This window comes from Lepidochelys kempii, chromosome 8 (genome assembly GCF_965140285.1).
Source record: "Lepidochelys kempii isolate rLepKem1 chromosome 8, rLepKem1.hap1, whole genome shotgun sequence".
In the NCBI taxonomy this organism is placed as follows: Eukaryota; Metazoa; Chordata; order Testudines; family Cheloniidae; genus Lepidochelys; species Lepidochelys kempii.
Window position 1 is genome coordinate 7,266,533 of NC_136387.1, and position 57,477 is coordinate 7,324,009.

Here is a 57,477-nt window from a genome sequence, read left to right on the forward strand (position 1 = left end):
AAACCACTCTGTGACAGCGGCTGAGTCGGAGCCATCCCGACAGCGGTTCTGTCAGGGCTGGAGACGCTGTGGCAGTCCTGGGAGGGCACATGCAGTCCCTTTAATACAGGCCTTCTTTAATAAAACCATGAGTCAGCTGCTGGCGTGGGCAGTGGATTTTCTAAACATCCCCTCATATCCTGAGAAAGGGGGGAAAATGGAAAGCGGGGGGAGGTTTGAACAAACTACAGGGAGAAAGGCCAGAACTGAAAGCAGACAGAGAGAGCTTGAGCTGAGCCCATTCCTGTTTCCTCAAGTCCAAGGAGGAAAGGCAGGGTGCTTGTCTCCGCTTTTGTTTTGCTTTGAGCTGGGCAGAGCTCAGGTCCAAGCCCTCCCCCGGCACCCCCCCCCCCGCCCCCAGCTCTCAGTGAAACTCCCCCTTGGAGCTCGGTTCCTTTTCGTTTGTTTTGAATCGAAAGTTTTGGAAAAGGCTCCAGCTGGCAGGGGGCGGGGGCAGGAAGGGAAGAAGTTTTAAAGACGGCTCCAGCCTTTTGCCTATTGGACCAAAGCCTCTCCCCCCAAGTTCTGTGTTTTTTTCCAGTTGTATTTTTCCCCACCGGCTGCCGAGCTGTTTCTCCGCAGCGCGGCGCGGCGCGGCGGGCCCCCCAGGCGCACGGCCCGCGGCGATGCTCTAGGCTCCGCTGGGATGCGCTAGGGGCAAAGCCAGGGCGCCTCGAGGGGAGCGGGCCGCCCCTGCGGCGCGCAGAGCGGCCGGGAGCTGCGAGGAACGGAGCCGCTGGGGCGGGCGGCGGGCCGGGGCCGGGGCCGGGACGCTGCCCAGGAGGGCGAGCGGGAGAAGAGGAGGAGGGAGAGGAAGCGCTCGCGGCTGGAGGCTGGGGAGCGAGCCCCGCGCACGGTAAGCTGCGCGCCCGGGAGAGCTCCGCGGCGCTGCGCTGCGCTGCGCTCTGGGGCTGGAAATCCCGCCGGGCGAGGCGGGCAGCGGGGCTGGGCTCACGCCCGCTTTGCCAAGGGGCCGCGCTCAGCCCCGCGGCCGGGAGCCGCTTTCGGCTGGCGGGGAAGGGGGAGGAAGGGACCCCGCTGCCCAGCCTGGAAGCGAGTGAACTCCAGCCAGCCCGGGCAGCTGGATTCGCACCTGGCCCTCGCTCCGGGTCCTAAGATGTGCTGCCAAGCGCCCAGCTGCCAGGGAAAGGCCGGGGGGCTGCAGGGCGGGGCAGCATCCCGCCTGGACGGCCGGGGAAGCGAGCTCGGCGCTGCTTTAAAGCGCGGCTGCTTCCCCTGCAGAGCCCGCTGGGGGTGCCCCGGGCGGGAGCAGCAATCCGAGCTGCAGGGACGCGCAGCCCGCACGTCTGAGCGCAGGGGGCAGGTCTGAAGTGGGGCAGTTAGTCCCGAGAGAGCTGGGGAAGCCAGGGGGTTCCTGCCTTGCTGCTCGGTCCTTGCAAACCCCAGTCGCCCCTGGACAGTCTTATGTTCTTCGTATCGTTTTGCCCCTGCCCAGGAAGAGCCCTTTGCTATTGTAGGGCAGGGACTGGGCCCTGGGAGAACAAGGCTCTGGATGCTGGAGTAATGTCTAGGTAGATTGGATTAGCAGGACAGACCGATTCAGATCCTGGGGGCCTTGGGTCACTCTGGGCACTGCTGGTGACAGGGCAAGGTCAGCCTTCCCCAGGGCGTGTCCATCTACTGGCAGGGCTACAAATCTGGCTGTTTTATCCAAGGGCAGCGTGGCCTCCGGGGCTCAGGGCTTGGTTCCCACTGGCACGGCTGCAAATCTGGCTGGTTTATCCAAGGGCAGCGCGGCCTCAGGGGCTCAGGGCTTGGTTCCCCCATGAGCCTTGTGCGCAGCCCACACTGACCCAGGATGGCAGCAAAAGCAGAGGGAGCAATCGCAAAGGTTAGCGTGGTTGGCTGCTGAGCCGCATCTCTCCAGGACTGGGTCATGGAAAGGTAACCACAATGCTGAGAAATTCCTCTGCAGCAGGACAGGAGGGCTCAGGAGATGGGCAGTGGCCTTTCACCTTCTGGGCATTTATTTTGCATCTCTCCCAGCAGGATGGCTGCTTAGCACGCTCTGGGGCGGGAGCTGGGGTCTTAGTCCAGTTCTTACTGGAGATAGGCGCTCAGGTCACACAGAGCACCACCACCAGTCACATGCTTGCTGGTAGTCTGAGCTGAGAGGCCGGAGTCTGAATGGGACCCCGAGACTGAATTACCATCAACTGAATTACCATCAACGTCACATTGATGGGGCACAGTGGGAGGAAGCCTGTAGCCCCTTGGCCATCCTCTGGTACTCTAAAGCAGGGATGTCACCCTGGTTCTACAGAGAGGGCCGAGTTATGTTTTTAAGTGTGAGCTTTGGTCAATGGCCACAAAATTCAGTCTAGTCTAGCCTGGCTCTACAACGGAGCACCACGCATCTCAGTGATGGAAGGGGGGCCGTTCCAGAGTAATGGCAAGTTTTAGGCCTTGCTTCATGGAAAGCTGTGAAGCACCAGCTCCAGTGTCCCCCCCCCCCCCCCCCGCCCCATTTCAATGGGAGTCGGGCACTTACTTCAGCGAGAGAGGGCCAGGAGGCTGAGATGTTCTGACAGTGAGATTGTGAAGCAGGCAGGGCTTCCTGAATGAATAGCAAGCCCTTGGGTGCAGCTGATGGGAAGGTGGCCACATTTACTCTGTATCCTCACATCAGAGGGTTATTAATGCTAGGCTGGGACTTTCCGAGGGCTATGAGGGCTGGACAACATGGAACAGGCCATGACGCGGGATGGAGCGTCCATCGCAACCTGCAGCCATTTGAGGTTATTAGCCAAGAGAATTAGTGCTTCCTGCAGGGCAGAAATCCCTGGGCAGGACAGCCATGCCTATGACAGCGCTGAGATGAGGGTCTGCTGGTTATCAGCCCAGCAGCACGGATGGGGAGCATTTTCTTTGAGCCCAATCCTACAGCCCTTACTCAGGTGAGTGGGCCTCACTCACACAAGTAATTTTACTGATTTCAACGGGAAACCCCTAGACTGGACGGGGTTGGGGGGGCTTGTGAGGTGGTGACTGTCTCAGGCCCATGGTGCAGGGCGATGTTTGGTTCTTACCTACTGTACTTGAGCATTGCAGGCTCCACTCTGCCCTGAGCTACCCCTCCAGGGGTAAGTGGAAGAGTGGGAGTCCGCTGCTGTGAGCTGGACCAAATCCTGGCCCCATTTGTTGACTTCCATGGAGTCCAGCTCTGTCCCCGAGTCCGCCTGAAGGCTGGGATTGTTCTGGCTTTGTCAACCTCATGTCAGTGAAGGCCTCTGGGAGTTTGTTTGTTTTGTTTAAACAAAGGGGACGAAATCCCAAAGAGGATCTTTGAGGGGATTGTATAAACCGCGTATTGTTTCCCCAAGAGCTGGAACCACTCCAGAAAGCTCCTTCTGCTCTGCTTGGCAAACAGGACATAATGAAGCTGGTTTTGGTTGCTATTCCCCACCCCCCAAATGCCTAATTAGGCTCCCTGAACCAAACACCCCTCTGGCCCCCTCAGCTTCCAATCCCCCCAGCAGGGACTGTCCGGGTCTGGAGCTGCAGTGTCTTTCTGGAACCCAGCAATATATTGAACTTGATCATTATTATTTTCATTGTGCTAACACTGTGAGGCCCCCAGTAAGATCCAGGCCCCATTGTACTAATGTGACATATACACCCAGCAGGAGACAGGAGAGCTCCCCCCAAAGAGCTCCCAGCCTAAGCATACCAAGAAGGTTTTAGTATCCCCATTTTACAGATGCAGAACTGAGGCCCAGAGAGTCAGTGAGTTGCCTGAGGTCGGAGAGGAAGCCTGTGGCAGAGGTGAAAATTGACCCCAGATCTCTCCTGGGCCTCGATCCAACATTTCAGCGACAGGAGCAAATTGCACCTTGCAGTGCTGTGCTGCATGGTGTGTGTTGAGAGCCCCCAGTGCCCAGCGAAGGGGGCAGTAACTGGAAGAGAAAGGACAAGGGGCAGATGGGACAGCGTGGAGAGAGAGGAAGTGCTGAGGTCGGGGTGGAGCTTCGCCCTCTGAAAGATGCACAGAGGCTGCCAGTCCATTGCCCCTCCCTGCAGCACAGACGTAATGTCCCACTCACAGGGTGCTGCTCCTCCCGCACTGTGCAGAGTGCTCCCTGCTGGCTGGGCACTGCCCTCCTTCCCAGGGGGCTATAGAAAGGTCAGAGATCAATAAGAATGAGGATAGTTGCATAAGGAGTCAGCAGATTGTCATTGAAAAGGCCGGTGCACCGGCAAGTCCCCATAAGAAATGAGGCCTGCAGGCAACTAAAATTCAGCGCGGGGTGATGTAAATGACATATGTCCCTCTGGGGTGTTTGTTCTCCTATGCCTCTCGTGTACCCAATTGCCATGGCATACGCCCGCCTCCGAGCATCACATCTGCCTACACCCATCACGCCAGGTCTCCTACATCCCTAGCTGCGCCCACCTCTCCCCAGCACAAGAGTACCCATTATTGTGCCCCTGGAGAAAACCTGGAATGGGGGGTGGGGATGGGAACAGGAACAAAGCCCTGCTTGGAGGGTGTGCGGATGGGTAAGTGCAATGGTGCATTGTACCTGTATTTTGGGAGCAGAGACAGGCCTGGATCAAAAACCTGGTTCCCAAGGCATCTGGTTCCAACACCTCATGGAACAGATGGACTTTTATCCTGCCCAGAAGGGGGTTTATCCCTTACTAGCGACACTCGGTAGCCAGAGAGCTGGCAGGCAACCTAAGCCAGCTGATCGATTTTGCAGGCCTGTCTCCTGCCGCTGTGCCCTGCGCGTTGGGTTCTCTGCCTTCATATTCTTGGCCTGTCCAGCACTTTAAGGGGCTGTGACTGAAATCTTAATGTTACCGAGACACAGTAATTGGCACCAATTAAATTGCTACATTCATGTTTGAATTGCTTTAACTGGCGAGACACACTGTCTTATTTATACAAAAAATATGTTTGCTTGTGGGTTTCTCTGAACTGGGGCCAGGAGAAAATACACCATCGCAAGCCATTTTCCCTGAAGGCGCATTCACCCCTTGCGAATTGGAAGTCACTTCAGTTTCAATTTATGTGCCTGGAAACCGGTTGCAGAATAGAAGCCCCACTTGTTTTAGGGGGTTGGGAGCTTCCACCACCTTTCAGAGCTCCCCCATTTCTCTTGCACACAGCTGCCAAGCTTTTCTCCTCCAGCCTGGGAGCTTTTCAAGAGAACATGGATGTGGCTTTATTTAGGAAGGAGAAATCCTCCAGGCCTAGGAACGCATATTGATCATTCTCAAAGCTGTGTCTGGCGGGCTGAGAAGAGAAGGTAGATTTGGGGAGCTGGCTGCAGCCGGACTCTCCCAGGAACGCATGGAAATCCAGCTCAGATTAGTGTCCTCCCAAAGCCATTGGCCGCTGTTCAGGGCAGGGCCTGTTTGCACAGCACCTAGAGCAATGGGATCCTGATCCTGACTGAGGCCCCAGGGCATTAGAGTGGTGGGACGAGAAGAATGGAATGCCAGGGTCTCAGCTCCCTTGCCCCTGTACGGGGGCACTGAAAGAAGAGGAAACATTTCCAGGTTATAAAGGACAGGCTCCCCAGCCCCCCGCATCCACGAAGGGTTGCGGCTCCAGTGACTTAGGTCTCCATCACGTCTGCTGGAGCCATGAAACTAAAGATCTAGAGGATCGACGCTCCAGTGGTTGGGCTCCCCGCCCCGCTCTCCTGTGCTGCTGGGGAGTGGGTCAAGAGCTTTGCTTGGAGCACTCCCACCTCCTGCAGCCAAGAGTGGAGATCAGTGAGTGTTGGGACATCACCAGCTACCTCTAGTGCCCCTAACACACTGGGATCCTAGTGGAAGTGGAGATCAGTGAGTGTTGGGACATCACCAGCTACCTCTAGTGCCCCTAACACACTGGGATCCTAGTGGAAGTGCCTATCATTTCTCACGGGTGGGCACCCCTTGCTCGCTGCCACTCCTGCTGCCCTTCAGGCTGAGCTTGGCGTTGGCAGGACTGGGGTCACATTGCTGAGATAATCTCTTCGACTCCTTCGAGGCCTTTCTGAGGGTGCCCCCAGCAAGCAGGGGCGGATCGTGTCCATGGGGGGGAGGACCTGTGAGAGCAGCTGCCTAACCCTCCTGGCAGATGCACCCAGGGTCGTTCTCTGCCGCTCTTTGTCTGTCCCCTCTTGCTCTCCTGTTTGCCTGGTAGGCGCCCCTTCAAAATGTTATGATTGTAAGAAGGGGTGGGGGGGCCTCCGCAGCTCCGCGCAGCTGTATCGCAAGGGTCTGACCTCAGCTTCCTGCTGAGCCGGCAGGAGGTTTGCTGCTTGGCATTTTGCAAGAGAGCAGGAATCTTTGCATGCGGCTGTGGCTGTCAGACTGCCAGGCCTGGAATGAGGAGGCCTTGGCTCTCCTTCCCCTTTTCCGATCTGTGGCTTTCGGATCCCAGAAAGACAGCGAGGCTTAAGGAGTATGCAGCTCCCCAGGAGCGGTGCGAGCATCAGGGGTTGATGGGGATGGAGCTGCTGACAAGCTAATTGTTTCAGGGGCTTGGGGAGCTCTGGCTCCGGGCCAGGTGGTCAGCAGAGTTACGCAGGGGATGAAACTGACCCCGGTCTCTTGTGTGAAGCTGTGGGAAGTTTTTGACCCACCAGCTACTCAGTGAGCAAAACCCTCCTCTTCCATCCTGTGAGTGCAATGCTCCAGTCTGACCGTGGGCGTCCCAGAAGGTCGAGTCACCAGTTCCTCATGGGATTCTCCTCTCCCCTCCACTGCCCCCCGTCCAAACATGCATGTTCCCCTTAGGGGCTGCCCGTCCCCTGCCACCCTTACATCCATTTTGCTTTCCCATCTTCTCCAAGGCAGCGACTAGAGCTGAAGGGAACAATTCCCGCCCCCCACCCCCGCACTGGTCCAATCGGCAGGAAATCTCATCCCCACTGGTTTCGGAGCAGATGTTCTGAGGCACAAATGCCTCCAACGGTATCACTTCGTGTGTCTATGGCACTTCCCATTAGGAGCTCTCGGAGTGCTCAAAGCACGAATGGATGAGGCCTCACTGCATCCCCACTTATTTTTCCACATAGCGGCACCAAGGCACAGAGAGATCAAGGGTCCACAGTCTCACACTTGTTCCCGGGCCTGACTTGTGTGTGCACCCCTCTCCCCCCAGTACAGCTGCACCAGTGAGGGGTGTTTGCACACCCTCTCCTGACACACCTGTGTCAGACTTCTGCACGCACGTCGATGTTGCATTATGCTTTTGAGAGGGTGGGCAGAAGCCACATGCTCACGGTCACACAGGGAGTGAGTGGCAGAGCAGGGCCAGTGCCCAGATCTCCTGAGTCCCACTGAGTGCTTTAACCACAAGACCATCCACTCCCATCCCTTGCCTGTAGCATTTAGCCCTGCACCTCCTACCCTGTGTTATTTTTTTCTCTGGGCACCACCAATCAGTGTGTCAGCTACACTGCGTAGCTCAGCGAGGGCCCTCAGCACCATACCTGGTATTCATCTTCTGTTCCATTCCGCTCCCTCCTTTCTTGTCACTCTCTAATCTGCTGATCACTGCTACACCTCTGATCGTAGGGTCTACACCCCTCTGATCGTAGGGTGCACCCCAGTGATGTCCCATGAGTATCTCCACCTACCTCTTTGCACTGAGACATACTATTATCGTTAATTATTTGTATTACAATAGCACCTACCGGCCCTAGTATGTCGAGCACTGCACGGACACAGAGTGAGGGGCAGTCCTCGTCCCCGGAGAGCTTACAAGAGAAGCAAAACACTTCGGGTCAGCAGCTGTCCTAATGGTCTCTGTTTGTACAGTGCCCAGCACCGTGGGCTCCCGGCCCGTTACTGGGGCTTCTAGGTTCTAGTGCAATGCAAATTCTAAAGAGTGGGAGGAAAAAGAGGGGCACAGAGAGGGGAAGTGACCTGACCTAGGTCACTGGTAGAACCAGGAACAGCACCCGGGTCTCCTGGTTCTGGTGTCCTAGCCACTTAGCCATGCTACAGGAGAAGGAGAGCGGGAAGGGGTCGTGTTCCACTGATTGCACCTCCCCCTAGGTTCCCTTCCTGGCTGCAGCCTCTGCAATCACAAGAAGCTGCCCTGATCACACTTCCACAAGCAGGCAAAGTGCCCCCGAAGCCCTTTCCAAGAGATTCCTCCCCGACCTCAAATCTGGAGAGCAGCTTAATCCTGGGCAGAAGGACAAGAAGCTCCATAACTAAGCAGTTAAGCCTGGGTCCTTCGCAGATGGTGGAGAATAGAAGATCAAACGCCTTCGTTGGAGCTGTTTCATCTCTGTGCCTGGCTAGTACTGTGTTTTCAAATTAGAGGCAGATTCATCTTCCTTGGTTCCCTTGGCTGTGCTGGGAAAATGCCCTGGTAGCTGCTCACTGCATTATGTGGGTTTCACTTTTGGGGCTCAGAGATGTCTCTGTCCCTGGGCTTTGAGGAGCTCCCTGGTTCCATTCAGCGGGGGGTGTTGAAAACTCAGAGAGGAACGTAAGGGGAAGGGGAATATTTTTTCTTTCTCCCTCTCCTCTTTGGCATCATCTCCCGCTACATCCCCCAGGCCCTCTCTGTTTATAATTAGTAAATAACTTGCAGCCAGTCAGTACATGGATGGCTCTCCGGATCCCACCCTGACTTAAACTTTGCCACAATGGCCATGCTGAAAGGACAGCATCCGAGCAGCTGAAGGAAAGACTCCTACGCACCAGGAGCATGGGTTTTTTCCTCTTGTATTCCTTAGTATGGCATTTCCCTTTAATTACTGCAGGAGGATAGATCACAGCTTCCTGCAAGCCACAGAATTATTTGACAGCAAGAAAACATCTGTCTGCCTCTCTAAAGCCAGCCAACTGCACAGTCAGAGTAACAGAGACAGCATCCCACCTTTGTTCCAGCCTTACTCACCGCTTCAATCTGATACCCAGTGTCTCCTAGCTCCTTTTTCACAATGGAGTGGATGTAGTGAAGACTGCACTGAGATAAGATGTGCAAAGGGTGGGGGGGGGAAGAGATGAGCAAGGAGATGAAAGGATGGCTGCTCTGAGCCCTGATAACAGGTCACTTTCTCTGGCATGAAGCTTTGTGGGTCTCTCTGGCTTGTCTCCCGGTTGGGAGAGTTCAGCGCTGGCCTTAGCACACAGGGATGGGCCTGCAAAGCTGTTTCTCACAGATCCCTCCTACCCCAAATTACAGCTGACTCCTGTTCTCTCCCATCACACCACAGGTGCCAACTTTTGTTGGTGCCGGTGGGTGCTTGCGCCCCTGCCCCGTCCCCTGCCCTGACTCCGCCCCCTCTCTGCCCCTATTGGACCCCTTCCCAAATCCCCACCCCCATCCCGCCTCTTCCCCGAGCACACTGCATTCCTCCTCCTCCTTCTCCCTCCCTCCCAGAGCTTGCCGTGTGAAACAGCTGTTTCGCGGCGCAAGCGTTGAGAGGGACGGGGGAGGAGCAGGACGCAGCGGCATGCTCAGGGGAGGAGGCGGAGGCAGAGGTGAGCTGGGGCGGGGGGCAGGGATCTGCCGGTTTTTCCCTGTGGGTGTTCCAGCTCTGGAGCACCCATGGAGTCAGCACCTATGCATCGCACCTCTATATACCTAAGTGGAACAGACTCATTGTATCTAAGAAGTGCATGGAGGAGTGGAAGAGGATCTTTGAGCTACTCCTAGCCTCCGGCTGTGAGGGAGCTGGAGCCCAGCAGCTTGTGCTGTGGCCAGTGTTAATCACCAGCATTGTAGGGATGTTTGCAAGGACCAATTACCTAAATAAGCCCAAGGTCTGGAGGCTGCTGGGCTCCCACTCAGTGGAGCAGTTTTGCACTTTCTGGTTTATTTCATAGTTATTGTTTTGCAAACACTAATTAACCAGCACAGATTTTCTATGAAGTTGTCAGGACCAGGTGTGGGTGGCCAGGCCTAGCGGCCAGGTGCAGCAGCCAGCGACCAGGATCTGTGCCGAGGATCAGAGTCAGGCACCAAGCAGGACTGGAGCAAGGCTGAGAACAAGACAGGCTCAGGAGTAGTCACAACTGCAGGCATAAACTGCTGCTGATCTTAAAAGCAGGCCTGCCTGCTCCCCTCAGCCAATCAGGCAGACCAGCAGCAACCCAGCTGAGCTCATTAAACTTCCTGAAGGCTGGGCTGGCTAGTCCTTAGGCTCAGCTGAAAGCACTCCATCCTGATGATGGCAGGCAAATGTTCTTATCCCCATGGAGGGAGCTGGGGGAAAGAGATGGAGTGACTTGACTAAGGCCACAGAGGGACTCGATGTCAGAGCTGGGGTTAGAATGCCCCAGCCTCATACTTCATTCAGTGCTATTGAGCTGTTCCTCCTTTCCATTACATGGAAGCAGATATTTTTGCATCTATCTTTAGTATAGGCCTGATTGTGGCTTTAAGCCATCGGCTGCAATGAAAGAGGACAAAGAGGGTCAGCACAGAGAGTCCCTGACAGAACTCCGGCCGAGTTACCACAAACCATCAGGACCAGGAACTCCAACCACCACTGACAGGGTGCTGCCTGCATCCCCTTGCCCACCTCCCTCCTGCCGCCTCAGCCTAGCTGGCTGGGGTACAGTAGGGCAGCAGGGCTATTGGCCCCATCCCCACCTTACTTCTCCCCATGTCCTTTGGAGAGGCTAGTTCTTCTGCTGTCACAAGCCTAGCATGGACTCCCCACCCATGTCTGGCTGGCCCAGGCAGGGGCACAAGCAGTGGGTGGGAAGGTTCCTTGTGGGCCCTCCCCCAAACCCTCTTGTGCACACGCAGGGGGCCCTGGGTGTGTTGAAAACTGGTGAGGAAGACAGGAGGGGCCTGATGTCTCCATCGGTTTTGTATTGGAATTGAGTGACCCCCGGGATAGCCAGGGCCTGATTTCTTCTAGCCAACTACGGGAGGTGGCTAGCGCACTGCTCTTTGGCCTTGGGAGCTCTGCTTATAAATCCTCATTTAGGTCACCAGTGAAGCAGGATTTCATGGCCTTCGTCAAGTCCCCGTCACCACCATCCAAACTGGCCGGGCGCCTCAGGATTTGGCTGTCACTGTGCAGAAGACGACCGAGCTTGGAACGAGTGGAAGAGGCAGGCATCATCCATCAGTCGGGAGCAATGGCAGAGCTATGTCCCACATCCGCTTTGCTCTAGGTATCCTGCGTGTGCCGCTCCTCTTCCGAACTGTTCCAGCCCTCGTTTCCCAGTCTTTGTCCCCGGCCCATCCCCAGCCCCTCCTCCTACCTGACAGGCAAACGCTTTCCCCACAGGCAGTCCCACATACCCTTGCACTCAGGAATAGCCTTGCGCCTTCTGGAACCTGTTCTTTATTCTGAAGGCGGAGCTGGAAGAAGCATGCGCAGCTGAGTGGGTGATGAATGTCGACCCTCCGGGACTGGGGAATTATTTATAACACTGGCTCCTCTCCAAACAGATGTTTCCTTTTATTCTGAATTTATCCAAAACAGGTCGTTCCTTTCCTACTTCTCCCGGGGGCCTGACGGAGAGTGGGGCAATGGGCAGGGCACGGCCTGATCCCAAACGCCGCACAGGTGATGCAGTGAGCTTCCTTGAACGGACACGTGTCCACACAGGCGTGTGATCACATGTAGCTATGTTCATACACATACACAGCGAGCCACGCACTGAAACACCCTGCTCTCTCTCTCCCGCACACACACGTGGCAGGCATGCCAACACAGCTTGCACACTCAAGCAAGGACAGGCATGGTAGTCACACACACACACAATACATCGGCAAATGCATCCACGCCAGCTCATTGTGAGCCTCCGGCCAACCTCTGAGCCAGCCCGTTTTTTGTTACTCTAAATAGCTGACAGCAGAAATGCTGAGTCACACAACCAGGGTTACACATGGCACAGAGAGGAACTCAACATCATTTCAAGCCTCCTCCCCCTCTATTTTTGGGTTGTCTCCCTCATCTTGGGCCTTTGTCAGAGGCTGTCAGGCCGATGAGCCAGCTTTGTGCACTGGGAGAGTTGTGTTTTGGCAGGAGTGGGGGGGCCAGGACTGAGTTACTGCGAGACATGCATGGACACCTTGAGAGAGAGCACGAGAGGCAGCTGGGTCCTGCGTCCTGAAGGTTGACCTGGTGTATTCTCGTGCTCATGAAAGTGAGGCCTTGATAGTAACAAGGCTAGACCCAGGCTAAATATGAGCCTGATCCAAAGGTGATTGAAGTCAATGGGAGGCTCTCCACAGATGGCAGTGGGCCTGGGATCGGGCCCTCTATGGGCTGGCTTCCCAACCCATTGCCACTGTTAAATCCTTCCACTCTCATGCTGCTCGTCGTGCAGTAATGTCTCTTCTGAGCTTTCTTTTGTTCCCGTGGTATAGAGAAAGGGCTGCTATTTTAAACCCCAGATAGTTTTATTCCTGGGCTAATTGCCATGGTTTTTCCTTTGCATTTGCATTGATTGTCTGTAGGGCTCCCCAGCCTGTTTAGACTGGAAATCTCTGTACAATAAACCAGTAAAAACCAGTAAAATCAATTATTAGAAAGAGATGAATTGGGCATTCAGGAAACTAAAGGCCTGATGTCACTGACATGTGATGCTGGAAATGACCATGCCAGCTCCCATCACACTGCTCTACCTCGCTCCTGATTACCCACCCTCATTCTGATCCAATTCTGACCCGCTTCTAGATGTCCAAGGCCACTGAAGTCATTTCACAGGGGACTCAAGCCGTGACTAAGATGAGCCCTCCAGCTGTGAAAGGCTAGTTTATGCAGCCAATATGCCTCCTCGCCTTTCTAATGTCTGTGACATTCTGGGGCCAGATCTTCACCTGGTGTCAATTGGCGTAACTCCATGGTAAATCAATACAGAGCCATTGTCTTCAATGGAGCTACATAAGTTTACGTCGACTGAGGATCTGCCACTGGGTATTTAACTCAAGGGTAAAATTTACTAGGACCAGAGTGGCGATCCTTCCAGTACAATATTAGCACGTGGAGCTGTACGTTGGATGGATTATGTTCATCCGTAGCATAACTTCATTGACTGCCGTGAAGTCACTCGAAGAATGGATTTGGCCCTAAATTTTTACAGAAAATGTTCATTTTTGGTATCTAAAGTCAGGCACCAACATCCATCCCTGGGCTCTGAAATTAAAGGCACCTGGTTCAGACTTCAGTGGGCTCTGAAAAGCAGGCTGCATTCATTGAGCTGCCTAAATATGGATCTAACAAACATTAGGCACTGACGTGTGAAGATTTCGGCCCTCAAGTTTTGACCCCCTTTATGCTAGCTTTGCTGTCTCATCAGGGCACACTGTGAAAGTCACGTGTATGTATGGGGCACCACCGGAAAGGAATTTGGAAGGGGCGCCTGTTTATAATATGAATCTGTCTCTGAGCCTAATCATCTGTTCATTGTGGGCAGATCAAGGAGCGCTGGAAAACCCACTGAGAGGAGTCCCTTTGTGTAGAGGAGGCAGGGTAGCTTAGCAGATAGCACGCTGGTGTGGGTGTCAAGGGACCTGCCTTCTACTCCCAGCACCGCTACTGATCCGCTGGGTGACTTGGCTGCATCTGTGAAATGGGGATAATTCTACTGACTTCCTTTGTACAGCGCTCTGAGATCTGCTGCAGAACATAGCTGTACAAGAGCTGGATGTTACTTTTGTAGCTGTGGGGTTTTCAATTCGGAGGGTTGTTAGAGGAAAGGCTTGCAACATCCTGCTGACTTCAACAGGGAAAGAGCTAGACTGGCATGTACTAGATAACCACGCAGGGCCTGATTCTCATCATTCATACCTGTGCAAAGTGGGCCCAAAACTACCTGAGCAGAATGGCAGCAAGTTATACCCACTTTGCACTGGTGCAAATGCCTACACAGGCTGTAAGCAGTGGCGAATCAGACCCAGTCTAAATGTCCTAGACTGGAGCCAGGAAACTACATTTCAGCATGCGTGTATGTACCATGCATCCCTTGGGACTTTCCCCCGGCCCCCTGGCTTGGTTTCAGATTTCATACCTCTGTGTTTTATCATCAGTTGTTTATGGGCTTGGAAAGACAGTCTCTCCACATGTGTGCGCCTCCTAATTCCAGCCATGTGCTGGGAAAAGGCTCTCTGATGATAATCTGGCCTGTGAGTAAATGCAGTGTCATGGGAGCCTCTGGACCCCAGAGAAGGGATGTTGCAATTGAGGACAGTTCCAGCCAAAAAACACTCTGGTTTATTTAGATTAAAGGGTGGGAAAGAACTGGAGTCATGGAGGCGGGGTGGTGGTGGAGGAGACAAGGCAGATGAGGAGACTCATTGCAAAGACATGGTGATCAAAGTTTTTAGAACTCACCTTGCCCTGTTTGAGGAAGAACAGTGGGTCCCCAAAAGTGAGAACCCCTAGAGCCACAGTGGGCAAAGCCTGGCAGGGGAAAGTCCCCGGTGTGGATGAATGGAGCCAGTACACACCGATCATGGGATCCATATGATGATTTTCATTGCACGTGGGCACCTATGATCTCACTTACTGACTCAGATATAGTGAAACAAAGCAAAAATAAAGTCTGTTTACTTTCAGCTAATTTACAACAGCTGTACTTTGCCTGCTTGGCAGAATTTTGGGTCCAGCAAAGCATTGTGGGAGATCCTGGAATCGCAGACAGGCTGGGACCTCATAAAAAAGAGCTAGAAATAGAAAACGAGAGGAAGAGAAGTGGCTTCGCTTTAGTGCCTGAGGCCTGGCTTCTTCCCACTTCTCTGCTCATTTCTTTGCCTTAGTTCTGCAGACAGTAAATATCAGATATCAAAAACCCCAATGGTTTGGGGCCTGGTTCTGCGGTTCTTATTCCAACAAAACACACCTGATTAACCCCCTCTTTATCTGTCACTGTCTCCCGTGGCAGGTTAGCCTGAGGAAGCAGGGGATGGTTTGCGCCCAGCAGAGGGAATTGGGATTTGAAAGAGGAAGATAACAAAAGAGAGGGATGGGGCGACCCTTTGCCAGATGGCCTGGACTGCCTTTGCGGAAGTGTGATGGCATGGATTCTAGCTATGGATGGACTCTAGCTATGGATGGATTCTAGCTATATTTGCTGAGAGATTGCCATGCATTCCGATTTTGGTGGGACAGGAACAGTTTAATGGTTGGGTCAGAGTTCACCATCCTGGCCGGTGGCATGCAAGGTTCTCATTGTCTTCCTCGGCCCAGCATGGCAGCACCCGTTGTCCTATGCTGCTATCTGTGCACAAGTGGCCTTCCTTTTCTTCAGCGCATTAGCCACTCTCACTATCAACCTGCCGGATTTGCATGATGGTTTTCCAGTTTATTTGTATTTTTGGGAGCCCTACAAGATCATCTCATCCGCCCCTCTCCGCCCCACCCCCATTGCATCCCAAAGGCCCTCCCTATGGGTTTCATATACGCCACTCCAAACATCAGCTGGAGGGGGTGGTCACTCACCAGAATATGAGGTGTTCACTCCCCTACCCCTATCCCCCAGAGTTCAAGGGTGCTGCTTCCAGAACACCCCCTTCCCAGTAGAGTGAACTTGGGACTCCACTTAGGTTCCCATGTGGCTCTAGCCCTCATGGGGTGTGGGGAAAAGGTGGAAAACATGACCTGAGTGCACCCTAAAGCAGGACTGGTGCTATCGGGCGTGCAAAGGGGACGTTTGCCCCCGCCAAAACTACCTTCACGAGGCCCCAAATTATTGTCAGAAAGGCCAAAATAGGTCCAAAGTTTTCCAGTGTGAAGCAGTGAAGCAGCAGCAGCAGATTGGGCCGTCTTCCCCCTTTGCTATAAGTCACAGCAAAATACTGACACAGTGGCCAAATTTTACCTTTTTAAGTCTTGCAATCCAAGATTTTCCAGGGGTCTCACAAGCCTGGAAGGTTAGTTAGTTGTTTTGCAAATAGAGACCTCCAGGGGCACCAAAATACCCACTCCCCCAACAAGGGGACCCCAGGACCAGCTGTGCCCTAAAGGCTCAGACACCAGAAGCTAGAACCCAAGAGAGCCCTACATTTACTTTCAGTCTCCTGCACTTTAAGCCAATCTCTTGATTTTGAGGCTGGGGGGGCAGACTCGTGATTTGCAAATGCTGGGAGTGGGCAGTACTGTGTGTGGTGCTTACTTCATTCATGTTGGCAAGAGCTGTGAGATCATGGATGCTGGAGACAGGGGGAGCCAAAGGGCCATTGCCACCCCACCTTTTAAATGGGGGGGCATGCCCCCCTCTTTAGAGAACCTGAGCTCGGCAGGGCACAATGAGGGGCAGGGCCAAGGGACCCAGGCCTTCCCCACTGCCCCGGCCCATGACTACAGCAGGGGGTGTAACGGTGGAGCCCCTTCCCGGTGGGCAAGGCAGAGGGGCCACATGTGGGTGAGTAGCATTGTGATCTGGCTCCCAGGATCACAACGCCACTCAGATGTTAATCAGAGAAAAGATCATCTACCCAGGCGCGTCTGAGTCCCTGCCCTTGTGCCTGAGCCAGCCTGGCATGAAGGGCTCTCCTAGGGCATCCTGGCACTGCTCTCCTGTTAGCTTCCTACAGGCCTCCGCTCTTTGCACAGCCCTGGTGAGCTCCGGGGAGCAGCTGCGATCAGGCTGCATAAGGGCTCAACCGAGGCCTGGTTCTGATGGCAGCCAGCGTATGGCCATGCTCTGAGCATCGCAAGCTCCAGGCCTCTTGGCTGCGTTTGCCTTCGCGAGCCAAGCTGGACACACGGCGTCTGTGACGCTGCCCTGTTTGGAAGGCAGGCTGCATGCCTTGGAAGAGGCTGCTGGAGCGTGTGGGTGGGTGCGCACGCAGGGCTGCTGCTCCTTGTGGGTGTGCCCAGAGTGTGGGGGAGGGGGAGAGCTTAATTCCTCATCAGGAAACAAGTTGAGAAACCTGAGACTAAACCCAGGGGACTGTCTGCCTGGTGCCACACTGCTGGCTGATACCTGGCCCCCCAACTTTTGCAGTCTCCCCTGTGCCCACGTGTGAGATGCTTCGCCGGAAGCTGTCGCCCTGTACAAGCACTAAGGACTAGCGTTCAGAGCAGACAGGCTACACGCTAGGGAAGTCAGCATAATTTCTCATCCTGTTACTCGTTACATGAAGAGAACTTCGGTGACAGTCATACCAGAGCCCTCACAGCGTCCCTCCAGTATCAGTAAAGGGGTCTTTGGCTTAATAACATCCTTGTGCAAGATCACTGCCCAGAAGGGGTGGAAATGTCATGAATCAGTGTGATCCAGTACTAGCCTGATAACACTCCTCCATGTGATGTTGCAACGTGGTCAGAGACGGATAACAGGGGCACGTGCATCTCCAAGTAAAGGCAGGATGTTTTCCCCAGACAGAGGATGTACCAGTTACTACCATTAAACTGAGCGAGGAATTGGACCTGACCTAGTTCCCATCGCAGGACTTCCAAAGCAAGTTCGTTGCCCTAGAAGACGTGACTTTGGCAGACTATCATTTGCCAGAGGGCGGTTGAGAAGCCACAACTGCAACCCGCCCTTGCAGACAGGAAGCAAGGGGAGAACCGGTCCCCTGAGCGCTGAGAAACAGCATGCTCCAGCAGATGGGACCCAAGCTTGGGATTCAAGAGAGGTGGGGGTCTATTTCCAGCTCAGTCGATGACCTGGGGCACGTCATGTCACCTCTGTTTGCCCTCCATCCTTTGGCTGCCTTGCCTAGTTAGGTAGTCAGGTCTCCAAAGCCTGGACCCTGTCCCTGCAGAGCTTAGCACAGAGGGCTCCCGGTCTTGGTTGGGGACTGTAATATTAACAATCAATCCAAAGAAGAGTGGTCAAAGGAGCTCTTTTTATTCCATCACCGCATGTCGTGCTCTGAAAAGCAGCGACCTAGGGCCAGGGCTGTGATAACATTTAACAACTGCGCCATGCTGCCCAGCGCCTCCCCGCCCCGTGCTTGGCTCTAGCCAGAGTTCTCAGACCTTCCTTTCCATGGGCTTGTAAACTGGAAAACTCCAGCGCTGCCCCTGTCCTCTATCTCATCCTGCAGTCATGAATCCAGCTGGCTTGCTGTGCAGAATATTCCCACTGATCAAAAGGAGCGACCCCTGCCTTGTGCTTGCTGACTGCAGAGGCATATGTGTGCAACATCCAGGAGGGCCTGATGGGATTAGAGATGAGATAAAATATGACAATCAGGGCATGGTACAGATGTATAGAAGAAGGTTGGTTTGTTTCCTGGTCCCATTTTGTCTACATCTCCAACGCCTGGATTTAGTTCAGGGGTCCCGGTTCGGGCCCTTCTCAGCGTAGCGGGAGGCGGGGTTTTGGAACTAAGCACCGAGGCAAGAAGCGAATCTGGAGGCGTTGGGACACTTTCAGCGCCGGCCTACGGGACTGTAGCAGCAGCAGCTGACAATGTGCCTTTCGGTGAGCAAAGGGCCTGCGTTTCCAGTCCAGCCTGGGCTGGGTCCCAGAACCGAGTGACCTCCCGTCTCCTCTCCCAGCCAAATTCCTCTTTTAGAATAATAAACAGTTCAGCTCAGAAAACCTCCCCTGACAGGCTGCTAACAATTTTCCTTCGCACAGCCCTCTGGGGCAGAGATGGGGCGGGGAGGCCGGGCAGCACTGGCGTGGCCAGAGCCACATCTATCTCCCGTGGCAGGGGGAGGCCTCTGCCAGCGTTCAGCGAACTCCAGTCTGGCTGGTTTGAATCCCACCCTGTCGCAGTTGGGTGCTGGGATGAGAGAGGGGAGGAAGGCTACTTGCTGTAAAGTCGCGGGGAAGCACGCGAGGAGTCCGGTGCCCCGCTTAGCAAGGAGAGCCGAGTTGGGGGAGGGGAGAAGCGAAAGCTGTGTCCTAGCCCTGGACCAAGGCAGCAGATTCCCCCCACTCTCTCGTCCCTCCTGCTCCCGGTTGATGCGCAGAGCCATGCCCCGGGGTGGGAGGCCGCAGCGGTTCATTCCAGGGGCACCGGTGGCAGTGAAATTTCCAAAGAAGCCCCCTGGAGCGGAGTCACTAGGTGGAGAGTTGTCTGTCTGGTGCCGGGAGAGGTGGACAACAGCTTTTCAGCTGCTCCAGGCCGGGGCAAGAGGGTGCAAAGGTTGGGTTCTCACCCACAGCTGGAAGGCAGAAGGGATATGAAACCTCATGCACCAGGGCTTCAGGCAATCGCCCTCTGTTAGGAGCCAGGATGAGAGATTCATGGGGAGCAATTACCGCACATCTGCCTACTGAGTGGGGAGGGCTGTACCTTACTTCGGAACATCTGGTGCTGGCCTGGGCCTGGGCTGGGCTCAGACCTCAGGTCTGAGCTAGTCCGGCAATTCCTTTATATCTGCCTTCTGGTTTCTGAGCATTTGCAGCCTTTTCATACAATCATAGAGTTCAGGGCCAGAAGGGGCCACCAGACTATAGTCTCACCTCCTGTATAACACAGGCCACTAAATTTACCCCACCACCCCAGTACGAAGCCCAGTAACCTAGATTAGACGGAAGTGTTACAGCCCTCCAGACACTGAACTAGTGTGCCCCGGATCAGAGAACAGACTTTTCTCTGCAACCAGCAGGGCTAGAGTCTTGTTGGTGTTTCAATGAAAGCCGAGGGTCTCACCCTTATTCCAGGAGATGAGCTAGGAGGAAAAGAGCAAATATCACAAGAGTCGCAATATGACTGCCAGAGCTGGCAGTCCTCCACGTCACCACAACGCCCACTTCCTGAGACATTTTCCCATCTCCAGATGCAAAAGTCTGGGGCTAATTATTTGGGTTAAGTTTGAGGAGGTCAAACCTGACAACATTTGATGGGATCCATGTGTCATGGAGCCTTTGTGTGTGTGTGTGTGTGAGAGAGAGAGAGAGAGAGAGATAGACCTTTGTGACAGCAAGATGAATAAGGATAATAAAATACACTCTGTCCTCCAGAAAGACGCCATGTAAATAAAAACCAAACACACTCCCTCAATGACAGTGTCTCCTCCTCTCTTCTTTCCATCCTCGAGGCCAAGGAGAACATGCCAGCTGTGTAGTGAAGCAACTGGAGAAGATATTAAGCATTTCCTGTAAGATGGGAAGAGTCTGTGTATGCCTCTCGCCCTGCCAGAGCGGATAAACAAAGGCGAGGTCGCTGCAGTCGGTGAGATGTCACCATCTGTACGCTGTATGGGGAGCATTTCCAATGGAAATGCCCTCTCGCAGACAGCAGTTTTACTAAAACCCGCTATGAAGGCAGCCAGAGGCACGAGAAAGGAGTATGCTGACAGCGCTGTCCTGACTGCTCTTTGGGCAAATGTTACCGGTGTTGTTTCAGTGTTGAACTGTGTTCTAACTGAGGCCCAGTTCCCGACACCCTTCCAGGGAGGACGTAGCTGGTGGATTCATCCGTGGTCAGGCCTGGGTCTGGTAGTGTACACTATTTTCATGAGTGACTTGGATAATGAAGTGGAGCATATGCTTCTAAAGCAGCATTTCTCAAATGTGGCCACCAGGAGTTTTTTCTTGTGGCCACAGCCTCCTGAGCAGTTATGTGGGCGGAGGAGTGCAAAGCATTCACCCCTTCCCCGGGGACACCAGTAAGGGTTGGGCCCTGCCTCCTGCTGGAGCCATAAACACCAGAGGAGCAGGCAGCCAGTGTAAATTCCCTCCTTTCCCAGGGGCAGTGGGGCTCAGACTTCTGGCTTCAGCTCTGGGGCGTTGGGCGGCAGTCTCTGGCCATGGGGCTTTAGGTTCCAGCCACAGGGCTTGGGTTCCATTCTCCGGCCAAGGGGTTTTGAGCTCCAGTCCCGGGCTCTCAACCCCGCCCCCCATCACCCATGGCCCCAGCTGCCTTCCCCAGCCCTCTGTTGCCCTTGGCCCCCACTGCCTCCCTACCCACCTCTCCATTCAGAGCTTAATTTTTCCCCCAGCTTGCCAGAGCTGAGTAAGTCTGCTGTGAAAAGCGATATTAACAAATCTACAAATATCTGTTTTCAAGGGAGCAGACTTACTAGCTAGCAAGTCTTAAAAAAAACAGCAATCAAAAACCTCCAAAAGAAACAACAACAAAAGAGAAGAACGTGCAAAGCACCTTATTTCGTTTCTATTCTGTTTAGGTCCTGTAAAGAATAGAGACAACTGTACATTATTTTTATTATTGAGTCTGAAAAAAACTCTACATAAATAAATTACAATGACTTGGATGTGGAAACGTGCATATTTATTTGTTTTTCCTAAAGTTAATTAAGTATTTTAGGAAAAATTGTCAGCATGTCCACCAGCCAGAGGCCGTGCTCTGAGGCCACCAAAAAATGTCTTGTGAGAACCCAAATTTGTGAAGCCACCATGCTGGGAGAGGCTGCAAGCACTTTGGAGGACAGTATTAGGACCTTGATACACAGGAGAATTGTTCTGAAATCAACAATGTTAATTCAGTGAAGACAAGTGCGAAGTACTGCCCTTGGGATGTGGCACAATCAAATGCACAGTTACAACCTGGCGAATAGCTGGCTAGGGGATAGTACTGCAGAAAAGGAGGTGGGGGTTATGGTGGATCACCAGTTGAATATGAGCCTGCAATGTGATGCAGTGGCAAAAAAGGCCAATTATCATTCTGGAATGTATAAACAGGAGTGTGGTACGGAAGACATGGGGGATCATTGTCCCATTCTGCTCGGCACTGGGGAGGCCTCAACTGGAGGACTGTGTCCCATTCCGGGCGCCACACGTTAGGAAAGATGTGGACAAATTGGAGAGAGTCCATTGAAGAGCAACAAAAATGATAAAAGGCTTAGAAAACCTGACCTATGAGGAAAGGTTAAAAACCCTGGGCCTGTTTAGCCCTGGGAGGGGAGGGGGCTCCTGATAACAGTCTTCAAATATGCTAAGGGCTGTTATAACGTGGACAGTGATCAGTTATTCTCCATGTCCACTGAAGGTAGGATCAGAAGTAATGAGCTTAATTTGCAGCAAGGGAGATTTTGGTTAGCTATTAGGAAAAACGTCCTAACTCTAAGGATAGATAAGAACTGAAATAAGTTACCATGGGAGGTTGTGGAATCCCTGTCATTGGAGGTTTTTCAGAACGGGTTAGACAAACACGTGTCAGGGATGCTCTAGGTTTACTTGCTCCTGCCTCAGCGCAGGGGGCTGGACTAGATGACCTCTCAAGGTCCCTTCCAACCCTACACTTCTATGTCAAGTAGCAAGTAGTACCTTACGCCATGAGTGACCCCCATTGCAATCAAAGGGAATACTCATGGAGTAAAGTACTACTCAGCATGAGGGATGAGGATCAAAGTCGGGCCCCAGGTGAGGTTAATAGTGATAGTTTTTAGATCTTCTTTGAATCAAGACTGGATGTCTTTCTAAAAGAGCTGCCGTAGCGCAAACAGAAGTTATGGGTTCAGTGCATAGATTGGGACCTGTAAAATACAGGAGGTCAGACTAGGTGATCATAATAGTCCCTTCTGGTCTTAGAATCTGAGTAATACACCTTGTTGAAGGTGGATTGTGGAACAAAACCAATTGTTTGTTTTAGCCTTTACTGCACAGTTAAGAAATATAAAGCTGGCTAGCTAGCGATCTCTCTAGCCCCTCTCTGCTGCAGGATTAGGGCAAGATTCTTGGAGGACTTGACTTGTGATGTTACATAAGTTTTCAGCCTAAGCAACATCTCACTCCTCTTCTCCACAGAGGTGTGTCTACCAACAAAGTAAAACCCAGACGACTCGGGGCTCTAGGGTTTGGGCGGTGGGGCTGTTTCATTGCTATATAGATTTCAGGCTGGAGAGCTCTGGGCACTCCCAGCCCACAGGGTCCTAGGGCCTGGGCCCCAGCTTGAGCCGGGAAGTCTACACAGCAATGAAATAGCCCCACAGCCCAAGCTGTCTGCGTGGGCCGGATGTGGGTTTTTCTTTGCTGTGTAGACATACCCTAAGTGAACTGACTCTCTCTCTCTCTGGGAAATATACCTCTGAAGAAGCAGGAAAGAAAGAAAAATAAAGCTTTGGGGAAAGTTGCTGAATAAGTCAGCAACCTGGCAGGATTTGCTGGTAAATCAGTTATTTTCAAGCCAAAGCGAGAGAAAAACAAAAGCAGTGGATGACTGCACGTCATTTCAAAACCATTTCCCTCTAACGCCAAGCAGACACAGGCACAACCATAGGGACAAGATGCAACATATCGGTGCGGCACCTAGCGCCAGAGTTGGCAACATTTTGCGTGCCACAACTACCACGTTATTTCTTTAGATACGGACCTGACAAAGAGACTCCGGACCGGGTTCACGCTGTTAATGACCTCACAAGCAGAGAGCTGCCTTTGCATTTGTCTCTTCATTAGCTCCAGATCCACCATTCCCCAGTGCTTTGCGAGGTGGGCAGTAGCAGCGCTGAAAGATGCTCCAGCCCATTACAGTGATCAGGCGCAACTGTGAAGTTCAGATCTGGGTCTGAGCTTTCTCAAAGTTCAGAGGTGCGCAGGCCCACCTCTTGCTAATCCATCAGGTAGCTGTACCGAGGAGGTGGCTTGCCGTTGGGAATGGGGTTCCATGCTCTGTGTTACTGCCCGTTTTGGATTCAGTGGCTGTGCAGGGTGAGATGGTCTACGTCGGCTCCTCCCTGTCACAGGGAGTTGTGGACAGTTTTCCCACCAGGGCTTTTAGTGGGGAACCTTGTACTGTGTCTGAGAGCAGGAGGAAGGGTTTGGTCAGACTCCTTGGTATTTTGAATCATGGTACAGTGCAGCGGTTCTCAAACTTTAGCAGCCCAAGGACCCCCACTTTGATTTAAAAGTTTTCGGAGACCCCCTACACCGCCCCTTAACTGAGGCCCCACCCCTGCCCCACCCTGTCTCCGAGCCCCCACCCCCCATTCACTCCATCGCCCCTTCCTCTGTTGCTCGCTTTCCCCCAGGCTCACTCACTTTCACCAGGCTGGGGCAGGGTGTTGGGATGCAGGAGGTGGGTGTGGGCTCTGGCTAGGGGTGCAGGCTCTGAAGTGGGGTCAGGATGAGGGGTTTGGGGTGTGGGAGGGGACTCTGGGCTAGGGCAGGGGGTTGGGGTGCAGGGTGGGTGAAGGCTCTGGCTAGGGGTGTGGGCTCTGGGCTGGGGCCAGGGATGAGGGATTTGGGGTGCAGGAGGGGGCTCCAGACTGGGGTTGGGGGTGGGGGAGTGGGGGAAACTCAGGATTTTAACCAAGTGAAAATGTGTGTGGTAAGGTCTGCTTTCCTCCGAAACTTTCAATATTTTGCAAGAAAACCCAAACCACCCAAAATTTATTCGTTTTTTCAACAAAAAGTTAGATTTTTCAGGAGTAAAAGATCCCAGGGTCCACCTTTCTCCCCAACCCTTGACCAAGGGGAGAAGAGAATAAGGAAAGGAGGAAGAGAGAGCAGGGCTCTGCAGCTGGTCCAGTTCAAAGGACTGAGATTTCAAACAAACAATGAGCAAGACATGACACATTTCACTGAAACACTCAGCAAAATCCCTGCTCACAAGAGACGCTTTAGAGTTGGCCTCTATGTGACTCCAGAATGAGGGAAACTAGGTAGGCCTGCTAAGAGTGAGAGACAGAGAGAAGCTCACGTTGGACCATGGCCTGAGATGACCAGTGGCCTCAGAAGACTGGAGAGAAACATGACACTCCTGGCATGCTGGCAGCCAGCAAGGGATGCCCTGACACAGCCCCTGTTCAGTTTTCTCCTGGTGGTTTCACTGCCAAGGCCCTGCCTGTGTGTTTGGAAGAGTCACCTAGACCGCCCCAGGGATAGGATCCAGAAGAGGGGAGTCAACAGCCAAAGGGATGTCAGAATAACAAAGATGGGTCCTTTTGCCTGGTGTATTCACCTGCGGCCTGATAGGTCTCAAGAGGGGTCTGGGGGCAGATGGTGGGGTTAGGGCCCTCAGCGAGGGGGACTTGAGAAGGGGAGTAAACTCCACAAGCCTGGACCATCATCATCCTCAAACAAGCCAAGTGCCTTGGAAACATGAAATAAAAAGGTCCTGCTCCCTGCAGACACCTGGGGGCTGCACTGAGCTGGTCTGGGGGCTGAGAAGGGACGGGTAACAGTATAGTTAGGGAGATGGGGGCTGACCTAGGAGTCCTTTCTGGTGTCATTGCACTAATTGTGGGTTGCCTTGGACAGGATGCGGCCTGCAGTGCAGCTGAACCCCACCATGCTCCTTCCAGCTCTGAAGATGTTCCTCCTCTTCCTCGCAGGTGAGCGTATGGCTGGGCATGAGGGTGATTCTTTGCTGACGGATGATTTCTCCAAGGATGTTTCCCGCTTTGGGGACAGAATGATTAGGGCGATGGGGGGCAGTGGGGCTGAGATGAACACACACACCTGTGCACCCACAGTCCCATGCGTAGACATCCACACACACACACTCATACACACACACAGGCAGACAAACACCCACACCAGCATTCATATTTAAAGGGCTAGTGTCACACATTTCTGGTCCAAATCAGGGCCCAATTTCCTTTTCCTACAGGGCTTTGATGCATGTGAGATGAGTCGAGAGGAGGATTCCAGTGGCTACACGCGTGTCTCTCACGCAGCCTTGTGGGGAGAGCTGCAAAGTGCAGCCGAGGTGCTCTGCCAGCCTAGGGATGAACAGTTCTTAGAAGCTGAGTCAGGACTCAGCTGCCATCGCTAGCAGGGGATGAGGCAGGTATCCCCACATTCATTTGCTCCAGGCTCCCCGGCTCACTGAATCTCCCCTCCCAGGTAACATGCACAATAGTGCAAAAACTCGGCTTCAAAAATTGTTCTCTCTCTCTTCACTGCTCTGGGCCAGGGAGGTGCGTGTAGCTCAGCAAGGGACCCCCCCCCCCAGCTGCACCCCGCCTGCCAATGGGAGCGCAATGCTTTAGGAGCCCTGGTGGCAGGGTGCTGAGTGGAATACTGTGTGCGCCCTCCAGTTCCAGCGTGCTTCTTCTGCCAGGAACAGGTGTGTAGGGGCAAGTCTGAGCAAAGAGGGCAGCTAGGAAGCCGTCAGCAAGGAAGAGCTGACAGGGAGTGGCACAGGAAACAATTCAGGAAGAAGTTGCCTTCTGTATTGCTTCTAAAGGATTTCCTGGAAAGTTTATTTTTGCTTCCCCCCCCCCCCTTTTTTTTTTTTTTTTTGTTAAACACCATGGTCCAACCTCATCCATGTCTCTTCCCACACTGCCCCATGGGAACAGAGCTGATGGGGAGGGAGCTCCCTAGCGGTCGACCTGTCACATCTAATGCAGGACCCTTCCGGGCCTTCAGAATATGCATCTGGGGCCCTCAGTGAGGAGGGAGTGAGGTGAACTTGCATCAGGGCCAGGGTCATTTCTGTGACACGTGCACTGTTGGCTATAAACACAGCTCTTGGACTCAGCATTTCTGGGGCAAATAAACCAGAGCAAGGGGATTCATAGGAAGCACAGCTATTAGCAGGCTGTGAGGGGCCCTCGGGTGCTCCCTGGCCAGATTCTCACAGCACTGTCCACCCCAAAAGTTCCCTTCCACGATCCCGAGGGCAGGTGTAAAGGCCTCATGCCGCAAGATGGTGAATTTGGCTCAGTGCACAAACTTTTAGCGTCCAAGTTTTCAAAGGCTGGCACCTGACTCACACCTGGACAGTTTGCACACTCACCATCTGTGCCATCCCATCCCAAATGTTCACATGAAAACTGAGCTCTACAGTCCCTTGGGGTGCACTGTTACCTCATACATGTGGGGGGTGGTCATTTAGGTACAGCGCAACACTGGGAGTCAGGAGGACCTGGGTTCTATTCATGCTGGGCCTCAGTTTTCCCATCTGTAAATGGGGGTAATAAAACTTATCTACCACCTAGTGTTGCTGAGAGGCTAAATGCATCAAAGAGTGCAATGAGCTTTGAGATCCCCAGAGAGAAGTATTCATTCGGATGGTCTGGTTATTGCTGATGGCAGGTATGACAGGTGTGGGGGCTCCATCCAAAACGTGAATGGCTTGGGGGGGCGGGCTCCGAAGGATTTTGACACACACTCTCAATCAAATGAACGGGAGTTGTGTGTCTAAATCCCCTGGTCGGTTCTGAAAACCCCAGGCCGGGTGGCAGCGGCAAGAGTCCATGTGTATTAAGAGCTGCGGTGAAGCCGGCAAAGGGAGCACCCGTGTTGCTGTATGGATCTCAGCCTATGGTGGCAACAGTTAGCTCCAAGTCCGTAGCGATGGAGCCGTGAGGTCATTCCTGAACGCCACAATGGGTTACTTACCCTCTCAAACCAAATGCTCCTGCTCTAGGTTCTGATCCAGCCCCCACTGAGCTCAGTGGCTCCATTGCCCCACTCTGATTTACTCTCTACGCTCTCTCCTAGGTTTGCCAGCTGCGGTGTCTGGAAGCAGCAAGCTGTACATTTCACCCAGCAACCCCGAAGTCATCCTCAGTCTCTTGAGCAACTTCTCACTGACATGCTCGGGGGAGGCCGAGGTGGTCTGGGAACGGGACACGCAGCCCATAGCCGCGTCGCCAGAGTGGAGAGACGGCACCTTCTCCAGCACGCTCACACTCTGGAACGTGACAGGCCTTGACACAGGGGAGTACGTCTGCACCTACAACCAATCCCAGAACCAGAAGCACGCGGAGAGACAGGCCGTCTATGTCTTTGTGCCAGGTAGGGGACAGAGCACCCCCATCCCCTCTCTGTGTGCATCTCTGGGGGATGGAGGGCAGTGGAAGGATGGGGCTGAATTTGAAGATGGTAGAGGGGGGTTCTTCTGCTCTGCAGTAGGGCTGCGGGGACGACAGGACCTAAGAGAATGAGCGACATACGTGGGAGGCTGGAGTCGCCTATCTGCATCGAAGTGCCCCTGCAGCCCCCCACCCCCAGCGCAGGGGCCTGGTGCAGACCGGGAGAAGTATAGGCCCCCAGGTAGGAGAGGATCATTGGAAAGAAAAAGTGAGTGAAACTCACGTCTTGGAGAACAAGGCACGCAGCCCCGATGGGACATGTCCCTAGTAATAACCCCAGCAGCTTCGGGAGAGAAACGTCCCGGGAGTTTAGCACATCCGTCTCCAAGCAGAGGTGTTGTCCCATCCCGTGGCTCGTGGGAAGTTGCAATCAGGGCTGCAAAGCAAGTTCTTCTCCTGTCTCTCTTGTAACTGGATTGCCTTCCCCCTTTCCCTTCTGCAGACCCCTCTTTGGTCTTCCTCCCCACAACCTCCGAGGAATCATTCATCTTCATGACCGGCAACAGTGAGGCCACCATCCCGTGCCGCGTCACTGACCCCCAAGCCAGGGTGACTCTCTATGAGAGGAAGGTGGAGAACCCAATTCCCGCAGTCTATGACAGGCAACAAGGCTTCAAGGGGTTCTTCGAAGACAAGACCTACATCTGCCGGGCAACGCTAGATGAGCGGGAGGCGGACTCTGAGGCGTATTACGTCTACAGAATCCAGGGTGAGCCACTTCTTAGGTCTGCCCCGGTGGGATGGATCAGAGGGGTCTGGGCTGATCTGTCTAAAGGCAGCTTCAGCCTCTCTCCAGCTAAATATCTTCTTCGGCTGCCCCTTGCTGTGAGGATGGTGTCTGTCCAGGGGGGTCACTGGTGAGTTTTTAAGTGGCTGAGGAGCCCAATTCTTGCCCTGCAGATTTTCCCACAGAAGTGTCAGGTGTAGTCTTGGAGGAGACATAGTTGTTGGCTGGAGTGGTGTGCCCGTTCTTTCCTCCTTTGTCGCTTCTCTGTCTCAGGAGCACGTCTGTTCTCCTCAGCGTGAGCTGTGGCTTGGTGTATGGTGTAGCATCACTGTGTTCTGGCTGCGGCCCTGCTGGAGAGGCCGCCCTTTCCTGGGTGAAAGAGGATTCGGGCACTGCTTTCTATGGGGTACATTTTGCTCTCGTTTACCCCAGTGGCTCTCCATTGGCTTTGCCATAATGAGCATGTACCATGGTAAATAAAAGCAGAAGCCAGGCCTCTGGGCTCACTCTGTTCTGAGTTTCCACCACAGTGCTCTAGCAGCGCCCCCAGAGGAACAGGCTCTCCTCTCAGGACTGCAGACCCCCTGTCCCTCCTGCCCTGAGCCGTTCCTAATGACAAGCTCTGACGGCAGGCATAGTGCTCAGTGCAGGTCCACGCACTCCTTCCCTGCTGAGCCCGCAGCTCCAGCTCCTGGGGAAGGGAACGGTCTCACAGGGCGGTAAAATGGGCACAAGGTGGAACACGTCAGAGCCACGCTGGATTCCATCGAGAAAAGGGCTTCCTCTTTGCTTCCCCCGGAGAATTCCCTGGCTCCCCGGAGGTCCCTGGGCTCCCCAGGATCTCTTTAAGATCATGCCCCTGCCTCACTCCACTGTACTTTTTTTCCACTGTATTTGCAATAAAGCCTAGTGGCCAGAGCCCTGTAACGCTAGGCACTGCACAGTCCTAGACCAAAGAGGCCGTCTCTGCCCCAGAGAGCTTACAGGCTGAGTAAGAGACAAGAGACAGCAGGTGGATGCAGACAGACGGGGAGAACAAGGAAGCCATGAGACGATGGTGGGAGGTAGTGGTCCCTGCATGCCAGCTGCCTAGGGTTTAGCTCTCCCAAGCAATGATTCACCCCCTGCTGTTTCCCTCCCTCCTCTTTAGTCTCGTCCCTCAATGTTTCCATCAGCGCGGTGCAGACCGTGGTGAAGCAAGGCGAGAACATCACTGTGATGTGCACTGTAAGCGGCAACGAAGTGGTCGATTTCAGCTGGTTTTACCCTCGCCAGGAGGTGAGTGCTGCAGCCCACGCTCTGTAACCAGATTGGCAGCTCCTCCCCTTGCCGGTTGTGCCAGGAGATAGCGGGCCAAGGCCACATCTGTGTCAAGCCGGGCTGCCCCCTTCACGGCAGGAGCCCCAGGACTCGGCTCCCACAGGGGGTGCACAGCTGCCATCTGGCCACCCGCCATGTGTCTCCCTCGGTGCCCGCCTGACACAGTCTGTGAGTCTGCTACAGGCTTCGGCTTGAGAGTCTGGCTCCTTAGTTCAAGCTTCAGAGACTCATGGATTTAGCTCTGGAGGGCCCCAGTTCAGACTTTGGTGCATTGGCTGAGAGAGCAGCTCTCAGGGTTTAAATTGCTGTCGGGCTCTGGCCCATGAGACCATCACACGTCCACCACAGAGCCCAAGAGGGAGGAGATGCCCCACAGCAGCTGGGAGTCCTGGGCTTTTGACCTAGCTGGCATATGCAGCACACAGCCCTGGCTACCTGGAAGGTGGGGGTGAAGTCAGGGGGCAGATTGTGGTGGGTCTAAACCCTGCACCTTTTGGGTAAAGCCATTGCACCCCTGCATTGCAAGGTCATGAACTGTGTCTGTCTAAGGTATGTATCTGGTCCTCATCCTACCTGAACACCTCACAGCCCCACTGGGAGGTAGGGAAGTGCTGTAATCCCTGTTTACAGATGCGAAACTGAGGCACTATGTGGCTTATGTAGGGTTACACAGGGAGTGTGGGGTGAAGCAGGGGACTGAACCCAGGTCTCCCAAGTCCAAGGCTAGTGCCCTAAACCACTGGGCCATCCTTCCTCTGTGGGGGACTCGGCCCGCTGGTCAATGCTCCCTCCCGCAGCTGGCTGGGCCAGCAATGCACGGCTGAGTTCAAGTAGACTGAGGAAGGACGGGGAGCTGTGGGGAAGTACTGCTCACTGGAGCCCGGGCGAGGTGGGAGAGCCGCTCGCCCCTTCTCTACAAACCCTGCCACTCAGGGGAAGAGTGACCTCTGGCAGTGACTAGGGAGCGGGGCCAGTGGACTCTGAGGGGAGCTCCTTCCAGCGCTCCTGCCCCTGGGGCCCCAGGACAAGGGCAAGCCCAGAGCTGTGTTCATGCCTGACCCTGCAGTGAGTTCTTCAGCTGGAGAAGGCTGAGGGTCCCCACTGCATACGCAGGCTGATCCAAACACACGGGGAGGTCCAGTTTCCAGTGCTCCCCTGGCCTGGCGGTCTTGTCATTGCTGATCTCACGGGGCGGGGGTCTCCTCTCTCCCCTGCACAGGCAGGTAAGGCCGTGGAGCCTGTGATGGCCTTCTTGCCTGGATCCAGCCATGACATCCGCTCCACCGTGACCATCCAGAACGCAGAGCTGGAGGACGCCGGCACCTACATCTGCCACGTCTCCGAGGTCTACCTCCAGAATATGGACAAGAAGGACATTGAGGTCAACGTGATCGGTGTGTTGCCACACCCTCAGGGCCAGCTAGCTCTGGGCACCAGCTAGCCCTACAACCTCTCTCTCCCCATGCCACGCAGGCCTGGCTTCATCCCTCTTCCACATGGCCCTGGCAAACCCTGCTCCCAGAAAGTCACTCACCCGCCCCCCAAAGAGGCCTAGACTCACCCTCACTTACTCCCTCATGTAAGAAAACCCCAGCATTTTGCTTATAGCCATGGGCAAGAGACAATGAGCTACTCGTCCATGCTGGGCCTAGGAGATCTGAGGCCCCTTGAGATGTGGCTGGAGCTTGGCTGCAGCCTCCCCAGGACACAGGAGCTGGCTCAGCCAAACACACTCGCCTCATGTGTGTAATTCCTCTCATTTTAAACTGGATTTTATTGAGTGAAACCTGCCCCTTCAGAATCATAGAAGATTAGAGTTGGAAGGGACCTCAGGAGGTCATCTAGTCCAACCCCCTGCTCAAAGCAGGACCAACCCCAACTAAACCATCCCAGCCAGGGCTTTGTCAAGCCTGACCTTAAAAACCTCTAAGGATGGAGATTCTACCACCTCCCTAGGTAACCCATTCCAGTGCTTTACCACCCTCCTAGTGAAATAGTGTTTCCTAATATCCAACCCAGACCTCCCCCATTGCAACTTGAGACCATTGCTCCTCGTTCTGTCATTTGCCATCACTGAGAACAGCTGAGCTCCATCCTCTTTGGAACCCCCCTTCAGGTAGTTGAAGGCTGCTATCAAATCCCCCCTCAGTCTTCTCTTCTGCAGATTAAACAAGCCCAGTTCCCTCAGACTCTCCTCGTAAATCATGTGCTCCAGTCCCCTAATCATTTTTGTTGCCCTCCGCTGGACTCTCTCCAATTTGTCCACATCCTTTCTGTAGTTGGGGGCCAAAAACTGGACGCAATACTCCAGATGTGGCCTCACCAGTGCCGAATAGAGGGGAATAATCACTTCCCTCGATCTGCTGGCAATGCTCCTATTAATGAAGCCCAATATGCTGTTAGCCTTCCTGGCAACAAGGGCACACTGCTTATATCCAGCTTCTCATCCACTGTAATCCCCAGATCCTTTTCTGCAGAACTGCCGCTTAGCCAGTCGGTCCCCAGCCTGTAGCGGTGCGTGGGATTCTTCCTTCCTAAGTGCAGGACTCTGCACTTGTCCTTGTTGAACCTCATCAGATTTCTTTTGGCCCAATCCTCCAATTTGTCTAGGTCACCCTGGACTCTATCCTTACCCTCCAGCATATCTACCTGTCCCCCCAGCTTAGTGTCATCCGCGAATTTGCTGAGGGTGCAAGCCATCCCATCATCCAGATCATTAATGAAGATGTTGAACAAAACTGTCCCCAGGACCAACCCCTGGGGCACTCCTCTTGATACCAGCTTCCAACTAGACATCAAGCCTTTGATCACTACCTGTTGAGCCTGACAGTCTAGCCAGCTTTCTACCCACCTTATAGTCCATTCATCCAATCCATACTTCTTTAACTTGCTGGCAAAAATACTGTGGGAGAATAACAAACTCCTTTCCTGCTGTGAGTTTTGCTGGCTTCCTAGAAGCCCTCGGTCTCCAGAGGACCCCACACAGACCTTGGAAGGACCATCCTCCAACTAAAGACGGGTCTGAGGCACAAAGATTGGATCCAGATCAAATTGTCCCGAGATTTCAGGGGCATTGGGCCATCTCTACTCTTAACAAATAGAGTTGTGTATCCATATAGCGAGTAGCCAGATCCCCTTCCTAGGGTGACCAGGTGTCCGGTTTTGCACCGGAACTCCTGGTTGAAAAGGGATCCTGGCAGCTCCAGTTAGCACTGCTCACTATGCTTTTGACTGTCCAGTTGGTGCCACTGCACAGCGGGGCTGGCAGGCTCCCTGCTAGCCTCCATGCCACGTGGCTCCTGGGAAGCAGTGGCATGTCCTCTCTCTGGCTCCTATACGTAGGGGCAGCCAGGGTGCTCTGCACACTGCCCCCGCCCCAAGCACCATCCCCACAGCTCCCATTGGCCGGGAACCGCGGCCAATGGGAGCTGCGGGGGTGGCGCCTGTGGACAGGGCAGCATACAGAGCCGCCTGGCCACACCTCTGCATAGGAGCCGGAGGAAGGACATGCCACTGCTTCCGGGAGCTGCTTGAAGTAAACACTGCCCTGAGCCTACACCCTTGAGCCTCCTCCCCAGCCCTGATCCCCCCTCCCTCCGACCTCCCTCCCTCCAAACCCCTCAGTCCCAGCCTGGAGCACCCCAAACTCCTCATCCTTAGCCCCACCCTAGAGCCCGCACCCCCAGCCAGAGCCCTCACAACTCCCCATGCCCCAACCCCCTGCCCCAGCCCTGATTCCCCATCCCACCCTCCAAACCCCTTGGTCCCAGCCCGGAGCACCCTCCTACACCCCAAACCCCTCATCCCCACCCCAGAGTCTGCATCCCCAGACAGAGCCCTCACCCCCCCAACTCCAACGCCCTGCCTCAGCTCAGAGCTCCCTTCCATACTCTGACCCCCTCTGCTCCACCCCCCAGCCCGGAGCCCCCTCCTGCACCCCAACCCCCTCATTCCTGGCCCCACCCCAGAGCCCGTACCCCCAGCTGGAGCCCTCACCCCCTCCTGCACTCCAGCCCCCTGAGCCAGCACAGTGAAAATGAGCGTGTGTGTGAGGGTGGGGAAAGCGAGCGACGGGGGAGGGGGGGGAGGGGGGGCGCGGAGTGAGTGGGGGGCTGGGCCTCAGAGAAGGGGTGGGGCATGGGCAGAGCCTCAGAGGAGGGGCGGGGTGGAGGGCAGGACAAGGGTGTTTGGTTTTGTGCAAGTAGAAAGTTGGCAACCCTACCCTCTCCCACCCTTCTCTCTGTCTCCCCCCAGCCTCCCTGCTCCTTCTCCTTTCCTGGGAGCAGGCCCTGGGATGGGGGTGCTGACCCTGCCCCTCTCTGAACCCTCTGCAGAGCGTGGCTTTGTGAGGTTCCACACTGGTCTGAACAACATCGAGTTGGCCGAGGTGCACAAGAGTCGCACCATCCAGGTGCAGATCGAGGCCTATCCGCAGCCAACCATCCTGTGGCTGAAGGACAATGAGACTCTGTGGGTGGGGAACAGCAGCGAATTCGCCATCACCAGCAAGAACCTGTCGGAAACCAGGTGAGGCAGCCCCGGTGGGTGGGACACAGCCCTCCCCCCAGAGATTGGTGTGGCAAGGGCCCAGCGATACAACCGTTCCCATCCTGAGTGGAGCAGGGCGATGGGAATTCTCTGTGCCCAGCCAGAACGTGGTGGGGGGTCCTCCACATTGATCCTGACTCAACCGTTTGCTGTGCGGTTTCTGTGCCAGCCTCAGGGTTCGGCTGGATGGGAGCGACTCACCCCAGTACGCCTGTTGGGCAGCAGAGAGTGTCTTCCCATCTTCACTGCTCTGGGATCCTTTTCCCTCCAGGTACCAAACCACTCTGACCCTGGTGCGGGTGAAGCAGAAAGAAGGGGGATTCTACACCGTCCGGGCATCCCATGAGGATGACACGCAGGAGCTGTCCTTCTACCTGCAAATTAACGGTGAGGAGGCGGCACCAACGACCTTTGAGACACTGCGGGTTAGAGAGGGTCCTAGCAGCTCCCGCCACAATTCACAGCGGGACATAAAGACCCGGCTGCTTTGACTGCAGCCTTTTTGGGTCATTTTTGTCAGAACAACAGGCGGAAGCAGACAACACCCTCACTCGAAATGTCTCAGATTGATTCACCACTGCCTACTGAAACTAAGCAATACTATTGCCATGTGCATACAACAAACAATCAAAGGCAGGTGAATGCTTCACATTTGGTCCGTCAGGTGGCATTATGTACTGCAAGTGTATGTTCCTGCCTAAAAACAGTCCGAAAATGCCAGTTGTTTTTTGCGGGAAATTTTGTGGGAGAAAGTTGTGGAGGTTTTTTTTTGGTTTGGGGTTTGTTTATTTGTTTTTTAATTTCCAGTGTTTTTTTTATTTCCCTAGAACCACAAAACCAGAACCACAAAAGATCTGTAGTTTTCAGAAACCATTTCCAGTCAAATTTCCCAGTTTTCAAAACTCCCGACGTGTGTTACCAAAACATTTTTTCATTTTGCTCAAAAAGCCTTTTTTCAAAAAAAACATGTTGCTGGAAACCTGTCGACCCTCCCTGGGCATAACACGTTCCCAGCGCGGCGGGACTCGGGGGCCCGTCGTGAAATGGGTGCAGGTCTAGCAGACACAGCAGAATGGCACTGACCCCACTTACACTGTGTCTGAATTTGCCCCTTAAATCGCAGCCCATCTGAGGTGTAGAAGTGTTCCCTGCTAGTCCCCCACAAGCTAGCAGGGCAGTCTGGGAGGGAAACCTACTGCCCGCACCACCTCGGCTCACCCTCTGCCTCCAGCAATGGACTTCAAGGGAGGGGACACGCTCATCCTCCATTCCAGTGGCTGGGGGCCCTCAAATTGTACAGCTATTGCTGAAGGGACCATAGCTGTGTACATGGCCACCAGCCCAGGCCCCTCCTTGGCCCTCTGCAGAGTGACTACTTACTTCACTCATGTTCTCTAGCATGGATGAGTTCCTGCCCCCTGGCAGTCTCTCTCCAAACACATGGTGGGATCTTGCATGGCTCCAAAAGGGAGGCTTTCCTGCTCCCCTCCTGCCGGCAAAGCAAATGGCTGACTCTCTCTTTTCCCTTCCCAGTGCCCGCCAATGTGTTGTCGCTGAAGGAGAACAGCAATGCCAGCAGTGGGGAGCAGACCGTCACGTGCTCCACTGAAGGGATGCCCCAGCCGGAGCTCAGGTGGTTCACCTGCAACGACATCAAAGGGTGAGGGGGCCTGGTGACCCAGTGCAGGCATGGAAAAGTGTGTAAAGCACCTCTTGCTGGGCGAGGATGGGACTGACAGTTGTGGGTGTCCTCTCACCCAAAGCTCCTGGACCATGCCCTGTAGCACTTCCTGCTGTGAGAAACCGGGAACTGGGCATCTCTAGGCATTTTTCGTCCCATGCCCAGACCTCCCACACCTCGCTTACCGTGTCTCCTGTTGGGAAAAATTGGGACTGAATTTTACTGTATAATTGATGCACTTGTGTGTCTAGTTAGTGCTCCATAATCTCAGTCCTGAAGGGGTTTAGATCTCTGCCAGTGGGGTAAAGGAGACGGAGCTCTGGTTGTTCACCTCAGTTATTATTTGTATTACCATAGTGCCTAGCAGTGCCAGCCACAGATGGGAACCCCAGTGCACTAGGGGTACAGACACAGAACAAAAATACAGTCCCTGCCCAAGAGAGCTTCCAGTCTAAGACAAGAGACAACAGGTGAATATGGACAGACAGACGGGAGGCTGGCTTATGTGATAGGCAGCAGTCACAGCACATGTGAATCAGGTCACTTAGGGGCTGACCTTTGGCCTATTGCTGCAGATTGGCACAGCTTGTCCTCACCAGTCTTGAATCTCCCATTTTTGTTTTCTAACATCCTCTGTGAGGCCCAGATATTATTTCTCATGGGACACACAAAAATCAGTGGGTGCTCCCCCTGCTGGCTCTGCCGCAGCAGTGCACTGTTCTCAATCTCCATTCCCGGAGCTGCACAGGTACAAGCAGATCCGCGTGTTGTGCTGCGAGAAATGGAGCCCAGCGGCTTGTTCCCTCCAGCCCTCGCCATTCGTTTGTGTCACTTACTGTTTACGAGGAAAGGGGCTGGAACAAGTGCCTCAAAACAGAAGCTGAGATGGGGCTCACTTGAGTCCCCCCAGCTCATCAGTGATGGAGCATGAGACCAAACAAAGAGCTCTGTGTTAGTAGAGATGCAGCGCCAGGGAAGTCAGCGGGGCAGGGAAGCTCACTGGAGGAAGAGCTGTAATCCGCAAGCATTTGCAGGGCACAGGCAGGGTCACAAAGAGCCGAGCTATAACAGCTATAATACAGCATCCTGCAGCATCATGCAGCCGGGATTGTCTCCCATGTGTGGCTTTTTCAACTGGAAGGTGCGGCACCAAGGAGCAGCCCACCAGGGTCCTGGGGAACAACTCAGAGGAGATCAACCTGCAAACCATCTCTACGTACCACGAGACACTGAAGGTTTACAGAGTGAACAGCACACTGCGGCTCCGCAGGGTGGACGAACCCCTGCTCATCAGATGCTCTGTGCAGAACCTCCTGGGCAGTAACTTTCAGGACATCACCCTGGTCTCACACGGTGAGTTGGCTGGCACTCGCTTTGTCCCAGGTGTGCAGGTCTCTGCGCTGTTTGCTGTGGGGTGGAAACTTAGCCCAGGCTGGGGGACTAGTGTCTGCAGCCTGCTCTTTTAGTTCAAGCAGAAGAGGCCTCTTTATGGAGCAGCGTAGCTGGAGCCCTTGGTGCCCATTGGATGTGTCCAACAATTTGTGCCACCTGAATGAGGCAACTTCAGTGCCTGGTATGTGCATGCTTTGCCTATCTGGATAAAATAGCCCCATTCCTCCCCTCCCTCTCCCGGCTCGTCTTCCTGCAGAGCTACTGCCTCCTGCTTTGGAGTCTGTGTCCAAAGGGTAACATTTACACATCCCTTTCTTTGCACAGTCCAGTTGTAATGTCCTCTGTCCTGACACCGAGCAGTAACATCAGTGTAGAAACCAGGAGCGGGTGGATGTGCCAGAGCCAGACCCCACAGCGTCGGTGCGAAGGGAGAGCAGGGTGTTTGCACAAACAGATAGCAAGCGGGCATCACCCTCAGTATATTTCACCAGCATTCGTGTGAGCAACTTGTTATCCAGGCTGCAGGCACTAGGGGGAGCCACAGCCACACATTTATAGGGTGTGAGAGGGCTGAGGCTAGGCCACTAAAAAAGGAACCAACACTCTGGGCTAAAGGGTCAGCCAGGCCAGCTCCCACCAAGAGCCAGACCACTGCCTCCTACAGCCCATGGCTCTGTACACAGCCATGAGGTCAAATCTCTTCCAAAAACCTCTGGGCTGTGGGGAGCTCTCCTGCAGCAAAGGGGCTGGAGCGTCACCACTAATTCCTTCCCACCGCACCGCGATGGAGTGGCCCCCCTCCCCGTGTGTTTGTGCCGCTTTCCAGCACCCCTCGGGGGGATTAGTTCTAGGGACAGGGAATAATCGTCCAGGGTTACCCTGAGTCCAGCAGAGAAGGGAGAGGGTCCTCTCTGGGCATCCCTGGCTGGTCTGGATCAGTGAACACTTCTCATGGGAGTAAGGGCTGGGTACAGCCAGCCAGGGGACACCGCAGAGGCCTGGCTAAGGGTCACTTCCTGTCAGTTTCCAAGGGATGGCACGAAAGCACCAAGATGTGCCCCAGGCCCCAGCAGTGGCTGCCAGGGGTTGAAGTCATCCGGGGAGGTTTGGAGAGGGAGGGAGAGCAGGACTTATGGGACAAGACAGGGCAGGGTCTCAGAGTGGGGCATTTTGGATGAGGCCCTCTTGGCTAGTTTCTCCCAAGTGGCTGCCCTGAGCTCCCCAGGCCACATGGGGCTGGAGGCATCTGATTGTTTTCCATGTGGTTCTTGTCGTAGCTTTGCCCTTTAAGATGATCATCATCTCAGTCATTCTGGCCTTGGTGGTGGTGCTTGCCGTCATCTTCCTGGTGGTCCTCATCGTCCTGTGGCTGAAGGTCAGAGCGAGCACCGTCTCCCCCTTCGGGAGGTGGGGAGGTCTCCTCCCTTTGACTGCATGCACTGAGAGGGCTTGGCCGGGCTGCAATGGGCAGCTGGGGAACATCCCCCTCTTCTAGCTCCTTGGTGCAGAGCTGGAGGTGCCAACTTCATGGGTGCTCCAGGGCTGATCACCCAGGGAAAAAATTTAGTGCTTAGCACCCACCAGCAGCCAGCGCCCCCCTCACCCTCAGCACCTCGCATCCGCCGGCGGCCCTGCCGATCAACTCCTTCCCCTCCTTCCCAGTGCCTCCCGATCAGCTGTTCTGCGGCATGCAGGAGGTGCTGCAGGGGAGGAGGGAGGAGCAGGGATGGTTGGGGGAGGAGGCAGAACTAAGTAGAAAGAGGCGGGGCAGGGATGGGCGCTTGGGAGAAGAGGTGGGATGGGGCGGGGTCTGGGGTGGAACTGGGTGGGAAGAGGTGAGGCAGGGGCGGGAAGAGGTGGGGAGGCTTGGGGGAAGGGTCAGGTGGGGGCGGGGCCTGAGGCAGAGAGGGGGTTGAGCACGTCCAAGGCCCGGAGGAAGCCGGCATCCGTGCCACCTGAGCTCGCCGGTGTGACGCGCAGCAGCGGACCTTCCCTCTGGCCATACTGTGCGAGGCAGCACCGCTGGGATGTCTCCCTGCTGGGGCTGTGGGAGGCAGAGGGTGCAGGGTCACTGTCTGCAGGGGACACCTCCCAGCACAGCCCCACTCTCAGCTCTCTCCTCTCCCCTCCCTTCCCCCTCTCCAGAAGCCTCGCTATGAAATCCGTTGGAAGGTGATTGAGTCGGTCAGCTCCGATGGACATGAGTACATCTACGTGGATCCGATGCAACTCCCCTACGACTGCAGCTGGGAGCTCTCCCGGGACAAGCTAGTGCTAGGTACCGTGTGCTCAGCAGGAATCACCAGGGGATGCTCAGTGAAAAGGACGTAAAAGAACGGGGCACAAATCCATGACTCCACAGAGGGAGAGCATGCCTCCAATGCCAGAGGGTGGGCCTGTAGCCAGGGCCAGCTGGGCAGAAGGTGGGCCACAGATGCGCTTTCACGGGATGTCCATGTCACCGACGCGCCGATGCTCTTAGCACGGAGAGATGGGACATGGGGAGCACATCCAGATCGCACCCAGAGCCTGTGCTCCTTAGGGCATTTAGGGGAATTCAGTGGCCTACTGCCTGCTTTGGGGTGGGCTAGTGAGGCACATTCCACAGGGCTGTCAGGTCCGGTGGCCCTGCCTCTAGGCCATGCTTCTCTCTCCACTCCGCCTGAACCAGGGGCATTGCTGCTCGGGCAGCATCAGGGTGATGTTAGCTGTGCTCCCAGCACCGGAGGCAGCCCCCAGAGGGTGGGAGCACGCTAGTACATATGGGACCATCCATGAACCCACATTCAGCATTGAAGAACGGCCTCCATTGTGGGAATAACAATGTGAGCGTTCCCCGTCCTCCTACAGCCCTTTACCTGGGGATCTCGAAGCCCTTCACAACTGCCTAGGGGGCTGGGAGAGCAGGAGGGCATATGGGTGGGGTAGAAACACCAGGACTTTCCTTGGGCTCAGGAACTTTTGGTAGGCCTGGTCCCAGCATGCATGGGGGAACAGAGAGCGTGGGAATAGGACCCATTAGAAATTTCAGGGCTAATAGATCCAGGCCCCCGTCAAAATGATCACTGAACTGTCAGAAGGAAACCAGACAGTATAAAGCACCTCTGAGAATGAACCTCTGCGGGGATGGAATTGTCAAACAGTGCTACCCCTGGTGACCACATCTGGAATAGCTACAGTTCTGTTTGGGAAAGGAGCCTCGGGCTTTTCCTCTTTATTAACACGCTTCCCAGCCAGGCAGAAATCAGCCCTGGCACAGACATAATAACTCCCAGCTTCCGCCATTCCCTGCTGCAATCGCCGGGGGTGTGCAGTGCTGCTGTCTTTCCAGTAAGGGATGCACACTTTCTGAGCAGCTGCCTTGTGGGCCCCTCCCATCTGGCCCTCTGAGGGTTGCTGTTGCAGCTGAAATCTGCATCTCCCTGGTGTTTTGCTGCAGGTCGCACTCTCGGATCCGGAGCCTTTGGCCGAGTTGTGGAGGCAACGGCCCATGGCCTGAGCCATTCGCAATCCACGATGCGAGTGGCTGTGAAAATGCTCAAATGTGAGTTTCCCACCATCTCTTCCCTTCGTTCACTGTCACTCTACCCCTCTTCCATTGCTCTCCCCCACTGCTTCCTTCCCTCTCTCTCCCTTGCTTGTTCCCTCTCACCGGGAGACATTCCCTCCCTCTGCATAGACACCAGCTGGGTCAGTCATTGTCTCACCGCTCCCAGCCCTGCCCATGGTGGGATCAGGACTGTGCTAGCTACATGTCTGTTCACTCACAGGTGATTCTAGCAGGGTTCTGTGGCCCCTGCCTAGCATGGACAGCGATTTATTTCTAAGCACCACTGTCTTTCTTGCCTTCTCTCCAAAAGGCAAAGGTCTAGGTAAGCAGAGGGAGTTGCTTATATCAGTATCATAGCCTGGACAAGAGCTCAGGAGCTCCCGCCTCCCAGCCTCGTGCTCAGAGCACCCCTCCCTCTGATGACCCAGTGCTGTGTATGTGACACCAGTTCCTTGTGGGTGTGCGTGTGTCAGGGTCATGCTCGCATCTCTCACACCTCAGCATTCTTATTTCATCTTACTGATGGGTCCGTTTAACAGCTACCGCCAGGACCAGCGAGAAACAGGCCCTGATGTCTGAGCTGAAGATCATGAGCCACCTGGGACCTCACCTAAACATTGTCAACTTGCTTGGAGCCTGCACCAAAGGAGGTACCTGTCCCCTCCCATGTCCCTCCCCTGGACATGACCCCCCTTCATCACAGCTGGTACCCGTCCCCTCCCCCTACTGACCCAAACATTAGCATCCTGCTTAGAGGTCACTACCCTTAGTATGGTGACCAGGCTGAGTTTAGGCGGCCCAGCCCATCTGTCCGCATGGGCCTGCTGCCTGAATGGGAGAAAACTCTGCGCGAGTTGCCAGACTCCACTCCTCCCTGCTGCGTGTCCATCCCCCTCCAGCAGCAGGTATAAGAAAATGATCTCCATCCGATCTCCTTCCAGCAGCATGACCCATGGAAAGCCCAGGTAGCCGACGGTGCTCCAAACTCGAAGGCCAGTGGTCCTGCCTGCTCTCCACTCATCTGAGTGTCCCAAGCCCTCAGCAAAGCAAGGGGCCTTCCTCCCTGGGGCTTCCTGAATCCCCTTACAAGTGGTTGTGAGAACGTGCAGACACCTCTTTGTGAAGGGGTTGGCAGTAAAGCCGGTTGGGAATTTCACTAGAAAATGCCGATTTGTCAAACTGAACCTGTTCTCAGGAAGAAGTCGGTTCAGACAAATTTTTCAACCAAAAAAAAAAAAACGCTGAAAAGTGTAGAAATTGTCGACATTTTCACAATGAAAGATACCAGTTTTCGGTCTCAAAGTGACTTGTTGTTTTGAAATTTAAGCTAAGCGTAGTCAATAAAATTGTTTGTCAATAAAAAATGGTCGAAACTGAAATGAAATGTTCCAGTTGACCCAGAACCAAACGTTTCGAGGGGGTTTCCAGTTCATGACAGTTTGCAAGATTTAACTTTTCGTCCTAATTCGGGACAGGGAAATTCTTCGTTACCTTGCAAATGTTCACAAGACAGGAACCGCCTTTCCCACCCAGCTGTGGTCGCTAAGAAAAGGGCCCAAGCCCACACCTGAGTCAAGCGTTCTCCTCTCCTGCAGGCCCCATCTATATCATAACGGAGTGTTGCCGCTACGGAGACCTCGTGGACTACCTGCTCCGGAACAAGCATAGCTTCCTCCAGTACTACACTGAGAAAGCAAGGCGAGAGATGGAGGTGTATGGGAATGCCTCCGAAGAGGACAAGGTGTACAGGTGCCTTTAAAGTAATAGCCTTCTCAGGAGCAGCAGAAGGTCTCTAAAAGTAGGGGGGCCAATGGTGCTCAGACAGTGGCCCCGCCCCCCATGCCGCCCCTTCCCCCTGAGTCCCTGCCCCTTCCCCCGAGGCCCTGCCCCCGCGCCGCCCCTTATCCCTGAGCCCCCGCCCTTGCACTCTGACTTCCCCCGAAGCCCCGCCTTTGCACTGCCCCTTCCCCCCAAGACTCACCCCCTGCTCACTTCTCTCTAGCCCTTCCTCCCACAACGTGATAAAGTGGGAGGGTTATTTCCTCCCACTTTTAAAAGTGGGGGGGCCATGCCCCCCCCCATTCTGGTGCCCCTGCCTTCTATTTCCTTTATGCATGCAGCCATCCCAGCCAGCCACAGCAGGGTCCTGTCCTAAATCCTACAGATTTTGTTCTCTTGTTCACACCAGGGAAGACTGGTGACTTAAGGGTAGGCTAACCTATGGACCAGATCTGCAGTACATTAATTTCAATGGAAGTTAGGAACCTAAATACCTTTGCGGATCTGGGTCCCACCCTGGAATTTTCTGCTTTTAGCTCTGCATTTGCCAAACAGGTCCTGTTGAGCTCAGTGCCGAAGTGGGCAGATTTAGCACAGCTTTGTGACAGCTCTTCTTCCCCGGCTGAAACAACGGAAAATAGTCCTGTTACTGTCCCGCTGCCGTAAGAGGTGTGGGAATCTCTGTGCGGATTGACTGAGAGGCATCGCAGATGGACGTTACAAGGCAGTGTTTTGTCCCAGTGCACAGAAGCAGTAGTGAAACAAGACAGGCGCTCAGTACATTGATGGAAGCTCTTGCAGTTTCCATTTCAAGTCAGATGAGGCAATAATAAATGTTGAACAAAAGAACATTAATCTGGGCTCTCAGACTTCAAATTAAGGCCTTGAAAATGCTACCTACAATTTTGTGCACACCGCAGCTTTTCAGGGGAGTTTTGGCAGGTGCAAAACTTTGGATTTCTGCATGCCAGTTGCATTTGTGCAGTGTACATGGATTGGGATTGCCAGGCATCCGGTTTTTGACTGGAACCCCCGGTCGAAAAGAGACCCTGGCGGCTCCGGTCGGCACCACTGACCAGGCTGTTAAAAGCCCAGTCGGCGGAGCAGCAGGGGCCCAGGGCTAAGGCAGGCTCCCTGCCCTAGCTCTGAACGGCTCCCGGAAGCGGCCGCCAGGTCTCTGCGGCCCCTAGGCGCTGGGTGGGCAGGGCCTGGGAGGTTCCATGTGCTGCCCCCGCCCCAAGTGCCCGCTCCACAACTCCCATTGGCTGAGAACTGTGACCAATAGGAGCTGTGGGGGGCAGTGCCTGCAGAGCCTCCCTGGCCATCCATGCATCTAGGGGCTACAGGGACCTGGCGGCCGCTTTCTGGGAGCCATAGTAAGCACTGCTGGGACCCCACATCCCTCCTGCACCCCAACCTCCTGCCCCAGCCCAGAGTCCCATCCTACACCCAAACTCCTTCCTGGAGCTCGCACACCCCCGGCAAAAGCCCAGCACCCTCTCCCAGCCCCCTCCTGCACCCCAAACCCTCATCCCTGGCCCCTCCCCACTGCCCACCCCCCCAGCCAAAGACCACACACCCCAACACCCCAGCCCCCTCCTGCACCCCAAACCCCTCATTCCTGGCACCCCCAGCATCCCCTCCAGCCAGAGCCTGCACCCCCACAACACCCTAGCCTGCTTCTACATGTCAAACCCCTCATCCACGGCCCCACCCCACTGCCCACCCCCCCAGCTGGAGCCCACATCCCCCAACACCCCAGCCCCTTCCTGCATCCCAAACCCCTTATCCACAGCCCCACCCCAGAGCCCACACCCCCAGCCGGAGCCCACACCCCCCCAACACCCCAGCCCCCTCCTGCACCCCAAACCCGTCATCCCCAGCCCCACCTCAGAGTCCACACTCCCAGCTGGAGCCCACACCCCCACAACACCCCAGCCCCCTCCTGCACCCCAAACCTATCATCCCCAGTCCCACCCCAGAGCCCACACCCCCAGCAGGAGCCATCACCCCCCTCCCGCACCCCAACCCCCTGCCCCAGCCCGGTGAAAGTGAGTGAGGGTGGGGGAGAGCGAATGATGGAGAGAGGGGGGATGGAGCAAGCAGGGGCGGGGCCTCAGAGAAGGGGTGGGGCCTTTAGCAACCCTAAAATGGATAGGTTTCAGAGTAACAGCCGTGTTAGTCTGTATTCGCAAAAAGAAAAGGAGGACTTGTGGCACCTTAGAGACTAACCAATTTATTTGAGCACGAGCTTTCGTGAGCTACAGCTCACTTCATCGGATGCATACCGTGGTATGCTCATGCTCAAATAAATTGGTTAGTCTCTAAGGTGCCACAAGTACTCCTTTTCTTTTTGCTAAAATGGATAGTTACCATTTAGGTAGTCAGGCCCAAAAGGAGACCTCAGGTTTTGTGTACAGGGTTACCATAGCAGCACATGAAAAAGCTAATTAGATATGCACCATCACCTCATTTGCACACTGTGATGGGGTCTGTCAGGCCTTCTCTGCTGCCTGCTAGAGGCTTTGGGTCCCTGACAGCCTGGCCCAGATCTGGACTCTTCTGCTTAAGGAAAACCTGCTCAGGGCCAGGATACCAATGAGACGCAGTCCTCCAGGGGCCTAGAAGGGCCATGAGGAGGCACTGACCAATAGGGAGCTAGCACACCAGTTAAGAAGGCTTGCCTGTGTCTGAACTGGGCAGTGCTGAGTGAGAGAGGAACAGAAGAGGAGGTTCTTAGTACTAGCCCAGAATACTCGGGGCGGGCAGGGCAGGGCAGGGCAGGGCTTGGCTTGGCTTGGCTTGGCTTCTACTTAAATACTATAACTAAGCAGTCATCTCTTGTGTTGACTAGTTTAAAGGCACAGAGCCAAACTTGAGTTTGGTTAGCATTAACCATTTAAAGACTGGTGCTGCACTCATAGCAAAGGCGGTTCTGCTCCAGCCCAGCTGCCCGCCTACACACGAGCACGCAAGAGTAAGCAGGCAAATTTGCACACACTTTTGCATACAGGCCTCCCTCTAAGGACCCCGTTCACCTGCACCAATGTGAGTTGACTCCTGTGCAAAAACTCACACGGGAAAACATGTAGGCACCAGATTGCAAGTGTGCTTAGAGAGGCTGGGCTCAGGCCTTGTAGGAGATGTGACCCAGTGGTTAACTAAAGAATGAGGATTTTAAAAATTCAGTTTAGTGTGGCTCCTGCCACCTCTCCCAAGAGAAGAGGGCAGTTCAGTCTTCAGAGTCATTCATTTCCAGGGCTTTCAAATGTACCAGCACTCCCCATAGCCCCAGCTGGGGTGGCCCCCTCTCCTGTGGAGGGAGAAGGAAATTCAGACTCCGATTTTTGCCCTTAGGCATGTGTGGATATGTGCACACCTCAGATATGCAGCAAATTTCCAAGGTGCGTGTGGAAAGGGGGCATTTGCTCACACGTGGCCATGCAAGTGCCAGTCCCTGCTTCGTGCATCGGAATTTGCACCCACAACTCAGGCCTGAGCAATGATACGTGTACAATTGTCCATGCCTATGTTTGGAATTCTGGCCCTCCATAACCACAGTCCCTGAAATTAAGTCTCCCTTCTCTGAATCTGAAATCCACTCCAACCTTTTCTTACACTATCTGTTCTGAATGGTTTCTTTGCTTCCCCATTCCAGCCTCACCTCCTTCTCTGTCGAAAGCGACGGGGGCTACATGGATATGAGCAAGGATGACTTCCTGGACTACGTTCCCATGTCTGATATGAAGGGAGAGATCAAGTATGCTGACATTGAGTCCTCCAACTACGGCACCCCCTACGAGCTGGACAGCTATTCCCCCTCAGGTAACGGGAGTCCCTGGATGGGAGGGAGATGGTGTTTGTGCCGGGGTGACTGGTTTCCTTTGCTTTAGGAGCTGGTTGGGATGTGAGCTGATTCCCGCAGGGTCTGTTGAGCCAGAACAGTGTTGGCATAGTTTCTCCCACACTGAGGCTCTGCGGAGGCCTGAAAAACCCCAGACCAACTTCTGTTCCCTCCAACGCGAGCCCCAGCTTTAATCCGTGTGGGAGCCTGGTAACAGCCGTTGTGCGTCCCTCTGCTCTGCCCTTTTCCTCCCTCCAGCTCCCGAAAGGACGGATCGCGTGACCCTGATAAACGAGTCCCCGCTCCTCAGCTACACAGACCTGGTTGGGTTTAGTTTCCAGGTGGCCAACGGGATGGAGTTCCTCGCGTCCAAAAACGTACGTGTGCTGAGTTGGCAGGTGGGTTTGGTGGGAGTCGACTCTGAAAGGGAAGAAATCAAAGCTTCTTCTTGGTGTGTGATGTGAAAGCCCTCTTGACCAGCCAAACCTTCAGTCAGGCTTCACCAGGAGCCGACTCTGCTTCTCTGACGATGTTGCCTCCCTCAGGAGAGAACAGGCCTTTGCATTGAATAGCTACTGACCGCCTTGACTTTCTGGCACTGTCATGGGGCCTGTGTGACCAGACTACATTTTCAAGTAGGTCTGGCTCCAGTCAGGCCAAGCACTGCCTTCCAAACCCCCAGCCTGCAGCCCCCTAGAACCGCTCTCCGGGTGCTTCTGGTGCTGTCTGGTGCCCTTTCCTCAGAGCCAGCCTAAGCGTCCTCACCAGAGGCCAGTGTTGTGTCAATGAACAAGCAACCCAGCCTGGGGCAGAGCTCTCTCCAGACACCCGTCCAGCAGCCAGGCTTACTGGTGCAGCGCTAGGGCTTCTGGAAACAGTGGGTATTAAAGCCGAACTGCCAATGAGGACAGAGCTCCCAGGGTCTCTAAGGCTAATTTGACTGGCTGAGCTTCAGCCAATTGTGAATGTAACCAAAGCTCTGTTGTTTGTTAGGAAAAGTATTTAGCTGGGGTGTGACAGCAATGGGGACGGCCCTAGAGAGAAGCTCAGAGTGACATTTCTGGTCAGTCTCCCAGTCCCCTTCACATGCCTGGCCAGGCAGCTTGCATTAAATGAGATGCCAGCCATATCAACTGTCCGTGCTTCAGTGATGGATTGATACCGGAGGAGCCTGCCTTCTTTGCTGGTGCCAGTGCAATGCTTGAGCAAACCCCGTGAGCATGCTTTGTCCGGGGTACGTGAAGGCATAAGCCAGGCTGGCCTAACCCTGCTGCTCCAAGACTCCGACTGTCCATCTGCAATGCTCGTTTCGCTGCTCTCTGTGGGGGTTTGCTCTGGTACCATGGCGACCTCTGTGGCGCCTTCTGTTGCTCTGAATGCAGGTGTTTCTGTGGCCTGAGCACCCCTTCTAACAATACCCTGTCTCCTCCCTTACAGTGTGTGCACCGAGACCTGGCAGCAAGGAACGTCCTCATCTGCGAGGGGAAGCTGGTGAAGATCTGTGACTTTGGCCTGGCCAGAGATATCATGAGAGATTCCAACTACATCTCCAAAGGCAGCGTGAGTCAGGGACCCAGCCCTTCCTGCCCGGTTCCAGCAGGCTCACACACGCCTTGTTCTACCGGGCGGAAATCTCTCTTCCCAAGGATAGGGCAGAATTCTCACCTGACTCCCTTGATCCTCCCCCACTCCCCAAATAGTCCAAAAAGTCCATTATCCTGACAACAAATCAAAAAATCATAGAACTGAAAGGGACCTTGAGTGGTCATCTAGTCCAGTCCCCTGAACTCAAGGCAGGACTAAGTATTATCTAGACCATCCCTGACAGGTGTTTGTCTAACCTGCTCTTAAAAATCCCCAATGATGGAGATTCCACAACCTCCCTAGGCAATTTTTTCCAGGGCTTAACCACCCTGACAGTTATGAATTTTTTCCTAATGTCCAACCTAAACCGCCCTTGCTGCAATTTAAGCCCATTGCTTCTTGTCCTATCCTCAGAGGTTAAGAAGAACAATTTTTCTCTCTCCTCCTTGTAACAATCTTTTATGTACTTGAAAACTGTTATCATGTCCCCTCTCAGTCTTGTCTTCTCCAGACTAAACAAACCCAATTTTTTCAATCTTCCCTCATAGGTCATGTTTCCCGGACCTTTAATCATTTTTGTTGCTGTTCTCTGGACTTTCTCCAGTCTGTCCACATCTTTCCTGAAACGTGGCACCCAGAACTGAACACAATACTCCAGTTGAGGCCTAATCAGCATGGAGTAGAATGGAAGAATTACTTCTTGTGTCTTGTTTACTCCTGCTAATACATCCCAGAATGAGGTTACACTGTTGACTCATATTTAGCTTGTGATCCACTATGACCCCCAGATCCCTTTCCACAGTACTCCTACCTAGGTAGTCATGTCCCATTTTGTGTGTGTGCAACTGATTGTTCCTTCCTAAGTGGAGTACTTTGCATTTGTCCTTATTGAATTTCATCCTATTTACTTCAGACCATTTCTCCAGTTTGTCCAGATCATTTTGAATTTTAATCCTATCCTCCAAAGCACTTGCAACCCCTCCCAGCTCGGTATCATCCGCAAACTTTATAAGTGTACTCTGTATGCCATTATCTAAATCATCAATGAAGATATTGAACAGAATCGGACCCAGAACCGATCCCTGCGGGACCCCACTCATTATGTCCTTCCAGCATGACTATGAACCACTGATAACTGCTCTCTGTGAATGATTTTCCAGTCAGTTATTTGCCCATCTTATAGTAGCTCCATCTAGATTGCATTTCCCTAGTTTGTTTTTGAGAAGGTCATGCGAGACAGTATCAAAAGCCTTACTAAAGTCAAGCTATACCACATCTACTGCTTCCCCCCATCCACAAGGCTTGTTACCCTGTCAAAGAAAGCTATCTGATTGGTTTGACATGATTTGTTCTTGACAAATCTATGCTGACTGTTATTTATCACCTTATTATCTTCTAGGTGTTTGCAAATTGCTTAATTATTTGCTCCATTATCTTTCCGGGTACAGAAGTTAAGCTGACTGGTCTGTAATTCCCTGGGTTGTCCTTATTCCCCTTTTTATAGAAGGACACTATATTTGCCCTTTTCCAGTCTTCTGGAATGTCTCCTGTCTTCCATGGCTTTTCAAAGATAATTGCTAATGGCTCAGATATATCCTCAGTCAGCTCCTTAAGTATTCTCCTGTCTCTGAAATGGCAACAAGTGCTCAGGGTAATTAGTGCCATTTGCATCCCAGTTCCCAGAGTGCTTTGCCTCGTGGTGTTACACCTTGGTTAGACTAGATAGGTGGGGAACTCTCCCCGCCAGCCATAGAGGAGTGGGAGCTGTGGGAGCACTGGTCCCCCAAGTCAGGGAGAGGAAGGAGAGATTTCCCTCTGCCCCCCCTTTCCCCTCTTACTTTAACCCCAGCTTTACCTGTAATGGAACCACATGATCATGCTTTCTAGGGTCCTATGCAGGAACTTAGAAAACAGCAGTAATGACTGCCCACAAATACAGCCCCTTTTGTTCAAGGACCCTAGAGCACAGGACTACCCCTCATCCTATCCCTGTGCGACTAGTAGCTCTGAATCATCCTTCAGATTGAGAGGCTAAACTGCGTCACTGTGAATTTCTTGCAGAGCTGGGAATGGGATCCAGACCTTCTGACTCCCAGGCCCCTGCTCTAACCACTCGACTGCACAGAAAGAGGAAGTGCTTTTCTGCAAGCTCCCATGCGAGTGCTTTCAAGGAAGGAGATTCGGGTCTTTCAGGTCGGAAAGAGCCCCTGGTTCCAATGAGCATTCTCCAGAATGTTCTCTTTGTTTTAAATTCCAATAGACGAGCAAGTGCTGGGGGAAGATGAATAATCCCTAGCTCTTCACATCAGCAGCTCTCAAAGAGCTTTATGAAGGAGATCAGTGTCATTACCTCACTTTACAGATGGGGAAACTGAGGCACAGAGAGGCGAAGGGAGTTGCCCAAGGTCACTCAGCAAGTGAGTGGCAGAGCTGGGGCTAGAACCTAGGTCCTGAGTGCAAGTGCAGGGGTTGAGCCACCAGACCACACTGGAATCGTGTCAGGGCTCTTCTGTTCCACTCTCCTCTTCTTGCTGAATCACTGCCAGCCAGGCGAAGCTGGGAGTGGAGAGCTCGACAGGGGTAGGTGAGCTGCCCTCGTTGCTTGGAAGCCAGAAGCAGCCAGTGTAACACAGGAGCTTTGGCCACCCACTCAGCTCATGGGCAGGGGGCAAGGCCCCTCCTTTTCCCCCTCCACAGCAGGGCTGGGGCTTTCCAATCCAGCTTTGCTGCCGCTGCTGTTCCTGATAAAATAGGAAATGAAACCAGGCCCCTTTGCAATCCTTCCTGGGGATTATTTTTGATACCAGTTGCGCAAGGAAATCCGCATCCAGCATAGGGCGCCACGCAGCCAAAGCCGCACGCAAGCTGATAGAGGCAGGGCCGGATTGGGCCAAAGACAGGAAACACGGAGAGAAGAGGACTAGGATATCTATCTTGGTCCTCTCTTCCCGGCTTCTTAGAAATCTCCAGTCAGGTCCTGTTCTGTCAGATCTATTCATAGTAGGGTGACCAGACAGGAAGTGTGAAAAATCTGGACAGAGTGGGGGGTAATAGGAACTTATAAAGAAAAAGACCCAAAAACCGGGATTGTCCCTATAAAAATCAGGACATCTGGTCACCCTAATTCATAGTGATGCACATTTGCCAGGTTTCAGACACTCAGCTTAGACTGGGATGGGTGGAAAATCGTCATGTGACCGCATTTCAATGGCCTGGGATCAGTAGACTCAGTCGAAGGCCGGGTATCCGTGGCATAAAAGCCTCCATCGCAGCAAGCAGGCCTGTTGGCTGAGATGAGAAGGGATGTAGAAACCGAGCTGGTGCCTGACCTGAGCAGGCATCTTCTCCTGGTCAGAGCGGAGGCGCACCGGAGAGCGGACCTGAGGGAAGCTTGCACTGCTGGGGCCTTCTGTCCCCAGAGCGGTCATTTTGGCACCAGCTGCAGGTCTGTCTCAGAAAGGCAACAGTCCGTTTTGCCAGGCTGATGTAGTGGCCCAGCAGGAGAACTCAGCCCTGGAAGGGAGGTGGCTTTGCAGGGCTGGAATAGGGTGACCAGACGTCCCGATTTTAACCCATTTGTCCCGCGTCCCGACCGCACGTCGGTCAGGACGCCCTTTGTCCCGATATCGGGGACGGACCGGTCACTGTCACCACCAAAGTCCTGGGGCTGGCGTGGCGACACTTCCTGGGGCAGCTCCCGGCGCCCGCCCGCTGGCAGGAGCCTGCAGTGCGGGCGGCCCCTAGGCACAGAGGTGGAGGGGGTCTCCCCGTGCTGCACCAGCTCCCTCCTGCCCAATCAGAGCTGTGGGGGCGGGGCTTGCAGGCACTGGCAATGGGCAGAGAGCCCTCCGCCCCCACCCGACCCGACCCTAGGAGCCAGAGGGACCTGCCAGATGCCTCCTGGGAACCACCCCAGGTAAGCACTACCAGGACTCCCTACCTCGCCCCGTGGCAGGTCCCTCTGGCTCTTAGGGTCGGGGTTGGGGGGCAGGGGGTTCTGTGCATGCTGCTGGCACCTGCAAGCCCTGCTCTGCGGCTCCGGCAGCTCCCATTGGTGCTTTTTCCAGCCAATGGGAGCCACGGAGCTCGCACTTGTGGCAGGCGCAGCATGTGGACAGTCTGGAGACCCCCCTAGCCGCTCTGACCCTAGGAGCCAGAGACCTCCCAGCAGAGCTGGTGAGTGCAGCCAGGGAAGGGGGCAGGGTGTCATGGAGTGACTGTCTGGGAGGTGTGGGGAGGGGGGGCGCTGGGCAGTGGGAGAGGTTTGTGTGTTTTGGGGTGCTGGGCAATGGGAACCTGTTGGGGGGTGCTTGGCAGTGTGGGAGATCTTTGTGCGTCAGGGCACTGGGCTGTGGGGGTCTGTGTGGGGCATTGTTTAGTTGTAGTGGTGGGGCTGTGGGAAAGGGCACTGGGAGGGAGGAGAAACCTGTGCCCCTGGCTCCATGGCTTCTGCTGGGGGCTGGAGCTGGGGCCATGAGTCCTTGCCCCATGGCTTGTGGTGCGGGCTGCAGTAGGGGCCGTACACCCCTCTTGCAGCTTCCTAGGGCTGTGCACCCCCTCTCATGGCTCCGGTCAGGGCTGTGCACCTGTGGCTCTCTTCCCCCTCCCCGCCCCACCCCTTGCCCAATGTATCCTGATATTTCACTCTTGCAAGCTGGTCACCCTAGGCCAGAAGCTCTCCGTGATGGTGTGAGAGGGGTGAGAGACCTCAGCAGGGCCACAGCAAGTGTCAGGACTGAGTGGAACTGTGAAGGGGACTGCAGTTCTCCTGGCTCATCTGACATGGGTCAGTGTAAAACCCTGCTCTGGGAAATTGGAGTCAAGGCCCTAAGGAAAACGGTTGATGCAAAGTGCTCAAGAGTCGCTCCAAGGGGCTCTCCTCAATCTTTGTAAAGTGGGCTCCATGAAGAGTCAAGGAGAAGGTGTCCAACTTCTCTGCTTATTGGTGCAGAAGTGAGCTGTCTCCAGGGGATTGGCTGACTCATGGGCCTAACCCATTCCTGCTCTCTCTCATCCTCACAGACCTTCCTGCCTTTGAAATGGATGGCGCCTGAGAGCATCTTCAACAACCTCTACACAACCCTGAGTGATGTGTGGTCTTTTGGGATCCTCCTCTGGGAGATATTCACTCTGGGTAAGTGCCCTGACATCACTCTCCTTCAACAGAATGCAGCCTACCTCCCAGGACCACACAGGTCCCCCCGTGCTTGTCCCTGAATCTTCCTCCAGTCCCACCCTGGGAGAAAGATACCAATCCCTGAGTCCCATCCCATCCATGCCACAAGGGGGTTTCTGTGGCAGAGCCTTGTCCGATCACACACTGACCAGCACAGGTCTGATGATGAAGGTGGGGTAGGAATGGTGAACAGAAGGGAGGGAGGGTAGTGCTGATTTTATAACAACACTGACAGTGTGAGTGTGGTGGAGCCTCCCCGTTAGCCTGGTTTCCAACTCTTCTTTCTCCTCCTAGGTGGGACTCCATACCCTGAACTACCCATGAATGAGCAGTTCTACAATGCCATCAAATGTGGCTATCGAATGTCTAAACCCACCCATGCTTCCAACGAGATGTAAGTGTTCACCGTGGACGTTTGCACTGGCCACATCTCCTCAAACTGGAGAAGCATCTTTGCTCCATCACCCCTTCCACCATCTAACTCTCTATGGTGTCCTCCCCCCCCCCCCCATCTCCCCAGCTATGACATCATGCAGAAATGTTGGGAAGAGAAGTTTGAGATAAGACCTTCCTTCTCTCAGCTGGTGGTACTTATGGGGAACCTCCTGGCAGATGGATACAAGAAGGTATGTCCCAGGAATGCTATGATGGAAGTGTGGGAAGGAGACTCTACTCTAGACAAAGGAGGGTCTAGTGGTTAGGATACTAGCCTAGGGCTTGGGAGACATGGGTTCAAGTCCCTGCTCTGCCGGCTTCTTGTATGATCTTGAGCAATGAGTCTCTCTGTGCCTCAGTTCCGCGTCTATAAAATGAGAAGAACACCACCACCCTATCTCAGAGGGGTGTTGTGAGGATAAATACATTAATGATTATGAGGTGTTCTGATGCTATGGTAATGGAGAACATGTAAGCACCTTAGTTAGATACACCACAAGCATTTCTTCCTTTGTCTAAATTAGACATAACCTATCCATGAAATATACAGAGTCTGTATAAGAAATGAGCCCCATTTTACAGCCAAACATATTCTATGCTTGGTGACACCTCTTTCAGATGAGCTGGAGAACTGAGGCTCTGACAAATTCTGGTCTATAAGATTCCCAGGTACTTTTGGGAGGGAAAGGGGTGTTAATCCCATTTTCCAGGGCATATCCCAACTCAAGCAATTACATTCTGGCGATCTAAATCCCTCTTGCAGTTCCAGCTGGACACAGCATTCTGCTTCCCTTCCTGCCCTAAATGCTGTGTAGTGTTCCTGTGTGCAGTTAAACATTTGCCATTTCTCAGAGCGGGCTGCACTTTGGTGGCAAAGTGCTCCTTGTGTATAGTTTGTCTGAGCTTTTGTAAAGCACTTCTGGCTCCTTTGGGGTCAGTGGTGATAATGAAATGTTAACAGTTTAATTCATAAGGCTTGAAATATATTTGCTGGTCAATTTAGAGAAAAAATTTACAAGCGACGCTAAAAATCAGCAGCCTTTCGTAAAGTGACATTTCCCAGCGTGGCTGGGTTTATTGGTAACACTGAGAGTGGCCTGGATACATAAAAAGAGAGGGACAAATGTAACGTGTGAGCATTGTCTCGTTGTTGAAACCCAGGATTGGGGCTCAGGAGATCAGAGTTCTGTTCCTGGCTCTTCCCCGGTGTTCTCGGGTCACTAAATTCCACGTGCTTCCCCAGTTGTCCAGCCACCAGCGGGTGTGGCTCCATTTTTGGACACAGAAGGCCTGATTCTCCTCTCACTCACACAGACGTAGAGCACAATGGAGCAACAGCAGTATCACCCCTGATATCTCATGTGGCTCACGCAAAAATTGAACCGCTCGGCAGATGCTTGGAAATCGGCCTCCTCCCTCCCAGGGTTGCCCTGAGGGCTTCATTAACGCCCGGCTGGGAAGCACCATGCAATCCTGCAAGGGAGGGCACTATAGCAGTGCAGAGTGGGAACGGGGCCCAGACTCTGTAGTTTCTCTTTATGTGCCTGGGGATGCCGGCTTGACCTCGGTTAGCGCCACCCCCTCTCACCCACCTCATTTCTTTTGTAACCTGCCCTACGGGAGCAGAGGTACCAACAGGTCGAGGAGGAATTCCTGAAGAGCGACCACCCTGCTGTTCTGCGCACAAGGCCCAGAATCCCAGGGGTCAGCAGCGCTGGGCTCACCCCCAGCTCCGGCACCGGAAGTGTCCTCTATACAGCTGTGCAGCAGGATGGGGGGGACAACGATTACATCATCCCCCTCCCTGATCCCAAGCCCGACGGAATCGATGACGCCCCTCAGGAGGCTTCTGTCAGCCGGGCCAGGTAGCAAACACAGGCCTCTTCATGTTTCCCCCTAATCTGATCTCTGTCACCACTGACCATCCTGAGAGCTCAACAACAAATGCTTCACACAACAAAAGTGGAAGCAGGAGAGTGTGGTCAGGTAGAAAGGGGTAGGGATGGGGGTGGCGGGAGGCGGAACAGGTAAAGCAACCCCAGGATCTGCTCCCTTCACTCTCAGGATCCTTAAATCTACCCCCAGCCTGGCTTTTCCCTTCACAGCTGCCCAGTTATTCTATCTGCACGGCCATGGTCCTCACACCGCGCTGGGCTGGAGGCCCGGAGAGAGGCTGGACATCACGTTGTTATGTATACCCAACAGCTAGCACTCCAGGTGTGCACAGCCTGTGGGGCGTGGATGGCTGCACTGTGCGCGCGTGAAGGGGGGCGAATTTAAGTTCCATTTTGTCAATCGCTCTGTGGGAGTTGGAGCCTCAGTAGAAGCCTGTCTAAGATGGAGGGTGGCACTGGGCCCCTGTGGGGCATAGGTAGTAACTCCTCGTGCCACAAGAGAGCCAGCCATGTCTTCCCTAGCAAGTGGGTCCTTGCTTGGGTCATCAGCGATTACGGACAGCACATTTATTTCTCTCCTTTCTCTCCTCCCCCTTTAGTTCTACTCTGAACGAAGTGAACACAGCGTCCACAATATCCTGCGACAGCCCCCTGGACCTACAGCAGGAAGGGGAACAGGAACCTGAACCAAAGTCGGGCTGCCAGGAGCCAAGCCCAGGGCACCACGACATGGAAGAAAGTTTTCTGTAGAAGGGGCAGAGCTGATGCTAGCCCACACCCTACCAGTGAGACCAGCTGTGGGGCAACCAGACTTGGTGGAGAACCTTGTTGGGTGCTTATTTATCCCGCCCTCCGTCCCACCTCTCGGCACAACGTGGACTATAGAGGCACCTTTTCCCTCCCCCAGCCTCACTGCCACACTCCACCCCATTGATCAAACTACTGAAACGAGGAGGGGTCTCCTCACAGACAAACCTCTTCTCCTCACAGTGAAGCCTGCAGTGCTCCCAGACCAAGGGGCAGAGCGCCAGCGAGTCTCCAGAGGAGATCCTGCCGTTCACTCCACTTGTTTGATATCCCAGCCTCCTTCCCGTGCCCCGGTGCAGTAGGTGGCTCTGAATTTCAGTGTCCGTCTGGGCCGAAGCTGCCTCTTTGATGTTCTGCGTGTCCACCACGCTGGGGTACAGCTGCCGTAGTGCTGTACATGGCTGGGCTGGACAGATTCCTTGCAGCTCACTGGTGGGGTGTCGGGAAGCCGACAGGCCAGGCCCCAGTGGCTAGAGAACAGGATCATACTGAGTGGATTCTCTCTCGAGCACAGAAGAGCTATTGTGGCCGCTGAGGAGAAACCAGCCGTGGGTTTCGGAGACGTTTAGGCACATTCTTGCCCTGTCCAGCCTTTCTGAGATGGATGCGGCACCACACGCACTATGGTACAGGTACCTGTGGCACTGGGCCACAATGCTGCATCTACCCCAAGGAGAGGTCTTAGGCTGACCCTCTTTCTGCCCACAGCAGCCTGGGTTCCAAAGGGCCTGCCAGGAATCAGGGATGCTCCGATTCTGACTCTGCTGTGGCAGCATCTCACTCCAGCATTGTCTTCCTCTATGTGGACTCTAAGCCTAGACATTCTCCATATCGCTCATTTAAAGGGAACAAATAAGATCTCTTAATTCACTAGCCAGGCCAGTATAGGAACAAAAATGGCTTTTCATTAATCCTCTAGTGCCAGGGAACCTATTTCACCTGCTGGGAAAGTCTCTCAACCCAGCTGGTGCCAGAATCTTTGTTTTATCTTTGGGAAGCAGGGGTATGAAGTTGATGTTACTTTGTTCATACGAATTCCCCTTTCCATGCCGTCTGGGTCCCTCACGTGAATTGCAGCCTCTTGCCCTAAGTGAGTAACCAGGCTGCATAAACACAAGC

General features: G+C 54.1%; 1 protein-coding gene across 3 annotated transcripts; it reads left to right on the forward strand.

The window, feature by feature from the left end:
• Nucleotides 1-299: 299 nt before the first annotated feature.
• PDGFRB (platelet derived growth factor receptor beta) lies at nt 300-56,308 on the forward strand. Of its 3 annotated transcripts, none has more exons than XM_073355342.2 (23): nt 301-895; nt 25,054-25,127; nt 27,247-27,543; nt 28,063-28,329; nt 29,498-29,625; nt 30,887-31,061; nt 34,002-34,194; nt 34,487-34,602; nt 35,749-35,875; nt 37,038-37,249; nt 38,566-38,663; nt 39,434-39,566; nt 40,728-40,832; nt 41,378-41,488; nt 42,434-42,587; nt 46,276-46,442; nt 46,720-46,838; nt 47,899-48,021; nt 53,068-53,179; nt 53,516-53,615; nt 53,742-53,847; nt 55,283-55,521; nt 56,151-56,308. In XM_073355342.2, exons 2-23 carry the CDS (start codon nt 25,055-25,057, stop codon nt 56,299-56,301), a joined length of 3,306 nt encoding a protein of 1,101 aa, XP_073211443.1. In that variant the 5' UTR covers nt 301-895; nt 25,054; the 3' UTR covers nt 56,302-56,308. The 3 variants fall into 3 exon arrangements, with proteins under 3 accessions (XP_073211445.1, XP_073211443.1, XP_078710106.1); XM_078853980.1 differs by lacking the exon at nt 301-895 and adding an exon at nt 11,014-11,151; XM_073355344.2 differs by lacking the exons at nt 53,068-53,179; nt 53,516-53,615; nt 53,742-53,847; nt 55,283-55,521; nt 56,151-56,308 and adding an exon at nt 48,594-49,023 and having other exon boundaries at nt 300-895.
• The last annotated feature ends 1,169 nt before the right edge of the window (nt 56,309-57,477 follow it).

What these genes read in the sequence shown, in the direction of transcription:
- PDGFRB (XM_073355342.2), top strand. Translation starts at nt 25,055, where the DNA reads ATGCGGCCTGCAGTGCAGCTGAACCCCACCATGCTCCTTCCAGCTCTG. An exon ending in GGTTTTACCCTCGCCAGGAG is followed by an intron (nt 29,626 to 30,886) that starts GTGAGTGCTGCA and finishes TCCCCTGCACAG; the next exon opens with GCAGGTAAGGCCGTGGAGCC. An exon ending in GGCTGTGAAAATGCTCAAAT is followed by an intron (nt 40,833 to 41,377) that starts GTGAGTTTCCCA and finishes TCCGTTTAACAG; the next exon opens with CTACCGCCAGGACCAGCGAG.